At 38.1% G+C, this 72,089-nt stretch overlaps 3 protein-coding genes, 2 long non-coding RNA genes and 1 pseudogene across 6 annotated transcripts; 2 read left to right on the top strand and 4 right to left on the bottom strand.

Moving 5' to 3' along the window:
• Positions 1 to 12,843: 12,843 nt before the first annotated feature.
• On the bottom strand, positions 12,844 to 14,932 carry LOC119726890 (annotated as a pseudogene).
• A 5,747-nt stretch (positions 14,933 to 20,679) lies between these two features.
• On the bottom strand, positions 20,680 to 22,257 carry LOC119726889 (E3 ubiquitin-protein ligase TRIM71-like). Its single transcript, XM_038198742.1, has 2 exons — positions 21,700 to 22,257; positions 20,680 to 20,898 (listed from the first exon to the last, which is right to left on the bottom strand). Exons 1-2 carry the CDS (start codon positions 22,255 to 22,257, stop codon positions 20,680 to 20,682), a joined length of 777 nt encoding a protein of 258 aa, XP_038054670.1.
• A 4,505-nt stretch (positions 22,258 to 26,762) lies between these two features.
• On the top strand, positions 26,763 to 46,304 carry LOC119726185. Its single transcript, XR_005270796.1, has 4 exons — positions 26,763 to 26,793; positions 43,792 to 43,876; positions 45,669 to 45,755; positions 46,137 to 46,304. It is a non-coding gene; the product is annotated as an uncharacterized LOC119726185 (long non-coding RNA).
• Positions 37,517 to 40,504, bottom strand: LOC119726182 (protein PML-like). The gene has a single exon (XM_038197789.1). The coding sequence runs from the start codon at positions 40,502 to 40,504 to the stop codon at positions 38,492 to 38,494; it is 2,013 nt and encodes a 670-aa protein (XP_038053717.1). The 3' UTR covers positions 37,517 to 38,491.
• A 1,272-nt stretch (positions 46,305 to 47,576) lies between the features above and the next one.
• Positions 47,577 to 68,128, top strand: LOC119726184. Of its 2 annotated transcripts, none has more exons than XR_005270794.1 (3): positions 47,577 to 47,630; positions 67,258 to 67,474; positions 68,068 to 68,128. It is a non-coding gene; the product is annotated as an uncharacterized LOC119726184 (long non-coding RNA). The 2 variants fall into 2 exon arrangements; XR_005270795.1 differs by having other exon boundaries at positions 67,258 to 67,485; positions 68,068 to 68,116.
• On the bottom strand, positions 60,813 to 64,029 carry LOC119726183 (protein PML-like). Its single transcript, XM_038197790.1, has one exon. It carries the CDS (start codon positions 63,344 to 63,346, stop codon positions 61,334 to 61,336), a length of 2,013 nt encoding a protein of 670 aa, XP_038053718.1. The 5' UTR covers positions 63,347 to 64,029; the 3' UTR covers positions 60,813 to 61,333.
• Positions 68,129 to 72,089: the final 3,961 nt, after the last annotated feature.

Raw genomic sequence — 72,089 nt, 5'->3', positions numbered from 1 at the left:
TGTGTAGATATATCAGACATTGGGCCAGAGACAGAGAGGGTGATACAACGGGTGATACTCAGACTAGTGTTAAGGCTTCACTCTTACTAAACCATTTTGTATTTCACTTTATTCAGAAAAGAGTGGACTGCAACATTAGGCAATTAAATGGGGTTGATACCATTCAAAACTTTATTGGTTCGTAACTAGTTTTAATCGTAAATATGTAAGGGACTGTTAAACCTGATTTGATGTTATAAATCCATCTTTCTGTGTATCTTTCAAAGGTGTAACTATGGGCCTCGTGTCTCCTCCCCCCCCCCCACTCCATTTGAAATCTTGAATTACACACAACAAATGTATATGTAACCTTCCTTGCCCCCCCCCCCCCCCTTCAAAAAAAATTGGTGAACCCCCAGGTGCCCCCTAGAAGTTTAACCGTAGTTACACCTCTGGTACCTTTAGGAAGTTCCAGATCACATACATTTTACTCCCATAGAATGTGCGATATTTATAAGTTATCTATAGGTGTGGTGGGTACTTGACTGCACCCTCTGCAACCATACGATATCAGTTCTTCCACTTGTTAGATGTCAAGTTTTACTGTTTTTACGCCTGTACTTTTTTTTTGATAAGCATGCCCTAAAAATGCTATTGCTAGAAATCCAGTTTGGAGAAACAATTCCATGTTTTGATTTTTCCCTTGTTAAGTGGTTGCTCAGGTGCCAACAAATTTTGATCATTCATGTGTCACTTTTTCGCTTTTTCTAGACATTTGAAGTTTTCACAGGACAATAAAATACTAAACATAAAACCCCATGAGGTGATCTTTAACATACAAAAGATTTCTCTTTACTACATTTTTTTTGTTTTGATAAAAATGAGCAATTTTCAAAGCTGACCGTAAACAGTGTTGTTGTAGTGTTTGTTTGGTTTTTTTTGTTCGCAATACGTGGTACTAGACCTTAACAAGCCTGACTAATTTTCTAAGATCATGTTACATACTCAATATATTTTGAGAGCATTTGGACAATATTCAAATGCGGTTAATCAGGAGATAAAAAAAAAGAAAATGTGTTCACGAATCTGATTACTTGATAATCCCCTCTACCATTATGTACAAGTACAAATGTTGTGGAAACCACTGATATTATGTTTTTGTCAAAAACAAAATGGTCCTAAATGTAAAAAACGTAAACTGAGAAAAGACGGTTGTTGCATGAAATCATTGTTGCTATGTTCTCGGAAAACATTTTTTAAAAAGTCTTCGACAAAATATACAGTGAATGAACTAACTAGTGATACAATAACAACGGCTCCCAAATTAAGTGGTCTATAAATGATAAAATACAAATATATATGTTTTTGAGTCGCTTCATCGGTGTAAAATAGGCTGCCCTCATTATGTATGCAAATAACCCTAGGAGTCACACATGCCCAGTGGAAAATGCAGCTGAAACGTATGTGAGATGCTGATTGGTAATATAACAGACTTTGGATCTTTGCTGAAATGCCATTGTTGTCATGGAAGCTGCGTTCTCTTGGAGAGATAATCTGTAATTAAAGCAAATGCTTATTGCTTCATTTAGGCTTCTTGGTCTATCAGCATTTAGCAAACCAATACTTATTCAAAGAAGTAAAAGCCTCAATCATTTATGGTATAAACTAAACTATTATTGTAATGATACGGAACCTCTCACAAGTAGGTCATTCTATACATTTAGGGTCCAAAGTCGGACATTTTTCTTGTCCCTGTAACCTCTGAAATGTATCATTTGCCATTCAAGTGGCATCAACAAATGAATTCAAACTATATATTTCTTGGGTAGGTCATTTGATTCACCAAAGCATTCTTGGAGGAAGAGTACACACATAAAGGAGTGCATCTTTAATTACAAAATCTTAGATGCCAGATGTATGGGGACAGGAAAAACTGGACCCCAAATTCATAGAATGTTCCAATGCATCTTCTATTATATTATTTAAAAACGCCATTTAACAAAGGCGTACAAACAAGATTTCAATTTACAAATGTACATCCATCAATACTAACCACATTTACAAACAGCCATGTATCACTGCACAAGGTTTTCATTTTCAACTTGGTTGTAAATGTAATGAAGCTAATATTAATTTGATAAGGCACTCAGAAAGCACTGTGAAAGAGACAACCAAAGGATTGCAAATGATTTACTTTTAAACTATCGCTTTAGTTCAAAATTACACACATTTTGTCTTGGGCCCAATTTCACGGCGCTGCTAAGCACAAAAAATTGCTAAGCACAAAAAAAGTGTGGCTTATAAAAGCAGGTTACCAGCCAAAACTCCATGTGATTTTCATGCTAAGCAAACAACAACTGAATACTAATCACGAGCAATATACATCATGTGGAGCATTGGCTGATAACCTGCTTTTATAAGCCAGACTTTTTTAGTGCTTAGCAAATTTTTGTGCTTAGCAGCGCCGTGAAATTGGCCCCAGTTGCTTTTGAATAATTTGCTTTTGTCACTTGTACACAGAGGTGCAAAATCTTTCTCATTGGAAAAAGTTCCATTCATTTAAACTAAACAATTTTCACAATAATTGAAAAATCGAATAAAAAAATTTACGTAAATGTTTACATTTTATACAGGAGTAGGGTTATATCTTATATTTGGAAAACACATCATGCATTGACTTTGTATTTGCTGAGACGAATCTGAGAAAATTGAACTAAATTGCCTTTTGTGGTAATACTTTCCCTCAATTCGCTCTCATTGATAATACTTTCCCTCTCATTTGTAATTCTTTGAAAATGTGCACTGCGCTATTTGCAAACAATGTAAAGGGGCATTCCTTTGCTCTCATTATTGGACCACCAGATCTAAGATTTTATAGGAAGTCGGCTGGGTGTTGTAGTCCAAAATTTTCCAAAGGGAAGTGGTTAAAGTCATTAGAGTCAACACATACAGAGACCAAAGACCTTAAAAATAAACCAAATACAGCATTGTAGGATGTCATTCGAGGGAATGAACTTTAAAGTTCTTTTTCAGTGATAACACTATTTAATATCTGATGAAAGTGGTTGGTGGATACACTTAATAGCCCCACTTTAATTAATCTGTCCTTACACTCGGTGATAGATCTGTACAGACTGTCCTGTAGCCACTACCAGATCACCACCTGATGTAAATGTGATGCCACGTGGATGACCACATCCCTTGATCACACATCCAATGTACTTGCCATCAGGACTGTAATGTTTAATGTCACTTGGATGTCCGAACACAGCAACATAGATGCTGCCATCACTGTCACAGGACACACCTTTAGGGTGCCCATCCTCCTGTATGTTGCTGGCCATGTCTACTGAGAATACACTGGCACCATAGTAGTCTACACATACCAACCTTTTGGTAAAGTCTGTTGTGTAGACTAGGCGGTGATTATACATTGTCAGATAACTTCCAATCATTGGAGCAGGCAGTCTCCTGATGAGGGATCCATCTGGGTTGTGTAGAGATATTTCATTCTTTCCTTCATAACCCACTGCTATCAGATTGCTGTCATCCACTGCAATGCATCTTGGTGTCCTGTTTGGCCCTCTACCTGGTGTGAACTGATGGAGGAGCTGATTTCGCTTGTTGAAGACCTTGACTTCTGGACCATCTACGACAAGAAGCTTGTTGTCCTTGCTCACTGCAATACACCTTACATCAGCAAGGCCATTGATTTGTAGCTTTTGTGGGAAAGGTGATTGTTGCAGATGACTATTGGGAATAGAAACTGTAAATAGTGCATCACTGTTGCCAGCAAATGCTTTTAAAATATTTCCAGAACTTGTTATAGATGTAAATATTGTATTTTTAGAGAGTGCTGCAACATGTTTTATAAATGCATGTGTCAATTTAAAGTTCTTGATTTCACTCTTCAGTTCCCATTTCTCCTTCACATATGATCTTGCAGGTCTTGGTGATTGCTTTGCTGCAGCCTTTGGCTCTTCTTCCAGAATGAGTCTCCCAAGTGACCTCTCACCTTCTTCAAAGTTCATAAAGGTCAACTTGTCAGGAACTTGCTGTGGTTGTTTCCCTGTCAATTCACTGAGGTTATGCAAGAGCTTCTGTTGAAGTTCAAGAATCTCATAGCAACTTGCTTGATTCATGAGTTGTTTGACCTCCTCCAGCTTGTGCTCTGTCCGTGTCACCTCTTTCCTGTTGTTAGCTTGAGCAGCTTCAAATGTTTCGACTCTTTCCTGATAAATCCTGTCAGTCTCTGTTAACAATTTCTGCTCCTCCTGTCGGATCTTGGCAACCTCTTGGTCAGCCTTTTCTGAGATGTTCTTTTTGGTGTTTGAAAACATGATGTCGAGTTTCTTGCGAGATATGCAAGTCTTCTCTATGGTGGTGTTCAGTTCTGTTTTGCTTTGAGCAACTTTTGCAACAAGTTCTTTTACCTTTTTCTTACATTTCTCAAAAGCCTCGGGTAAGCCAATACAAGAGTGTTTTGGTTTTTCATGATCTAGAACAGTACACATGAGACATGTGACTTGCTCACTTGTGTTGCAGTAAACATTGAAATTTTGATCTGGATGCTTGCCACATTTGGGAACTTCTTCTCTTAGTTTACTCTTGTAGACAATCTCTCCTGATCGGAGTTGAGCCAGTGTATAGATTTTGTGAGATTTCATTAGATACGTTAGACGTTCATGAGCCTTTTGACATTCTTGACACAGGAAATGATCACAGTCCATGCATCTTGAAATAGCCTGATTCTCCTCATCACAGGCCTGACATTTGATGTCTGACCCTTGACCTTCCAGTAGCTTTTCCTGCATTGTAACTTCCTCCACCAGGGCACTGAATGCAACGTTATTAGGGAGATCAGCAACCCCAGACCCTTTCAACATGGTTTCACGTCTGCACAGGGGACATGTCAGCTTTGTACCGCTAGGATCTTGGCTCTGTCTGAGGTTGTGGAGGCATTGCAGGCAAAAACTATGCAAACAGTCCAGCAGTTTGGGCTGCCTGAAACGGTTGGTGCAGATGGAGCATTCCAGATGATCCACACTAATCTTCTCCAACACTGATTGAGCTGTGACATTAGATGCCATCTTGACCACTTGAGATGAGTTTTGTTTTAAACCTATGAATGGATGGATGTGTTCAAAGTTATACTTCAATATATGATAATCTTAGTAATCATCTGCAACATTGTCAACATGTTTTGTTTCCTTGGTTATTGGTATCGCTTGCAATATATCATTCAGTCACTACATTGATATAACTTGGGTCCTATTTGCAGGAAGGCACTTGCAATTGGGCAGCCCCACTCTCTGGAGAAGGCACTAAGTTTTTGAGCTCACCCAAAATAACCCTTAGTTACTCCCCTGCATTAAAATAAAATGAAAGTGGATGTAAAATGTTGTTTTTTACCAGTATAATTGTTAGTTACAGTTTGGTTAATTAGCACAGTTTTTTATTTCAATGTGCCTAGACAGTTACCAAAATGTTTAGTTTATTTCAAAATTTCAATCAAATAGCCGTGTCCTCTCTGAGTGATCTGGGGTTTGCTCTTTTCAGCGTTTGCAGCATTGCTGATGTGACTTTGGGCATGATCCCTAGCTACATATGTCATAAACACATTCACGGCATCTGACTAGTGCTCCTTAAACAGAGACAATTTGAAATTGGGGAAAAGCCAACATAGGGCTGGTCCGGGATAGCACAGTCGGTAGTGTCGGTACGGTAATCTGCAGGTCAAAGGTTAATTCAAATCTCACTTTATCAAGTTGTTTGTTCAACTTCTACACTTTTATTTGACGTTCAAGTGCTGGGGGGCCATTAAAAAAAATGGCAGTACAAATGTTAGAAGCCAGTGACGTCACATGGAAATGGTCCCCCCCCCCCCCCCGAAAAAAAAGAAGTCATTCGAAGGGGCCATTTGTACACTATTAGGTATATAGTCTGCATGATTATAGGATTTTATCAGTGCTCCCCCTTGAAAATATGATAGGAGCCTTCACCCCACCCCCACCCCCTATTAAATTTTGGATGCTTAAGTGTCCAGAGAAAAAAGAACGTTCTACAATCAGCACGCCTCCCTGCAAAAAATTCTGAATCCACCCCTCCTAGCCCCCCTAAAATATAGGCTCTACAACCGCACCTGTTGAGGTTCAATGAAAGATCAAGGATATTGAACAGGCAAATAATTGTATTCGAACATTGACTACTCTCTCTAAGACCAATGCTGCTCATACTGGCATATTATTCCATGATTCCTAACAACTGCCATTAAATATGTGTACAACAAAAAGCACACTAACCTGAATTGAAGTTATTTTGTAATTGTACGAGGAAATTTTGAAATTATCCTTCTGAAAGATGGCACAGTGTCTGCAGTTTACACTGTTTGATGTACACGCACAGTACATGTATGTGAATGTTGAAATATTTGCATAACTTCCCAGTTCTATTTGTTGAAGCTGTTGGAGTCCATGTATATACATGTACTGAACGGTAATTTATGCACAGATCAATGCAGGTTTCCTGTGCATAAATGGCAGTCAGTATTTCCAATAAACTAGTGCCCCCACAAAAATGGAATCAGAAGTTGCCATGTTATTTTTTGGTGTCAGTAGGCCTGGTGCTTAACAAATTTCAGCCTGAAGAAGATTTTTGTTGTAATTTCATAAATGGCAGTGAGTAATTCCATGAAACTAGACTTGCCCCCACAAAAATTAAATCAGAAGTCACCAATGTTATTTTTGGTGTCAGTAGCCCTGGTGATTAACACATTCAGCCTGAAGAAGATTTTTGGTTGCAATTTATTATTTTCCTTCAGCAATCATGTATGTATGTATGTGCTCACTCTTGAATAAATCACTACCCCTCCCCCTCCGCCCCCCCCCAAAAAAAAATTGGCTCACCTAGTTATGGAATATAACTTATTATAAACCCTCCTGAATACAAACATACATTGTGTGCAAAGTTGTCCTTTCAGTCAAAATCAGTCAAGTGACTGTCTTTAACGGTTGAGTTCTCCCTGCCTACATGAAGCAGGATTCACTGGCCGTGACTGTTGATGTTACTTGATGCAGCTATATGCTCTCATTGTAGGTGATCAATATAAAGCCAGCTGTGCATACCACTTGCCTGCTTTTGTCTGTTGACTTAATTTATGCTTATAAATACAATAGACAAAATTGGAAATTTGTCAGCAGAAAAAAATCAATATAATTATCTGGCATGCCCGGGGTAAGAATCTCTCAAATCAGATTACTGTTGGTATATTAAGGCTGATGGGGTTATTTTCTTTTGAATATTTCTTTATAATACCACAACTTGTCTAGTTGGAGATGCCAAAAAAAGAAAACACACCAATATTTCTAGAAAACAGAAGTACAGATTGGACAAAGTACGGTTCTTTATAACAATAAGAACTTTTTTCAAAATACTTTTGGTTCATTTGTTGGCTTACGGTCTGAAATTTGTTTTGCGAAATGCATGATTAAATTAGTGGTTTTTTTTTTTTTTAAGTTTTACTTACAAAACAAAGGTTTTCTAGCAGTATAGATATTACTTACTTCTGAATGATACATCAAACTTAGAAAATTGCTTCCCCCCCCCCCCCCACGTTCAGTCCTTGAAAAATTACCCCACACGTTTTGACTTATTTGCCCTCAGACAATAATTAACTCAAATGTTTAACTGCTTCCTAGCTGCCCCTAATTTATCGCGATCAATAATTTAATTGCTGGGAATGTGTCTCCTTGCATTATGCATATGTATGTGCACAAAAGTAATCCAAAATAACAGCCTTTTAAAGGTTGCAACTGCCCCAAAATGGAAATGTTACCTAAACATTAGAACATACATGTTGAAAATGTATTCTAAAATGAATTGGGTGAAAACACATTAATTTATTACATTCAAGATTTTTCCTGGTTTCCCTTTCGACAAAAAAGACAAGCACCCAATTGATAGAAAAGGAAAAGAAATGACTCAGGTTGGACTACAGGGTGTTGGAATGATTCTTGATTTCAAAGTTTGATTTAATTAAACTTTTCAAATGCAAAGAGATTAAATGTCTCCAAGAAAATACCCAAGGAAAATCAGGCTTCATATTAAAATCTGAGTAGAATTTGCCCAATCAGTGACTATAGGGCCACTTTCCATTTCACAATATCTGTTTACAATATTAGGAAAACATAAATGCAAAGCCAACCATAAAATTTGAAGTAGATCCCTTTCAGCATGGTTGTCATATAGTTGAATTCCCGGAAAATGACAGAGCCCAAAGCTGAACATTTTGTTTCAAATTGATTTTTTTTCCATTAAAAAATCATATCTTTTGTATATCTTTTTCTGCTGAGACTATTTGAATTTTGTAAATTAAGAACTAAATTCTGATCCATTTTCCAGGAAAGCTAAAAATTAGTTGCTGTATAACTGTAGGCCCAAGCTCCCATTTTGTCAACACAGAAAAATACAAAGGTGAAAATAAAATGTAAGGAAATGTACATTACAATTATACCACAGCACAGATTTGTAACACTTGATAAAAATTATACGGAATCATGATATTCTACATGTAAGTTCTGTGTGAAATGAACCTTTACCCCAGCCTGAAATACAAATCTCACAAAGCCTGCACTTGCATTTTGTATGTGAAAACAAGATGCCAAAATGACTTCTAATTTAGCCCCCAAACCATTTTTCTACAACCCCCTCCCCCTAAAAAAAACACATTCAACCACATTCTATCTCACTGGCTCAACACTCAAATAAAAGTCTTAGTTGTCCCCTTTTATTTGCATGCAATTGATGCTTTAAGATGCTGAAGATGTTATTAATGTTCTGTCATCCGCCATGTCAACTTTGCGTGGGATTGCACCCAACAGAAAAACAAGCCTCACTGTCTTGCATAATGTGTGAAAATAAAAATAAAAGGGGTTCCTTGGGAAGTGCCGTATACCACAGTGAATAATGAGTTATGTGAATAATAAGTTATACATGTACATGGACAGCAGTCATTATGCAACCATTATCACGCACACACAAACAATCAAGATGAAGGTACTTGTAGCAAAATTGAAATCAGTGTACACAGTCAAAGAAAAGACCCAAGAAAGTTTACAATCTGCAAGTGTTGCTAGATCATGCGTCTGCATATCTACTACACTTTATTGACCGAATGTTAAATTGTCAATAATTTTGATGAGAGACCATTTTTTTTGCAGCACAGTAAAGAAAACTTTCAACAAATGTGTACATCAGAACTGTCTGATCTATTTGGTTTTGATGGGCATCCTTGGAATGTTTTGTTGATATAATGTTGAGTTTATTTACAAAGTTTTCATAATGGATTCATGAAACAAATGAAAGAGGATGATTACACATAACTGCTTGATAGTATTTCAACTGAAAGGATGCCAGTTGTAAAATTGAACAGTGGCCTCTCCATAGTCAGACACTCGGTGGCGCACTCACCCCTATTGTACATGTTAAACGTACATGTAGGTGAGATTTGAGACTTGCACGGTGGAGGTTCATACTTCATGCGAATGCACTGCCTCTAGAAAGTAGCAAGTTTTTGGTAGCACATTAAAGAATAGTTTCAACAACTGCTTAAAGAACTGGCTATTAGTTTGTGTAGGCACCATTGGAATTTGTTGTTGGCATAGTGTTGATTTTATTAACCGAGTTTTCATAATAGATTCATGTAAAAAATAAGTTTCAAGGATGATGATGATGACATCCTGAAAGCATGTCAATTGTTAAATTTAACAGTGGCCTCTCCATTGGCAAACACTTGGTGGTGCACTCACCCCATTAAGCCAGAGTCGTATATAGAGAGAGTTGCAACAACTAGCAAGTTGGATTTATTTTAGGTCCAACTCGGGTTGCGTATTGTCTGTAATGTTATGGGAGTTTTGTTCTCAGACACCAGTTTCTCTAATTTTCTGTATATTAAAATAACCCCACAATCTCACTTCAGAATATTTACTCATTCTTGGACCTATAATGGCGTCTGAAAATGATACCATTCATGTCGCAACTCTCTCTGTACTCGGCTCTGTATTAAATATGACACTCGTATATTTTGCAAGGTGAGACTTATAAGTTTGAAGATACACCATTTGAATTGACTGTCTCTAGAAGGTTCTGAGAGCCATGTTACATCAATTAGATATTGCAAGCTATTATTCAATATGTGCTGACACCAGAGGTGTGAATTACATTTGGAAAAGCTGTGTATAGGCCAGGTGCCAGACACATTATTTGCATAAATGCAATTCCCTCTTTAAACGCCCTGTCTCAATCTTTATTCACAAACAAACCAGACCAAGAAAATATTGCTAAATCAAGGAAGTAAACAACTCAATCATTTATGGAATTAACAAACTATTAACTGTTATGATACAGAACCTCTCACTAGTAGGTCATTCTATACATTTCGGGTCCAAAGTCTGTCATTTTTCCTGTCCCTGTTACTTCTGAACATTGTAACTTGAAGTTTCGGTGTTCGACTCGTGTGCCGTGGTACACAGGTTCGAATCCTGACCGTGTGAACATGGTGCTTGTGCTCTTGAGCAAGGCACTTTACCATTGTTGCTTCGTCCTTCAGATGGGACGTAAAGCCGTAGGTCCCGTGTGTTGTGTAATGCATGTTAAAGAACCCAGTAACACTTGTCGCTAAGAGGAGGGGTTTGCCCCGGTGTTTCTGGCAGTGGCAGCAATTATGCGCCGCAGCACCTAGCAAAAAGGTGCTACATAATGGGTCTCATAATGTTCATATACTTCATTTACCTGGCTTTGGTTGCATTCTCCCCCAGCGCTTTGTATCCTCTGGCCAAAAGCGCTATATAAATACAGTTATTCCTACAAATGTACTGTTAGGGAGACACGTTAGCGTAGAAATTTCGATAGTAGGGAGACACTGGCTTAATAGGTAGACACCTAGGTGTCTCCCTATTGGCGCAGCCCCCCTTTAGAGACAAAATTTTGCTGTCGAAATTGGGTTATATTTGTTGCTCGTAGTCTAAGTAGTAAAAATCCCGAAATTCGTGGAAAAAGGACAAGGGAACATATTGGTTAGGGCACATTTAATTCGGAAAATTTTTGTGCACAAGTCTATGGGAAAGTCTCCCTATTACCCCATTGCCGGTAATTATTATTATTATTATTAAAATTACTTGCAAGTTGCAAGTATTCCAAATATTTTTTTTTAATTTCTTGAGTAGGCGCTATGTTTGATTCAAATAAGCACTCTTGGAGGAAGAACACAAAAGTATAGTAGATGCAGTTTGGAGGAAGAACACAAAAGTATAGTAGATGCAGTTTGGAGGAAGAACACAAAAGTATAGTAGATGCCAGATGTATAGGGACATGAAAAAGCGGACCCCAAATGTATAGATTGTTCCTAAATGCATCTTTTATTGCAGTATTCACATTGAAGAAAGGCAAAGAAAGGTGATTTCAATTTACAAATATACAACCATATTGCTAAACCTAGCTCAGTGTACAAATACATCAGTGAATTACCAAAAAGTTAATATACAAATTTGCATTGAAATACCCAAGGTTTTTATTTTTTTAGCTGAGATGTAAATTTAAAGAAACTGATATTAATTTGATGCGGCACTCACAAACACTGCAAGAAACAATCATGGAATCATACGTGACTTACCTTAGAATTGTTGTTAAAATTTTTTTTACATAGTATGTACATTTTATTCAGTTGCTTTTAAATATTTGCATTTGTTTAATGTAGCATTAATGTTTATTCAAATCGAAATATTATTTGCATTCATTCAAATTTTATACTTAAACTATAAACTGTTTTTCCATGAATTGAAAAATGTAAGAAAACGATTATTTTTTCATTGGTACATTTTACACTTTGAAAACTTGTCAAACATTAAGTTTTTTTGAGATTCTGAGAATATCACAGTAAATTGCCGTGATACTTTTTAAGAGATTATTCACATTTAAAAATATCAAAATGTTTAACTTGCGCATGTAACTTGTACATACAGCATTTCATAATGCTGTGCCTTAATGAGACAAACAGATTATTCCATTTGCTTCCATGCATGTTGAGACCCTGTCTATTTCCCCCAGAGTACAGTTCTGTTTGTGATGTGGAAATCAGCATAGGATATTCATATTGAGAACTAGGGCGCATTTGCTCACTCGCCACTTGGTGCAGCTCTGTTTACATGGGAAGACTGGCTCGTGTCTAGGCGCTCTGAGCAAACTTTCGTTAATATACCGAAAGTGTGTTAGCTAAACTTACTTCCTCACATCGCATCGCAAAATACAAATTTTCCTCTTTCTCATGAATTTAATTTCTTCATGATTAAAGGCGAATAATTATGTGCACTTTCCCATTGGAAAACGGGCAACTCAGTGAAAATTTCGCGTTTCCTATGGAGGTCACGGCACATTTCCCCGATTTTTGAGGGTGCGGGTTTACTTCTTCGAACGGCACACGTATAAACCCGGTCGCATACAATTACCTCGCATGGTTTCTGAAAGAGAACACAATAAGCTTTCCTTTTATGTAACAACCGTTTTGATTGGTTGAGAAGAAAGAGGGGCACTTTTCTTGTCAAATCAGACATCGCTTTTGTTCTGAGGATCGACCTGCTGTTTATGTATAGTCCGGTCAACACAGTGGGGCTGTGCGGGTCGCTGGGTCAGTGCACCGTTGTGTGAGACTGCAGCGCATGCAGGACTTTAATTTTCTGCACATATGGGGGGAAAAGTTCTCCATATGTTGGATGAATTCTGGGTGTTTTGAAAGAAAAGAACATGGATAATGGGCTATGTTGTTGGTTTATTTTTATTCTTACTATCAATTTTATTATTTTGTCCTTACACTCAGTGATAAATCTGTACAGAATCTCCTGCAGCCACAACCAGATCACTGTCTGATGTGAATGTGATGCCCTGTTGACAACCACATCCCTTGATCACACATCCAATGTACTTGCCATCAGGACTGTAATGCAGAATATCACCTGTTGGATGTCTGTACACAGCAACATAGATGCTGCCATCACTGTCACAGCACACACCAGTAGGGTACAAACCCCCCAGCATTTTGCTAGTCATATCTACTGTGAATACACTGGCACCATAGTAGTCTAAACACACCAACCGTTTGTTGAAGCCAGTTGTGTAGATGAGGTGGTGATTGTACATTGTCAGATAATCCTCAATCATTGGAGCAGGCAGTCTCCTGATGAGGGACCCATCTGGGTTGTGTAGAGATATCTCCTTCTTGCCTTCATAACCCACTGCTATCAGATTGCTGTCATCCACTGCAAGGCATGTTGGTTGGCTGTCTGACCCTCTACCTGGTGTGAACTGATGGAGGAGCTGATGTTGCTTGTTGAAGACCTTGACTACAGAACCATCTAGAACAAGGAGCTTGTCATCCTTGCTCACTGCAATACACCTTACATCATCAAGTCCATTGATTTGTAGCCTTTGTGGGATAGGAGATTGTTCCTGTTGACTATTAGGAATTGAAGCTGTAAATAGTGCACCACTGTTTCTAAAAAGAATTTTATTGCCAGAGAGTGCTGCAACATATACTATCAATGCAAATGTTAATCCGAAGTTCTTGACTTCAGTCTTCAGTTCCCATTTCTCCTTCACACATGATCTTGCAGGTCTTGGTGATTGCTTTGCTGCAGCCTGTGGCTCTTCCTCCAGAATGAGTCTCCCAAGTGACCTCTCACCTTCTTCAAAATCCAATGAAGCTCAACTTGTCAGGAACTTGCTCTGGCTGTTTCCCTGTCAATTCACTGAGGTTATGCAAGAGCTTCTGCTGAAGTTCAAGAATCTCACAGCAACTTGCTTGATTCATGAGTTGTTTCACCTCTTCCAGCTTGTGCTCTGTCTGTGTCACCTCTTTGCTGTTATTGGCTTGAGCTGCATCAAACGTTGTGATTCTCTCTTGGTAAATCCTGTCAGTCTCTGTTAACAGTTTCTGCTCCTCCTGTCGGATCTTGGCAACCTCTTGGTCAGCTTTTTCTGAGATTTTCTTTTTGGTGTTTGCAAACATGATGTCAAGTTTCTTGCGAGTTGTGCAAGTCTTCTCTATGGTGGTGTTCAGTTCTGTTTTACTCTTACTAACTTTTGAGACAAGTTCTTCAACTTTGTTCTTACACTTTTCGAAAGCCTCCGATAGGCCGATGAGGGAATGTTTTTGATTCCCATGATGGAGAATAGTACACGTTAGGCATATGACTTGCTCACATGTGTCGCAGTAGACATTGAGATTCTGATCTGGATGCTTGCCACATTTGGGAACTTCTTCTCTTAGTTTACTCTTGTAGACAATCTCTCCTGATCGAAGTTGGGCCAGTGTGTAGATTTTGTGAGATTTCATTAGGGTTAAACGTTCATGAGCCTTTTGACATTCTTGACAGAGGAAATGATCACGGTCCGTGCATCTTGACACAGCCTGATTCTCCTCACCACAGGCTTGGCATTCGATGTCTGACCCTTGACCTTCCAATAGCTTTTCCTGCATTGTAACTTCCTCCACCAGGGCACTGAATGCAAAGTTATTAGGGAGATCAGCAACCCTAGACCCTTTCAACATGGTTTCACGTCTGCACAGAGGACATGTCAGCTTTGCACCACTAGGATCTTGGCTCTGTCTGAGCTCTTGAAGGCATTGCAGGCAAAAACTATGCAAACAGTCCAGCAGTTTGGGTTGCCTGAAACGGTTGGTACAGAAGGAGCATTCCAGATGATTCACACTAATCTTCTCCAACACTGATTGGGCTGTAACATTAGATGCCATCTTCACCGTTTGGGCTTGATGTGATAGGAGTAGACAGACCTTTAACCTGAAAATGAAGCACATTAATTGAAAGCTTTAGGATTTACACGTATTCAAACTTCAAATGATGATATGGTTGTAATAAGCATTCATAGGTTACAAAACTGCACCTGCGCAAACCGGTAAAATCAAACTTGATAGTGAAATTCTAACTCATGTTTCTTCTCAAAAATCCTCTCGGGCACAAACTTCACAAAGAAAATGTTTATTCTTGAACTAAGAAATATAAAGAGAAAAATATACAGAAGTCGTCCGATCTTGAACGGGTTGCGATCAGGATAAACGTGCAATATCCGCGTCACCGGGCACAGTTTTGTTCCGTATTGCTACATTGTAGCCACGGAAGTTGCCAATGTGCCTGCTGTATTTCTAGAAAAACGCGGACATTGTGTGGATGGAGAAACTTTTAATAGAGAAACTGACGGTTTTCAGGCTGTGTAGTGATATTGTAAATGGTCAATTTCATACTCTTTTTCAACAATGCTAATTGCTTTATATCATGTTGGTGGAAATATAAAATTAAAAATTGGCTAAACATTGTATAATTTGTTTTTTTCAATTGGCAAAGAATTTTTTTTTTTAATCAGTGGATCTGTAATCCAAAATGTAAAAAAAAGTGGCCTAAAGTGTTAGTTGTTTACGTATGATGAACTGAAAAATAGGACTTATCCATTGATAGCGTGGTTTGTACATGTAGGTTCATATGCATGAATTCAAGATTCTGCATTGCGTGCTTTCATGAACTTCTTCAGACTGGTTTAACACACTGCTCATGGTGCATCAGAGAAGGAAAACTGATGTACAAATTGGTAGTCAAATGTCTGCACAGTTTCCTATGCCAATTGTGGTTACATTTGTCAAGCTTATTCTCAACTAAACATACCTGAATGATGTCAGAAGATATTTCTGCAATCAATTTGGCTGTTTGATGAAGAAACTGATGGACTATTTGGTGGATTCTCACTCTCTGGATTGACTTGAATGTCTGTAGGGTGTGGCATTGCTCACTGCCTGTACATTCCCAATTCTATAAATACACCAGACTGCAATGGATCACAGGTCACACAGTTGAACTTGTATTGCCTAGTCAACAGGTATTGTTATTTTGTAAACCCTTTCAAAGGCCCAGTTTCTGGTAAAAATAGATTTACCAAGGGCCTGTTCCAGTCACTGTGTTACACTGAAGCGGAAATGTGAATTTAACACATACATGTATGTAATATGTTGAACTGTAGGCCTATGTACATGTTTGTACATTTGTATGAAATTGATGTAGCGAAGGGAATACATGCAAATGTATGCATGACACCCACTAGAATACAATACAACATATAGAACATAATAAGTTAGTTATTCCTGTCAGTCCCATTTTGAAATCTTTAAACAAAAATACAGCATTGTATGGTATCTTACATACATATTTATTTTCCAATTTGTAAAGCAATTTTCATGATTATTCGCAGACCATAAATAGTGTTTATACTGTTCACAAATGTTTCCAATGCAGAAATCTGATATGAGATCACAATAATAATAATAATGGAGTCTTATATAGCGCATGTATCTACCAACTATTAGGTACTCAAGGCGCTGGAGATATGTCTATTATTAAAGAAAGGTAAATCAAGTTTATGAGAGATATGAGTGATGATTGAGTTAAGTTAAAACAGATTCTCCCAAAGGAGCATTGTTTCTTGGTGTCAGCCTACAAAAATATTCAACTTACTGTGTGCACAGAGTACACATGTCATTTTGCCTCAAATTCAGTTTCCCGGCATATTAACTCGGAAATTGCTATATAGCACTGTTGGGCATTTTTCCAGAGATTGTGTCCATAAAGGGTTTTATGACTCCAAATTGACATTCATTCATTGAGATTTAATTCTGGTGATCCAGCATTCCATACTGATAACATGCATTTTTCAAAGCAGTAGGCCTGAGGAATGTCTCGAAAAGGAGTAAAATATCAGCAGATATTACCTACCATATGCCACCTGACTTGAATAACATGATTTAAAAACACAGTTATTGTTTTTGATTTGGCTGATTATTATGAACTTCACTTCTTGTACATCCTATGAGAATCAACAGAAATAATTTGAAATTCTAGGTATTTTGATAATTTTACTACACCAGTTGTGTTCATATGGCCACCAACGAATCAAATACATTTGAATCATGAAAAATGTTTACACCCCTATTTCTACAAATTTAACCATTCATTAATTATTTGATGTCATAGACTAGGCCAGCATTACACATTTCAGATATTAATTTTTTGGATATTTAATTTTATTCACGTTTGCTCCATGAATGAAGGGGAAACATGATTAGTCAGTCTAAATAACAAATAATGTGAAGACAAAATCATTTTTATTTCTCATCATGAAAATCTGATCAATGACTAGTACATTATAGTTTATAAGGTGATAATATGATTATTTCTTAAAAACAATCAATATGCACTGATGAAGACCATTGTCTGTCACACTGTTTGAAATGGTGAACTCTTCTGAAGGTTCTGAATGAAAAATTGTTTCTGCTAAGAAGATTTATAACCTGTAGGCCTATGTTGTGAAATTATTCAGATTGGCATGTCTTAACTAAAACCTCATAAATCATTGAGATGGTTGTTTTATTTCAATCTCCTGTAAAATGAGAGCAACTATAAATACATCCTGTACACAATAATCAGGCTTTAGAGTATTCTCTTGCTACATTGATAGGCTCTCTATAAACAATATAAACTTCCCTGTCAATGGAGACTGATATCCTGTTGATCGGCCTAGCCACATGTCAAAATTCAATTATCCTTGGATCCCAGTTGTTACTTAGATTATATGAATAAAATTATAAGATTATGACTGACTTCTTATGATGCACATTGCTAAATCTAAGGCAATTCTAAGTTGTTGCTTTATACCAAATTTGACAAAGTTTTTTTATTTTTTTATTTTTTGTATTAAGCTCTGGCAGGAGCTAGCTTCTACATGTCATTTGGTGGTCGGTCGATCTGTCTGTCCCCGAAAAAATTATAAAAATAAGCCCTTAAAGGAATGTACAACATTTGCTTTTGCTGCAATTTTCAGAAATAAATGGATTTGGAGGATTAGTATGTTATATAAAATATTGTTAAACTGACTTGTTTCATGTTTTGGGCTTGTAGATGCTGGAAAAAGCAAGAAAACCTATCATGTTCTTGTAGTCTGGTTCCCTGACCCCACTTAAGATGAAACGAAGCAATTAATACACTTTGGGGAATTGTTAGGTCAGAGAATCAGTCTAGCAGGCTTGTACTCCTTCACAGGTGTGTGATCAATTGCAAAGAAAAGTCAGAATATGAAAAATTAAGAACAGTTAAAAAAAAAAGCCAGTTTTCTCCAACGCCGACCAGCGTTGGAAAAATACAGTTTTTTTTGAAAATGTCAGCCCACCAGGAGCCACGATTTTAAAGGATGCTTTAGACTGTCAGTCCCTAACAATTCAGTAAGGTATTTCGTGGTAATTTGATCATTTCGTTTTTTGATGTTTGCAAATGTTGTATTTTCCCTTTAAGTTTCCTACAAAATATAACCACCAAATTTTACATAGATGAAATTGCAAACAAAACAAATTAAATACTTCAAGAAATTGTTTGTAACAATTTGGAAAGATGTTTATGGTAAGTTTGTAAATGGAGGCAAAATAAGTATGTGGTGTATTTATTACAAATTGCCATCAATCTACCATCCTGGCCAAAACTCGCTGGGCCCCCAACTCCCCGGCCTTCGCTCAATGTTGTCTCTCATTGCGCGGTGTGTGCTCCATCTGCTGGAATGAACAACATTGACAGGGGGAGCGGGGGAGTAGGTGACCCTTGGAGGCTAAGATTATTTCCAAGTGTCCCAACCATTTTGGCCGGGATTGTAGGTATATCTCTGCTCTGGCAGGGATCATTTTGATAGATTTCATGCAAGACTTCCATATAAGACGGCCCGAGCTTATTGTGCACTAGCACTTGTTAATGAAATCAATTACTTTAAAGGAAATATACATCATTTGCTTTTGCTGTAATTTTCAGAAATGGATGGAATTGGGGGGTTGGAAATATATAGCAAATATAGTTACAATGACTTTTTTGAGGTTTTGGGTTCGAAAATGCTATAAAAACCAAAAAAAAAACAATCATTCTCCTGTAGTCTGGTTCCCTGACTCCATTTAAGAAGAAACAGAGCAGTTTACATATATTGGGGAATTGTAAGATCAGGGAACCAGTCTAGCTGGCTTGTACCCGTTCATAGGTGTGTAATCGATTGCAAACAAGTGCGATGGTCAACTGGGGCCAGTATTTGAAAAAAAGCCAGTTTTTTCCAACGCTGATCGGCTGATCAGCGTTGGAAATTGATACAAAAGTACCACTTTTCTTGAAAATGACAGTATACCAGGTGCCATGATTTTACAGGATGCTATACACTGTCATTCACTAACAGTCCAGCAAGGTATTTCAAAATGATTTGGTAGTTTTATTTTTTGATGTTTGCAAATGTTGTATTTTCCCTTTAAGGCAACTAACTTAAATTCTCACTGGATAAGATAGTGGCATCATTTTCTTGGACTAGATTTAAAAAAATATGATTATTCTTTTGTAGAAATTTGATAGCAAACAAAAGAATGATGTTGACAAGCTCTAAGAATACAAATATTCATCCAAATTTGTTTAAACACTGGGTTGCTTCCCAGTGTGTCCTGGAATAATGTCTTTACACATTTTAAGTTAATTGCTACTAAAAGGTTTTCATTTTCACCATTTCAGGTTTTCATCTTCACCACTCAACCCTGCTTGCTTTGATTGGATACCTTGCTGCACAATTTTTTGCATTCAAATCAACAAGAGCTTGACTTGTTTCATTTGTACAAAAGAAATAGTGAGAATTATGTACAAAAACCAGTGATAACGAGTATTTTGAAAAAAAAATCAAAGAAATCTGTAGTTTCAATAATTTTGAAAGAATTACCTGTTTCATGTAATAAAATTAAAGTTTGGATGTATAATAGCAGAAGTTGCCAAGCTTTTAGTTGCATCAAACTAGCTTCAAGTTCCTACCCCTTAGATACACTGGCACACCCAGGATTTGGCTTTTTTGGGGGAGCTCACATTTTTTTTTTATCAAATGTGTTTGGCCACAGAAAAAATTGAGGGTTTTTTTTTGGGGGGGGGCTGACAATTTTTACATTGGTGGCGCCAATTGCACCCCTATTATACTACTCTAAAATAGGCCACATACAGGTCAAATCGTGGGACTTAAAAAAAAAATTGGGCCCCCTCCCCCCCAAAAAATGACAACCTCTGGGGGGCTGTTGGGGCTCAAGCTCCCGAGGCCTTCCCCGTCCCTTGAGTGCACCACTGCTTAGATAGAGTAAGATCATCATTTTTACTTGTTATAAAAACCTGGGGTGTGAATGGTTATAACAAGATTATGGTTAACAAGATGGTTATAACAAGATTATGTACGTACAAGGATTTGCCCTGTCTTCCAAGATTATGGCACACAATTTTATCTAACTCGCAACTAGTCACTTCAGTCTATGTTATGATTACAGTCTGTGCTAAATGGTATTATAGCCAAAAAATGCTTTACAAACCAAGTAATTACCACAGAATCCTTCACTCATCAGCAACTATATAAACACACCACTTGTTTAATGTTTACATTTCCCAATTTCAGTTCTGTTAGTGATGTGAAAGGAGATTTTCAATATTTTGGATAAACTCCCTGAGAATTTGAGTTTGAACAAAGCATGCCGGAGTATCACTATTTCTTGTTACTTTTTCTTAGGAAAGGTTATTTTTCTATTCCCTTGGTGTAATTATTCTGTCCTTAAACTCCGTGATAGACCTGTACAGATTGTCCTGTAGCCACTACCAGATCACCATTTGATGTGAATGTGATGCCACGTGGATAACCACATCCCTTGATCACACATCCAATGTACTTGCCATCAGGACTGTAATGCAGAATATCACCTGTTTGATATCTGCCCACAGCAACATAGATGCTGTCATCACTATCACAGCTCACACCAGTAGGGCAACCCCCCTGCATGTTCCTGGTCATGTCTACTGAGAATAGACTGGCACCATAAAAGCCTACACATACCAATCTTTCCTCAGGCCAATTTGTGTAGATGAGGTGGTGATTATGCATGGTTAGATAATCCTCAATCATTTGAGCAGGCAGTCTCCTGATGAGGGATCCATCTGGGTTGTGTAGAGATATCTCCTTCTCGTCTCTGTAACCCACTGCTATCAGATTACAGTCATCCACTGCAAGGCATGTTGGTTGGCTGTCTGACCCGCTACCTGGTGTGAACTGATGGAGGAGCTGATGTTGCTTGTTGAAGACCTTGACTACTCGACCATCTAGAGCAAGGAGTTTGCCATCCTTCCTCACTGCAATACACCTTACATCATCAGTGAGGTCATTTATTTGTGGGATAGGAGATTGTTCCAGGTTACTATTGGGAATTGAAGCTGTAAATAGTACACCACTGTTTCCAGAATGCTTTTTAGATAGTACAAGTATTTTATTGTTAGAGAGTGCTGCAACATGTGATATATATGTTTGTGTTACTCCAATGTTCGTGGCTTCACTCTTCAGTTCCCATTTCTCCTTCACACTTGATCTTGGAGGTCTTGGCGTTGGCTTTTCTGCAGCCTTTGGTTTTTCCTCCAGAATGAGTCTCCCAAGTGACTTTTCACCTTCTTTAAAATCCATGAAGGTCAACTTGTCAGGAACTTGCTGTGGCTGTTTCCCTGTCAATTCACTGAGGTTATGCAAGAGCTTCTGCTGAAGTTCAAGAATCTCATGGCAACTTGCTTGATTCATGAGTTGGTTCACCTCCTCCAGCTTGTGCTCTGTGTGTGTCACCTCTTTCCTGTTGGTTGCTTGAACAGCTTCAAAGGTTTTTAGTTTGTCTTTATAAATCATGTCTGTCGCTTGCAACAATTTCTGTTCTTCATTTTGGATCTTTGCAATCTCCTTTTTGATCTTTGCAACCTCCTGTTTGAGCTTTGTAATCTCCTGTTGAGCCTTTTTTGAGATTTTCTTTTGAGTGTTGGCAAACATGGTGTCCAGATCTTTGCGAGATTTGCTTGTCTCTTCTATGGTGGTGCTCAATTCTGTTTTTCTTCTCTCACTTTTTTGGACCATTTCTCTGACCTTCTTCTTACATTTCTCTGCAGCCGCAGGTAATCCAATGAGTGAGTGTTTTGCATGATCAAGTACAGAGCAAGTTGTGCATATGACTTGCTCACATGAGTTGCAGTAGACATTGAGATTCTGATCTTGATGCTTGCCACATTTTGGAACTTCATCTCTTAATTTACTCTTGAAGACAATTTGTCCTGATTGAAGTTGAGCCAGTGTGTAGATTTTGTGAGATTTCATGACAGTCATACGTTCATGTGCCTTTTGACATTCTTGACAGAGGAAATGATCACAGTCCATGCATCTTGAAATAGCCTGATTCTCCTCATCACAGGCTTGGCATTTCATCTGTAACCCTTGACCTTCTAGTAGCTTTTCCTGCATTGTAACTTCCTCCAACAGGGCACTGAATGCAAAGTTATTAGGGAGATCAGCAACCCCAGACCCTTTCAACATGGTTTCATGTGTGCACAGAGGACATGTCAGCTTTGTACCACTAGTATCTTGGCTCTGTCTGAGCTCTTGGAGGCACTGCAGGCAAAAACTATGCAAACAGTCCAGCAGTTTGGGCTGCCTGAAACGGTTGGTGCAGATGGAGCATTCTAGATGATCCAAACTAATCTTCTCAAACACTGATTGGGCTGTAACATTAGATGCCATCTCCACTGATTGGTTTGATGTGATAGGGTAGATAGACCTTTAGCCTGCAAATGAAGCACATTATGTAAAAGGTTTTGGAATGTGTGTATAGTTGGAATGTGGGTGGAGTTGAAATGTGGGTGGAGGAACGTAAAGTTGGGGCAACTTCTCTTTCTTGACTTTGCCCTTGAATCCTTTAATCCTAAGTAGATCCAACCCTAGAACATAGACTAATAATTGGTGATCGGAGACACATCAAGAACAGTGGTCATGCCCTTAATTATGCATTCTTCATCATCAAGAGCCTCCTAATCAAGCAATCAACTGTCTAAATCCTAGTCCTGCAATGCCTCAAATACACTTTGAGCCCCATAGGCTAAGTACAACTTCTCTTTGCCATACTACTTCGCATAAACTCAGTTGACCAATCAGATACCAGGAATCTCCAATATGCAAAGTGTGGGTTACTCAAATGTTGATACTCAAAACATACAGTTGGTAACTTTATATTTCCTGTTCTATCACAATGTGTTTGTCAAATTGAGTATTTAGAAATTTGAAAGATTATTCCCCTACTATAAGCATGACTCAAGCCTGGTGTTTATTATATTTTGTTCACAAGAAAAGAGCAATTAGTAGTGTTTACACTAAAGAGCAGTTTTATTCTGAAAAATGCAACATATTTCAGCTGTGACATGTACGTGACATTTTCCACTCGTAAGCTTAGTTCTAGTAATATTTATTACAAGTCAGTGCCACTTTAGGTGGCCAGTAACAGGTTTTCATTGACAAAGAATGTCTGTGACATAGTTAAAGTAGTTTATGATTTGCCCTATCAAAGAATGACTTGTGATTGACTCCACGAGGACATACATGTAGTTACAGCTCGGAATGAAACAGATCGTAACAGACAGGTTACAATAAAACATAAAATAATGTCTTAGGTATTTTAACTGGCCTGTATTTGAAATCATATAGTTGCTGGAAAAAAATTCTTTTTCTTTTAAAGAAAAGGTTTACTATTTTGTTTTAAAAAATCATCATCAAATCACTTTTGATTTTTTTAATCAGTAAAGAAACCCTGTGCCAATCTTAGATTGTTCTTGTAACAGTAAGTTCAAACAATGAGCCACTTATTTCTGTTATGAGTACAATTAGGTTATCCATGTATTACACTGTATGATTCTGTTTTACATTACAGATCCACCTTAATTCCAACACATATGTATGATATTATTTTACATTATAGATCCCCTTAATTTCCAGTATAGAATTGGCAAGTATTTAGTTACATATATTTCATATGAGATTTGTGTAACTTGTGATCTAAACCAACTGTTTACTTTCAATGATTATTAAGATAACACATAAACCAACTTTACCTTATGGATCCATACAATTTGCCACTGCTCTGCCAATTCTGATGTCGCTTACACTAAAACGGCTTATATTCTGGTTGAAATGAACAAAGATGGCGTTCTATGTATACGCCCCTCTGTATCAACACAGACCATGTCACCTGATTTTGAGTTAAGTCATTTGTAGTCCCCAGATTCCACTTCTGTAGTGCTTTGGTACGTGCTCATAGTAATATCAAATGCAGTGTTCTATATCTAATGGATCCAAAGGTGTTGGGCTGGTAATATTTGCAGTACCAGGACCCCAATTCCGATAACGTAGAACTTTGGTACGTGCTCATAGTAAAATCAAATGCAGTGTTTTATCTCAAATGGATCCAAAGGTTCTGGGCTGGTAATATTTGCAGTCCCCAGATTTCACTAATGTAGAGCTTTGGTACATGCTCATAGTAAAATCAAATACAGCATGCTGACTGTGTTTTATATCTAATGGATCCAAGAGTCTAGACCTTGTAATTAGCAAGATTACGGACAGGTTTATCAGAAAGGTAAACCTGAAGAAGCCACAGGTCAATTACCTGATGCAGTTATTCTAAGCTGACTGTTATTGCAGATGACACCTGTTTTAATATCCTTTGATTTGTCTCCAGTCAGGATACTCAAGTCTGTCGTGAAGACAAAAATAAACAAAATAAAAAAAGAGGTACACAATGAACCGACTGTAATTAGTTTTGGAACCTAGTTTTGTTTTGTTGGTTTTTATATTTATCTACATTTTAGTTACTCTGCAGTTGGTGTTTTACAATTTACATGCATGTATAGCATTCAACAGCACTACGCTTGCTTTCACGATAACAACAAACTTGTCATATTTTCAGTTTTTCAGCATCAGCAGTGCTTTAAATTTCCAAAACTCACATTTCTAAAGCTTTCTCTTCTACTAAACTGGGGTTCATTTCATTCGGCACTAATTTTGAATATTCATTCATATTTTTTGCCTTCCCTAGGCTGATTGGTCCATTGCTGAGATGAATGCTGAGATGGGGGAGAGCCACGCCCACCTCTACACATCACAGACTGATGAACAGGTATGTTCAGCAATGATGTGGTTTTGAATCAGTCTATTGTTGCTCAAAAAGGGCGAGGCTTAAAATCATAGCATAAGAAAGGTCCTGTCACATTTTTTCCGTCCTAGTTTCTTGAGGCCCACAAAAAAATCTGTCAAGATACTTGTACTTGAGAAATTGATCATTACAGTGGAGTGCCGCTATAACGAAAATCGCGGGATCTACAGAAATTGTTTGTAATAGCGATCATTCGGAACAGTGATTTGAGGCTGCCAGTGCTACGGTAGGCCTACTCACTTTTCAAAAGATAGCGCCCTTCAGAACTTCACTCTGCATGCCCTGGTAGTTACTGAAAGATGACTTTGAACACGTGCCAACTATTGAATTATGTAATTACACAGTTTTGGGTTTACTACCTACAGGAACGGGTGGCTTTTCCCTTCTATTCCTTGGGGAAATGATAGCCACTTGTCGCTCTTCCATTGATATTTGTGACGGGCTCTACGAAAATGAGTCGCTTCTCGCACAACGTATTCCCACGTACGGGGTGTTCGAAGTTGTGGGGGTGAAAAATATAATAAAAAATCGACTTTCTTATTATGGTTGATTTTGATTGATAAAGTGGAATAAATGAAGGTTTTTGTGAGTCCTATTGTTTCAGTTTGTCCATTGTTTCACTTTTAACGAGCTATAGATTGCTGAAATTCGCCTATCGTGTTTTGCAAAAAAAATTACACCCCTACGTATAATTTTGGTACCGACTGAAAGCTGGGATCTCCCTCTGTCCAAATATGGTTAAAAATGGGGTCAAAGGCCTTATGCTAAACAGTTATGCTCGTAAATATTTGTGTAAACAAACCAAGCTTGTTACTAAGCAAGGCTCGGCTGTGGATCACGTGTGCGAAATGGCTCTGTGTAATTGGACAATACGTTGTCCGTGTCATACTACGCGTGCGCACAAGGCATGTTGACGTGGCCGATTTTTTCGCTGAGTGCAGGCCGTGGTGTGTGTGCGTGTGGGATATGTACATTGTACATGTACATGTACGTGTGCATGCAATTCTTTTGAACGTTTTATCGATCGTTTTGTCTCATGTACTTTCCCTCTTCTTTCGTTGAAATTTCACTATAATAACTCCGTAATAGTTATTCAAAACATGGCAAATCGAGATCGGCAGTTTGCCGAGGCCATAAACGACTTGCAAAGCGCAAATCTTGGTCAGCAGGAGCAACAACTTTTTCAGAGTTTTGTCGCAGAATACTTCGTTTCTCGCGATTCGGACAACACTGCAAAAACAGATACCCTGTGGAGGAATTCAAGGTGATTTGGGGTAAAAGTTTGGCTCAGTGGTATTTCAAGAACTCACAAATTTAAAAATCTTGTAACTTGAAGTTAAGTCTGAGAATTTGCAACTCAAGTCAAACTCAAGTCCGTGTCACAGACTCGGTTCTATATTTCTGCCATACTGGTGTATAGCTAAGTTGTCAATGCGCTGCTGAAGAATGAATATGCAAACGATTAAGTCAGTCAAAGATAACATGATTCGTAATTGAAGTCTGAGCTAGAGAGAGAAAAAGCAATGTAATGTGTGTTGTCTGTCAATTTGTTCACTTTGAAATGTAGGTGCTATATGAAATGTCAGTGGCAGTCAACTGTGAGGAAGCCAAGAAACCTGTCTGCAAAAACAAGAACAGACTCCCCAATGCACTTCCATGTACAGGTAAGTTCATTTTGTAGAAATTACTATACTTTTTAAATAGACCGTTAAGTTAAAAAAGTGGCCTCTTGAGGCAAACACTTGTTAGCACACTCACACTGCATTGTTCTTAATTGTAGGCGGGATGGGTGCTAAGGTAGTCTATGGAATATCCCCGTATGCAGCAAGAGTCCATGATATGCGAGCAGATTCGGCGATTATTGTGCAAAACAAGTCTGCGTCTTGACCTCAAGACCATTCAGCAGGTGCCTTTTATGTCGGGTCTTCGGTAACCTGTTGTCATGTACATCTAATAAAACCTAGGCTCGACATCCATTATGCTTTTACATTGTGAATTGTGTCAGCATTGTCAATTGTGTGAACTGTGTCTCACGTGTGAGACACAGTCTATTTTACAGGTCGTGATCACGGCCTGTAATGATATGTTATTTGATGCGCGAGCGTGACCTTGAATCATCATCACATCATATTTTAAATAACGCGCGTAATGACAATGCCCCCTGGCACGTTCACATCTTGCCCATGTCTCACCCACAGTGAGCGTCTGCGTATGCTAACAGTTTTGAAAGCCAATGTCGGGTTTTATTGGATCTCCATGTTGGTTGTTGTATTACAAAAACATAGCATCAAAATTGACCAATGAAAAGCTTAGTACAGATTTCAGAATGAAATGATGTCATGTCAACTCCAATGTGCTGGCACACGGGGTTAGATATATCAGATGTTGGACCAGAGATGGAGAGGGTGATACAATGGGTGATATTCAGACTAGTGTTAAGGCTTCATTCCTACAAAACCATTTTGTATTTCAATTTATAAAACAAAGAGTGGACTGCAACATTATGCAATTAAAGGGGGTGATACCATCCAAATATTTTATTGGTTCGTAACTAGTTTTAATTGTAAATATGTAAGGGACTGTTGAACCTGATATGATGTTAGAATTCCATATTTCTGTGTACCTTTTAAAGGTGTAACTATGGGGCATGTGTCTCCCCTCCCCCACTCCATTTGAAATCTTGAATTGCACACAACAAATGTACCCATTACCTTCCTTGCCCCCCCCCCCCCTTTAAAAAAAATTGGTGAACCCCCAGCTGCCCCCTAGAAGCTTAACCCTAGTTACGCCGCTGGTACCTTTAGAAAGTTCCAGATCACGTATATTTCACTCCCATAGAATGTGTGATATTTATAAGTTATCTATAGGTGTGGTGGGTACTTGACTGCACCCTCGGCAACCATACGACATCAGTTCTTCCACTTTTAGATGTAAAGTTTAACTGTTTTTACACCTGTAATTTAAAGAAATATTTACTTTAAATATTTTTTTGTATAAGCATGCCCTAAAAATGCTATAGCTAGAAATTAATTTGGGAAAAACAATTCCACGTTGTGATGTTTCCCTTGTAAAGTGGTTGCTAAGGTGCCAACAAGTTTTGATCATTCATGTGTCACTTTTTCGCTTTGGATTTCTAGACATTTTAAGTTTTCACAGGAGAATAAAATACTGAACATTAAACCCCATGAGGCGATCTTTAATATACAAAAGATTTCTTTTTGCTACCTTTTTTTTGTTTTGATAAAAAAGAAAAATTTTCTAAGCTGACTAAGCAGTGTTTGTGTAGAGTTTGGTTTTTTTTGCTCGCAATACGTGGTACTAGACCTCAACAAGCCTGACTAATTTTCTAAGATCATAGTTACATTCTCAATATATTTTGAGAGCATGTTGACAATGTTCCAATGCGGTCAATCAGGAGATTAAAAAATCAAGAGAAAATGTGTTCACAAATCTGATTACTGTATAGATGTACAAATATACATGTATATGTTGGGGAAACCACTGATCAGTGATGTTATGTTTTTTTGGAAAACAAAATGGTCCTAAATGTAAACAAACGACAACGTAGAAAAGACGGATGTTTCATGAAATCATTGTTGCTATGTTCTCAGAAAACGTTTTTAAAAATGTCTTCGACAAAATATACAGTGAATGAACTAACTAGTAATACAGTAACAATGGCTTCCAAATTAAGTGGTCTATAAATGATAAAATACAAAGATATCTTTTTGAGTCGCATCATCGGTGTAAAACAGGCAGCCCTCATTATGTATGCAATAACCCTAGGAGTCACACATGCCCAGTCGAAAATTCTGCTGAAAAGTATGTGAGATGCTGATTGGTAAATAACAGACTTTGGATCTTGGCTGAAGTGCCATTGTTGTCATGGAAGCTGCGTTCTCTTGGAGAGATATTCTGTAATTAAAGCAAATGCTCATTGCTTCATTTAGACTTTTTGGTCTATCAGCATGTAGCAAACCATTACTTATTTAAAGAAGTAAAAGCCTCAATCATTTATGGAATAAACTAAACTATTATTGTAATGATATGGAACCTCTCACAAGTAGGTCATTCTATACATTTAGGGTCCAAAGTCGGACATTTGTTTTGTCCCTGTAACCTCCTAAATTATCATTTGCCAATCAAGTGGCATTAAAAATGACTTCAAACTAATTAATATTTATTGGGTTGGTTATGTGATTCACACAAGCATTCTTGGAGGAAGAGTACACACATAAAGGAGTGCATCTTCTATTACAAAATCGTAGATGCCAGATGTATAGGGACAGGAAAAAAATGAACCCCAAATTCATAGAATGTACACCTTCTATTGCAATATTTTAAAAAAAAATCACATTAAGAAAGGCAAACAAACAAAATTTTAGTACAAAAAAAAGTACATCCATTATATTAACCACATTTACAAACATCCATTTATCATTTCAGTAGAATGTACAAGTTTCCACTTTCAATTTGGTTGTAAATGTAATGAAACTAATATTAATTTGATGAGGCACTCAGAAAGCACTGTGAAAGAGACAACCAAGGGATTGCATATGATTTACTTTTAAACTATCACTTTAGTTCAAAATCGCACACATATTTCATCCAGTTGCTTTTGAGTACATGGAGGTGCAAGATCTTTTTCATTTAAAATAAGTTGCATTTATTTAAACTCAATAATTTTCCCAATAATTTAAAAATCAAATAACAAAATGTAAGGAAATGTTTATATTTTATATACAGGAGTATGATTATATCTTATACTTGGAAAACACATCATGCATTGACTTCGTATTTGCTGAGACAAATCTGAGAAAATTGAATTGCCTCTCGTGGTAATACTTTCCCTCTCATTTGTAATATTTCTAAAATGTGCACTATTTGCAAACAATGTTAAGGGTCATTTTTTCCTCTCATTATTGGAGCACCTGATGTAGTATTTTCAAGTACATGTACATGTAGGCTAAGTACATGTACATGTAGGCTGGGTGTTTAAGTTCAAGATTTTCCAAAGGGGAAGTGGTTAAGGTATTAGAGTCAACACATACAGAGACCAAAGACCTTAGAAATAAACCAAATATACAGTATTGTAGAATGTTATTAGAGGGAGTGTACTTTCAAGTTCTTTTTCAGTGATAACAATATTCAATATCTGATGAAAGTGGTTGATGGATACACTGGATAGCCCCAGTTTATTTAATCCGTCCTTACACTCGGTGATAGACCTCTACAGACTGTCCTGCAGCCACTACCAGATCACCACCTGATGTGAATGTGATGCCACATGGATGACCACATCCCTTGATCACACATCCAATGTACTTGCCATCAGGACTGTAATGCAGAATATCACCTGTTTGATATCTGCCCACAGCAACATAGATGCTGCCATCACTGTCACAGCACACACCAGCAGGGCGCCCATCCTCCTGCATGTTGCTGGTCATGTCTACTGAGAATACACTGGCACCATAGTAGTCTACACATACCAATCTTTGCTTAGGACAGTTTGTGTAGATAAGGCGGTGATTGTGCATTGTTAGATGATATTGAATCAGTGGAGCAGGCAGTCTCCTGATGAGGGATCCATCTGGGTTGTGTAGAGATATCTCATCCTCGCCTTCATGACCCACTGCCATCAGATTGCTGTCATCCACTGCAAGGCTGTATGACCCTCTACCTGGTGTGAACTGATGGAGGAGCTGATGTTGCTTGTTGAAGACCTTGACTACTGGACCATCTAGAACAAGGAGCTTGTCATCCTTGCTCACTGCAATACACCATACATGAGTGAGGCCATTGATTTGTAGCCTTTGTGGGATAGGAGATGGTGTGTGTTGACTATTGGTCAGTGAGACTGTGAATAGTATATTAATTAATGTGGGTAATACTATGTTATTGTCAGAGAGTGCTGACACATGTCGTAGCCGTGCATTTCCTATTTCAAAGTTATTGATTTCAGTCTTCAGTTCCCATTTCTTCTTCACACATGATCTTGCAGGTCTTGGTGATTGCTTTGCTGCAGCCTTTGGTTCTTCCTCCAGAATGAGTCTCCCAAGTGACCTCTCACCTTCTTCAAAGTCCATGAAGGTCAACTTGTCAGGAACTTGCTGTGGCTGTTTCCCTGTCAATTCACTGAGGTTATGCAAGAGCTTCTGCTGAAGTTCAAGAATCTCATAGCAACTTGATTGATTCATGAGTTGTTTCACCTCCTCCAACTTGTGCTCTGTCTTTGTCACCTCTTTGCTGTTATTGGCTTGAGCTGCATCAAATGTTGTTACTCTTTTTTGATAAATCCTGTCAGTCTCTTTTAACAGTTTCTGCTCCTCCTGTCGGATCTTGGCAACCTCTTGGTCAGCTTTCTCTGTGATTTTCTTGTTGGTGTTTGCAAACATGGTATTGAGTTTCTTACGAGATTTGTAAGTCTTCTCAATGCTGTTGTTCAGTTTTGTTTTACTCTTACTAACACTTGCAACAAGTTCTTTAACTTTTTTCAGACATTTCTCAAAAGCCACAGGTAGTCCAATGAGGGAGTGTTTTGCATGGTCAAGTACCGAGCAAGTTGTACATATGACTTGCTGACATGAGTTGCAGTAGACATTGAGATTCTGATCTGGATGCTTGCCACATTTTGGAATGTCTTCTCTTAGTTTACTCTTGTAGACAATCTCTCCTGATCGAAGTTGAGCCAGTGTGTAGATTTTATGAGATTTCATGAAAGTCATACGTTCATGAGCCTTTTGACATTCTTGACAGAGGAAGTGATCACAGTCCATGCATCTTGAAATAGCCTGATTCTCCTCATCACAGTTTTCACATTTGATGTCTGAGCCTTGACCTTCCAGTAGCTTTTCCTGCATTGTAACTTCCTCCACCAGGGCACTGAATGCAAAGTTATTAGGGAGATCAGCAACCCCAGACCCTTTCAACATGGTTTCACGTCTGCACAGAGGACATGTCAGCTTTGTACCACTAGGATCTTGGCTCTGTCTGAGCTCTTGGAGGCATTGCAGGCAAAAACTGTGCAAACAGTCCAGCAGTTTGGGCTGCCTGAAACGGTTGGTGCAGATGGAGCATTCCAGATGATCCACACTAATCTTCTCCAACACTGATTGAGCTGTAACATTGAATGCCATCTTCACTGTTGGGCTTGATGTGATCGGAGTAGACGACCTTTAACCTGCAAATGAAGCACATCAATTGAAAGCTTTAGGATTTACATGTTTTCAAACTTCAAATGATGATATGGTTGTAATAAGCATTCATAGGTTACAAAACTGCACCTGTGCAAACCGGCAAAATCAAACTTGATAGTGAAATTCAAACTCGTGTTTCTTCTCAAAAACTCGTCTTGGGCCCATATTTCACAAATGAAATATTTATTTTTGAAATAAAAAATATGAAGAGAAAAAAAAACAGAAGTCGTCTGATCTTGAACGGGCTGCGATCAGGATAAACGTGCAATCTCCACTTCACCAGGCAGAGTTTTGTTCCGTGTTGCTACATTGTAGCCATGGAAGTTGCCCGTGTGCCTGCTGTATTTCTAGAAAAACACGGACATTGTGTGGATGGAGAAACTTTTAATAGAGAAACTGACGGTTTCAGGCTGTGTAGTGATATTGTAAATGGTAAATTTCACACTCGAATCTTTTTCAACCATGCCAATTGCTTTATGTCATGTTTGGCGGAAATATAAAATTAAAAATTGGCTAAACATTGTATATTTTTTGTTTCAATTGTCAAAGAATTTTTTTTGAATCAGTGGATCTGTAATCCAAAATATAAAAAATGTGGCCTAAGGCCAAAAAAATAATGTCTCCGGTTTCTGGTATGCGCGCGCGTTGCCGTAGCCATGCGCGTCGGCAAAATGAAAAAGTTTTTTTTTTCAATAAAAGATGATGTCTCAAAACCGCCAAACTCACTGGTTTGACTGGAATTCTGCTGCTGCACAATTTAAACGAGTTTTTAGATGGGGTTATGATCGAGAATAAGCTTTATGTGGCCTCTCTGGACTCCCATATATTTGCACTAAGTTTAGTCGGGCACCATTTGCAGTCATCAGCCGACATTTGAAGCCAAAAAAAAAAAAAAAAAACAGGTAAAAAAAAAAAAAAAGCCGCGTCGCCACACCACTTTTGGGGCAAATTTTATACCAGAAACCAGATACTTTTTTTTTTTGGCCTAAAGTGTTAGTTTTTTACGTATAAATGAACTAAAAAATAGGACTTATCCATTGATAGCGTGGTTGGTACATGTGGGTACATGTGCATGAATTCAAGTTTCTGCATTGCGTGCTTTCATGAACTTCTTCAGACAGGTTTAACACACTGCTCATGCTGCATCAGAGAAGGAAACTGATTTACAAATTGGTAGTCAAATGTCTGCACAGATTCCTATGCCAATTCTGGTTGCCTTTGTCAAGCTTATTCTCAACTAAACATACCTGAATGATGTCAGAAGATATTTCTGCAATCAATTTGGCAGTTTGATGAAGAAACTGGTGGACTATTTGGTGGATTCTCACTCTCTGGATTGACTTGAATGTCTGTAGGGTGTGGCATTGCTCACTGCCTGTAAATTCCCAATTCTATAAATACACCAGACTGCAATGGATCACAGGTCACACAGTTGAACTTGTATTGCCTAGTCAACAGGTATTGTTATTTTGTGAACACCTTCGAAGGCCCAGTTTCTGGTAACAATAGATTTACCATGGGCCTGTTCCAGTCACTGTGTTACACTGAAGCAGAAATATGAATATAACACATGTAATATATTGAACTGTAGTCCTATTGGTACATGTACATGTCTGTACATTTGTATGAAATTTCTGTAGCAAAGGGAATATATGCCAATGTATGCATGGCATTCACTAGATTACAATGCAACATATAGAACATTACAAGTTAGTTATTCCTGTCAGTCCCATTTGGAAATCTTTAAACAAAAATACAGCATTGTGTGGTACCTTACATACGTGTAATATTCATTTTCACATTTCTTAAGGAATTTTCATGATTATTTGCAGACCATAGAAATAGTGTTTGTACTGTTCACCAATACTTTCAATGCAGATATGATATGAGATATGGGATATTTGTGATGACTTGACTTAAGCTTTTGAAAAATGTTTTTTAAAAAGGAGCATTGGTTTTTTACCCCTCAGCCGAGAGGCTCGAGGGGTATTGTCATCACCTACGGCGTCCGTCTGTCTGTCAGTGCGTCCTGACCATACCCCCCTTGTGGGGTGATGTTCCTTTCAGGACACATCACCCCACTTTTTTCACAATAGAAAAACATCACCCCAGAAGGGAATCTTTAGAAAAAGGGATAATGGGAACACAATGCTATCACCCCACAATTCCGTCTGGCTGGAACGGCCGTATGTCTGTCCAGGCAGCTTAGTTTCCGGATGATAACTTGAGTTAGAAATGTTGTTTGGGATTGTAACTTCGGTAGGGGGTTGCCCTTGGGAGAAGGCAAGTTGGGATTGGTTTTGAGGTCAAAAGATCAAAGGTCAAGGTCACCGTGGTGAGTTATCGGTAAATGGTTTCCGGATGATAACTTGAGTTAGAAATGAGATTTTGGTGTCTAACTTTGGTCGGGGGTTGCCCTTGGTAGTAAGCAAGTTGGGATTGGTTTTGGGGTCAAAATGTCAAAGGTCAAGGTCACTGTGGTGAGCTAAAGGTAAATGATTTCTGGATGATAACTTGAGTTAGAAATGAGATTTTGGTGTCTAACTTAGGTAGGGGGTTGCCCTTGGGTACAGGCAAGTTGGGATTGGTTTTAGGGTCAAAAGGTCAAAGGTCAAGGTCACCATGGTGAGTTAAATGTAAATATTTTCTGGATGATAAATTGAGTTAGAAATGAGATTTTGGTGTTTAACTTTAGTAGGGGGTTGCCCTTGAAAGTATAGGCAAGTTGGGATTGGTTTTGGGGTCAAAAGGTGAAAGGTCAAGGTCACCGTGGTGAGTTAAAGGTAAATGGTTTCTGGATGATAACTTGAGTTGGAAATGAGGTTTTGGTGTCTAACTTAGGTTGGGGGTTGCCCTTGGGTACAGGCAAGTTGGGATTGGTTTATGGGTCAAAAGGTCAAGTTCAAGGTCACTGTGGTGAGTTAATGGTTTCTGCGTGATAATTTCCATTAGACATGATATTTGATTTCGGATTGTCAGTTTTCCCTTTTCGACAAACTTAGGCTGAGGGGTTTCAACAGCAACGCTGTCATTTTTGTGTCTACCTTGCAAAGAAAATAAAAAACTGCAAATGATCCTTGTTAATGTTTCTGGCATCTAAAATGAGTTCATTATGGATGATTTAAAAACAGAATCAATTTTTCAATTTGGCAGATTAATAGCTACTTGTTGTACACCCTATCAGATTCAATAGGAATAAATATTTCCAATTTTAGGTATTTTTTATAGTTTCACTATACTACTTGTGATCATATTGTGATAAAAGTGTCCAATACATATCATGACAAATGGTTACACCCCTGTTCCTACAAATTCAACCGTTCATTAATGATGTCATAGACTAGGCCAGCAGTACACATTTCAGACATTAATTTTGTGGATATCTAATTTATTAACGTTTGCTCAAGGAATGAAGGGGATACATGATTCAGTCAGTCTAATCATAAAAAAAAAATGTGGAGACAAAAGTTTCCCATCATGAAAATCTGATTAATGACTAATACATGAACATTTATATGGTGATAAAATTATTATTTCTTAAGAAACAACAAGGTATATGCTCTTATGAAAACCATTGTCTCTCACACTGTATGAAATGGCAAACTCTTCTGGTTTTTAGGAAGTAAAGGATTACGAAGGTTGATAACCCATATGTTGTCAAATTATCCAGGTTGACTTGTCCTAACTAAAGTCCCCTAAGTCATGATGAAAGTTGCTTTATTTCACTTTAAAAGGAGAGGAAGAAAAACGCTTTACGAAAACAAAAATAGTTCCGACAGTATTCTCAGACAGTATGCTCTGGCTACTTTCATTTTTTTCTATAAACATTCTAAGCTTCTCTGTACATTGAGTCAGGTCCCTTTGATTGGCTGAGCCAAATGTCCAAATTCAACTAGCCTTGGATCCAAGTTGATATTTAGAATGCACCACCAGGATTCTAAGAAAATGAGTGATTTTCTTTGAATTCAGGAATTGCCAAAAAATAGGTGGTTTTTTTCTTCTTAAACTACAAGAAAAGATATGTTCAAGTTTTGCTGCACACTTTTTTTTATGAAATTGCTCACTGTAAGGTAATTAATGTAAGGTCTCACTGAGTAAGACAGTCACACCACTTTCTTGGTCTAGATCCAAGTCAGAATTTTGGATTATTATTGGTAGAAACATAATAACAAACGAGTAAAATGATGATGACATTAGCTAGCTCTAAGAATACAATCATTTACCCAAATTGAATATATATGTACTTTTAACCATGGGTGTCAATCTTTGGGGGGGGGGGGGGAGACCAGGGGGACATGTCCTCCCCCTACACACACCTTTTGAAGGATGGGAGACACAATATCAAATGTTGGCCCCCCCCCCCCAGATTTTTGAACTTGTGTGTCTTATTTACAGGGCCCTATAATGTACTACAATGTATCTTTTGCTAAGAAAATATTGGTTGAAGTGTTCAGAAATTGCCTCAGCATCTAGAATCAATTTTTGGGGGGCCCTTAAGCAGCCCTGAACCCCGCATTGTAAGGGCATCGCGTTTCGTGCTCCCATTTTTTCTGATCGAGGTATGTCCCCCCCCCCCACTTTTGAGAAGTGATTGACGCCCCTGCTTTTAACACATTGTTGCATCTAAAGAAGTTCTCATGTTCAGAAATGTAAAGTTACGTGAATGCTTATTTACAGAATGGGTTTCAAGTTAATACAAAAATGTCTTCTGTTTCTTACCATTAACCCTTGTTTATATTGTCATCGTTTTGACAAAGGCTCTAATCTTTGCTCACAGCTGCAAAACCAACTTTTGAGAAAATAATGTTTGAAATTGAACGATTTCTCTTTAAACTTGAAAAATATATAACTGATGCGATAGCCCATTAGTTCAATAGCTCAAAATTATCTCCGTTTTTATGAAAGCTTGTTTAATTAGAAAATTAGAAAACATAAAAGATATTCATCACTTCATCAAAATGGAAGTGCTACGGAAATGTCACAGGTACCTAGCATTGTGTTTGTACACAGATTCGTTTTGTGTGCATGTATAAAGGTTATACAATTTAGAATGCAGATTCTTCACGTTATCAAAATGCAAATTATACAGGCTAAATACATTTAAATATAGTCCACGTATAAAATCAATGAGACTAAGTGACGAATAGGGATTCTTCAATTTCGTCAAAATGAAAAGAAAGTTGTCACACATTCACCTCTTTGTGTTATTAGCCTTATTAATGAATGAAACAATTTTGTGTCTAAAAATGTTGGAATTATGTACAGTTAGAATGTAAAACAAATCAAATTGTTTCGTCATTGATTTGTCACATTGTCAAAATGGCGACGATTATGTACAGATAAATTGCCACACAATTTTACAGCATTCCAATCAACAGTAGCTTGACTGTTTTCTTTCCCTAAAAGAAAGCTGCGGCTGTCTTTACAGGGAGAGTAAACAAAAACTCTATGAATTGGTACTTTTTTTTTACAAAGCCTTTATCCAAGATTGATGAACCAGTGATAATCAGTCATCAAATTATTTCAAATGGATCTGCAATTTGAGTGATTTTTAAAATTAAAAGGTCAGTAATAAAATCAACCAAGCTTTGTACATAATGTACATCCTTTCTATTTTTGAGATGGCTATCACATTTTGATTCTCAAAACTGAGAATATTCTATCTCTTATTTCCCACTCCTTAGAGTAAGATCATCGGTTTTATTACATTTCTATTTTAGAAAACTAGGGTATGAAAAACGGTAGGCAAGGATGATGGTTTGTTACAAGTGTTATCCATTAAAGGGGATTATTAACATTTGCATGATGGGATTTTACCTGACTTCCAAGATGAGTGCTGATTTTAATTTTATGGCACTGGCAACTACATGTAACAATGGAAGTCTATGCTTACAATTACAGCTATTACATGTAGTTGGCAAAGAAAGTCTGCAGTAACCAAGTAATTATGCATATGGAATCCTTCAGTTATCAGCAACTGAAAAAATAAATTATGTGGGGAAAATGATTATGCGGGGAATACCTATTTCCCAATTTCAGTTCTGTTTGTGTTAGGAAAAGAAGTTTTGGATATTTCGGATACCGTGAGAATTTTAGTTTGAACGGGTGTTGCTTATTTAATTTCCTTTACTTTTCCATATTCTCTGGTGTAATTATTCTGTCCTCACACGCGGTAATAGACCTGTACAGACTTTACTGCAGCCACTACCAGATCACCATCCGATGTGAATGTCATGCCACATGGATGACCGCAGTCCTTGATCGCACATCCAATGTACTTGCCATCAGGACTGTAATGCAGAATATCACCTGTTGGATATCCATACACAGCAACATAGATGCTGCCATCACTGTCACAGCACACACCAGTAGGGCCCCAACTCCCCTGTATGCTGCTGGTCATGTCTACTGAGAATACACTGGCACCATAGTAGTCTACACATACCAACCTTTTTGTTAATCGTGTTGTGTAGATAAGGTGATAATTGTACATTGTCAGATAATCATCGATCATTGGAGCAGGCAGTCTCCTGATGAGGGATCCATCTGGGTTGTGTAGAGATATCTCCTTCTTGTCTTCATAACCCACGGCTATCAGATTGCTGTCATCCACTGCAAGGCATGTTGGTTGGCTGTCTGACCCTCTACGTGGTGTGAACTGATGGAGGAGCTGATGTTGCTTGTTGAAGACCTTGACTAATCGACCATCTAGAGCAAGGAGCTTGTCATCCTTGCTCGCTGCAATACACTTCATGCCATTGATTTGTAGCTGTTGTGGGATAGGAATTAGTTGCTGATGACTATTGGGAATTGCAATTGTGAATAGTGTATTACTCGTTCCCTGCAATAATGTAAAGATAACTGGTGTTTGAGATAGTGCAAGGATTGTTTTGTTAGAGAGTGCTGCAACTTGTTTTATCAATGTACGTTCGTAATCAAAGCTCTTGACTTCAGTCTTCAGTTCCCATTTGTCCTTCACACATGATCGTGCAGGTCTTGGTGATTGCTTTGCTACAGCCTTTGGCTCTTCTTTTTTCAGAATGAGTCTCCCAAGTGACCTCTCACCTTCTTCAAAGTCCATGAAGGTCAACTTGTCAGGAACTTGCTGTGGCTGTTTCCCTGTCAATTCACTGAGGTTATGCAAGAGCTTCTGTTGGAGTTCAAGAATCTCATAGCAACTTGCTTGATTCATGAGTTGTTTGACCTCCTCCAGCTTGTGCTCTGTCTGTGTTACCTCTTTCCTGTTGGTTGCTTGAACAGCTTCAAAAGCTATGGTTTTGTCTTTATAAATTGTGTCTGTCTCTTTCAACAATTTCTGTTCTTCCTTTTGGATCTTTGTAATCTCCTTTTGGATCTTTGCAACCTCCTGTTGGAGCTTTGTAATCTCCTGTTGAGCCTTTTTGGAGATTTTTTTTTGAGTGTTGGCAAACATGGCGTCCAGCTCCTTGCGAGATTTGGACGTCTCCTTGATGGTGGTGCTCAATTCTGCTTTTCTTCTCTCACTTTTTTGGACCATTTCTGTGACCCTCTTCTTACATTTCTCTACTGCCTCAGGTAATCCAGTGAGTGAGTGTTTTGCATGATCAAGTACAGAACAAGTTGTGCATATGACTTGCTCACATGAGTTGCAGTAGACATTGAGATTCTGATCAGGATGCTTGCCACATTTTGGAACTTTTTCTCTTAGTTTACTCTTGTAGACAATCTCTCCTGATTGAAGTTGAGCCAGTGTACATATTTTGTGAGATTTCATCATCAAAGTCATACGTCCATGTGCCTTTTGACATTCTTGACAGAGGAAATGATCACAGTCCATGCATCTCGAAATTGCCTGATTCTCCTCATCACAGGCTTGGCATTTGATCTCTGACCCTTGACCTTCCAGTAGCTTTTCCTGCATTGTAACTTCCTCCACCAGGGCACTGAATGCAAAGTTATTAGGAAGATCAGCAACCCCAGACCCTTTCAACACGGTTTCTCGTCTGCACAGAGGACATGTCAGCTTTGTACCACTAGGATCTTGGCTCTGTCTGAGCTCTTGGAGGCATTGCAGGCAAAAACTATGCAAACAGTCCAGCAGTTTGGGCTGCCTGAAACGGTTGGTGCAGATGGAGCATTCCAGATGATCCACACTAATCTTTTCCAACACTGATTGAACTGTAACATTAGATGCCATCCTCACTGTTGGGCTTGGTGCGATAGGATGGACATTTAACCTGCAAATAAAAGGTTTGGAATTACATGTATTCAAACTTCAAATGATGATATTGTTGTAATAGGTCAGATGTAAAGTTGAAAACTTTTTGTCAAGTACATTATTCACAAATTGAAGGTATATTCACATGGTATATGCTTGTTTTAAAACTGCTGTTGTTTAGTTTTGTTCAAAAGAAAATAGCAATCAGTTGTAACAAATGTACAATATATGGTTACCTTGTTAAAGGGAATACACAACATTTGTTTCTGCTGTAATATTCAGAAATGGATGTATTTGGTGGTTAGTATTTTGTAGCAAATATTGTTATGTTGACTTTTTTTAAGTTTTGTGTTCGTAGATACTAGAAAAACCACAAAAAAACAATCCTGTTCTTGTAGACTGGTTCCCCGACCCAAAATGATGAAATGGAGCAATTTATAGACGTCAGGGAATTGGATCAGGGAACCAGTCTAGCTTGCTTGTACCCATTCATAGGAGTGTAATTGATTGCAAACTAAATCTGTTAAATTGGGGGTTTGAAAAGAGTCAGTTTTGTCCAATGCTGTTCAGTCGACCAGCATTGGAAATTGATACAAAAATACCACTTTTCTTGAAAATGTCAGCACGTGCCATGATTTTACAGGATTCTTTAGACTGTCATTCACTAGCAGTGCAGTAAGGTATTTCATAATAATTTGGTAGTTTTGTTTTTTGATGTTTGCAAATGTTGTTTATTCCCTTTAATGTAAGAGCATAACTATATATTTTGTCCTGACAAATGCAACATTAAATAATTCGTTTCAGCTGTTATGGGACATTTTTTACGCCTAAGGTAAATTATAATAAAATTCATAACAAGTCAAACAAAAGTAGGTCACAAGTGAAAGGTTTTCCACTTTGACAAAAAATGCCTTTTGCCACAGTTTTTAATATAAACAGTTTGTGAGTTGACCTGACGAAGAATGACATTTCATTGACTTTATGAGGATGTGGCTTCAGGTCTGAATGAAACAGTTCACACAAAAAAAAGAATATTTTTTTCTAATACTGGGTTTTGCCCTCACTGACGTATTTTAATAAACACTGTATACTCGGTGTTGTAAAAAGTTCATGAAAAGAGCACTCACTGTAAATACTTGGTAAATTTAAAAATTGGGAGTAGGGGCTAGTACCATCTTCCTATGAGGGCACTGTTCAAACCAGACGATCATGGATAATATGTGGCAATTGTCAGGACGGCACAATCGCCGATGGTTGCGTGAAATTTTAAAAAGGGCACTCGTAAAAGGCCGCTGGTAACAAAAAGGGCACTGGTTTAAAAAAAAAGGGGCACATATTTTTTAAAAAAAATTTAAAAAAATTACGAATAGGGGGGGGGGGGTGGTAAATGCTGATGTAAAAGGGGCACTTGTATACGAAAGGTAAGTCTTACTGTTACTCAGGTGGGGCTTGAACCCAGTACCCCCTGTTTAGTAGTGCAGTTGTCTTATCACTCCACCTCTGAGCTTGCCTGGGTCAGTTGGGTGGTTTGAGTCAAGGTGGGCAGGAGTTACGGCGATTGTAAAGTGTAGGGCCTGGTTCCTGCAAGGGAACAAAATCCACTTTAAAATTATTGGACCTACCAAACTAGTTGGCGACATTCTCAATGAACAGGTATGTCATGGATAGAGGACAGGGTTTAGATTTTTTGAGTGAAATTAGGGGGTGAAATGATGATGAAAGAGCGGCGACAACACGCAACCCAAAATTAAAGATGGTGATCACCGCGCAACGTACCGTGAGCATGCATGGCGCGCCGAATCGCAAGGCACGAATCACACAGGAAAGCCGAGATTTCTACCCCAAGAATCTGTTCAAAATTGCAAAACGGGTGTCATTAGAATTGAGAAAAGTCTGCTTTTGATTGTAAATGTGATTTTTCAGCTATAAAAACATTTTTGAATCTAATTTGATCCCAAAAAAACAGGGGCCCTACACTTCATGATCGCCAAAGTTTCTGCAACCCAATATTGCCTGTACCGAAAAAAAATATATATTTCAAGTACTTTAACTGGCCAATATTTCAATTGAAGACTTGTCAAAAAAGTCCACTTTTCTGAAAGAAAAGTGCACTAACTTTAGAACGAAAGACTTGCCTTCCATCGTTTTGATTTTTGGTTATATTATTATTTTTTTGTAATTTACTCAGCTATACCTGTGCCAAATCTTCTTAAAGGTCCAACACTTGTTTGTAAGAGACTACATGTAAGTACAAACAATGCATGTCACTTATTTCTGTCGTGAATAGAAGGAGATTCATGTATTCCACATGTCTGTATTCTAACAGGTTTGACGGATCCACCTGCATTTCCAGTAAATACGTATACACATGTAATTGGCAAATACTGAGTTATTACATACATGTTCTTCATATGAGATAATGTGATGCTGTTGATTGATATCAGATGTACAGACAGACTTACAGGTAGACCTATTAAATAAAAATCTTACCTTCATGTACACATGAAATGAGCCATTGCTATCTGCCCATTCTGATGTCACTTACGGCAATGGTAGAAATGAACAAAGATGGCGATCTACTGTATATATACGCCCCTCTGTATCAACATGGACCATATCACATGATGTTGAGTTCAGTTATTTGCAGTCACTGGAGTCCACTTATGTAGCGCTTTGGTACGTGCTGTACGAGTAAAATCAAACACAGCATGCGACTGTTTTCTACATCGAACGGATCCAAAGGTCTATAGGCTGTTAATATTAACAATTTGCCAGACAGGTTTATCAGAATAGTAAACAGAAAGGAGCCACTAGTGTCAAGCTGAATTTCATGGCAAATGACATTTGTTGTAGATATCTTTTGATATGTCAATTCAGGAAACTCAAGTCTGTAGTATAGACAAAAGTAAACTAATAAGAAAGAGGTACATGAAATGAACCGACAATGATAGTTTTGGAATCAAGTTTGGTTTTGTTGGTTGTTTTTTGTTTACTTTCTTTATATTTATCCACATTTTAGCAAGTGTGCAATTGGTGTTTTACATTACACTCAACGGCACTGTGCTTGCATAGTTTATCTAAGTTATATTCATCATAACTAAAGTTATTATTTCTTTCAGTGATTCACCATCAGTGCTTCATTACAAAATGTCCAAAACTCACATTTTTAATGCTTTCTCTTTTATCAATAAGCTACATGCATCCCAATTATTAAGTTGATGCAGCACTAAATTTAAATATTCATTCATATTTTGTGCCTTCCGTAGGCTGATTGGTCCATTGCTGAGATGAATGCTGAGATTAGAGAGATCAAGCCACGCCTACCTCTACACATCACAGACTGATAAACAGGTAACACAACATCAATATGTGGTGTCAGTCTATTTTTAATCTGTATATGGCTGCTCAAGAAGGCAAGCACCCGATTTCATAAAACTCTTCATAACTAATGAAGCATCGCAGTGCTGCGATGCGTCGTATCCTTACGATGCATCGCAGCTGCGACGCGTCCTGCGATCCATTTCACAAAACACGTCGTTAGTGCGACGCGTCGTAGGTGTATTTATAGCACCACTCGGTCACTGTTTAATGTATTAAGTCAGCGTACAGTAAATAGTTGTCTTGTATTCAACAAAGAGTCGTCGGATCTCCGCTCAAAATTTGTTAAAACGTAAAACAAAATGGCGATCGTGCGATGCAATTTTGAAGGAAAACAAGCTCTCAGTAGACTATATAGCTACTTTGAAATTTCAACTGCAATATTCCAGTGTAATTCATAAATATTCAATGAATGTTTTATTTACAACTTTACACATATTTCCTCGGTATTATAATGTCATTTTTGTAATATTTATGGCATGAAAATGGCTAAGAAATGGACTCTTCTTATTTTGCGATGACAACGAGACATGTCGTAACTTGCGACGTGTTTTATGCCGTTGTCAAGGAACTTACGACGCGTTCAACACATCGCAACTTTCGTGAAATGGATGATACGACGCATCGCGAGATGCGAAGTGTTACACGTCGTAACTCGAGTTGCGACGCGTCGCAGCGTTTCGTGAAATCGGGTGCAGGGCAGTGGTGCAAGTTTTCAGGATATAGCCTGAAGTCAGGCTTTTTTCATATTTTGGAAAAACAAACTCAGGCATTCCCTCCCTTCACAGGCCAGAAATATAAATCATCAACGCCATGCTATAGCTTGATACATGATTGTATGAATTGTAAGTTCAAAGTAGACATACATATCATGTACACATGTGTGGTATTGCAATGTGTTTACAATGTGTTGGCATTCCTTTGTTATTGTTCAACTCCTGTTACCTGTAACTGAACTTGTAAAGGGACTTGTGATTTACTAATAAAAGGACATGTGATCTTGCTTGTAATCTTGCTTGTAATTGAGGGTTGAGTTGAAGCCTTGGGCTTTTATGACCCATTGAATCTTGGTCAGAACTAACTGATCTGAGCTTAAAGAGGGCATATGGTTGCAGAATAGAAATAACACAAACGAAAAGCACTTGATGAGATATAATCAATGATTAATATCTTGGAGTGAGTTTGCACTTGTGGAATTTTCAAACATTATTGAGATTGCTATTAAAAGAACTATGGACTTGTGATGGACTCACTACAACATAGACTGTAATTCAGCATATTTTGGTTCCCATTTTCTTTTCTTCCTGTAAATTTTTTTTTTCTCTCCAAAAGTAAACATTGCATTGACCAGGGTAATTTCCCTTGATTTCTGACATCTCTGAAAAATACAAATAAATTTCCTTTCCAATGTGTAGCATTTCAAGAATTCCACCAGAACATTATCTGGCACAACTTTTCTTTATAATAATATTATATTTCATAAGTACTGTGTTATCTGAGAGTGCTCTGGAAAAAAACAATCACATGCTTACTCAGGTTGGTTTTGAACCCATGACCTCCTGCTATTAGAGTATAAAATGAAATGGCAGAAAATATAAATCCACTTTGTTTCACCCCATATTTCAAAATAAAACAACTGCAAAATTAATAGAGTATTTAGTTCAATTCCACAAAACTTTCAACACACTGCCAACAGCTTTGTTAATAACTTACTGTTTCTTTTTTTTTTAATATTGCTCTGTCATTTTTGGATTGCATTCACAAGCTGGTGGTGCATGAGATCCGTGTCTCATGGACAAGGTTCAACAGAGATGCGGTGCTGGGACTCTATGACACCTACAACAAGTCACAGGTAAACAGTTCCATTCAGTGTTCAGGCCTAAACAATGTGGCTTGTGTTAGAAATCAAAAAGTTCTCATTGATAACTTGGAGGCAGTATTTCAAAAAAATGCCATTTCTTCCTACAGCTGGTCGGCCGACCGGTGTTGGAAATTGATAAAAAAAATACCACTTCTTGAAAATGACAGTTCAGTAAGGTATAATTTTCATAATAATTTGGTAGTCTTGGGTTTGTGATGTTTGCAAGTGTTGTATATTCCCTTTAAGGCTTCATGTACATTGCAGGGAAATAAAAAGTTGGTGGTTCTTCTAAGATGTAACAAATTTTTATTTCCTCAATGCTAATTCCATTTCAAAAATACATTTTCTCTGTCTTGCTTTGGATGTGATCAGTTGAGCTGGAGAACAGCCAAGTCATGCTGAAAGGCCGCAAAGCATCAAGCTGTGTCATATCGTCTGCACGTCTAGTGCCCAGATCATGCAGTGTTCCCACTTACCAGCCTGGAGGGAAGGTCGCCTGACTAAGAAGACCAGCTGGGTGGGCAAGCTGGATGGACTGCAGGTTAGAAGACTTTGAGCTCATCAATTAGAAGTGTTGCCCTTACTTCCATTGCTTTGTGCATCTCATGCAGCATACTGTATAGAGTAGAATAGTTTCTAAATTGTATAAACTCCTAAATTATTGGCTGTTTCGGCAACTTGGTGAAACAGCCATTGTTTTTGTTATTTTTGGTGTGATGGCTGAACACAACTTGTAAGTTGTTTGTTGTGTCACATTCCGAGCAATCACATATCAGACATGTCAGATTGCAGGTTTTTTGGGGAGGCATAATAAAAAGTTAGGGGCCCAAACGTGCAAAAGATCAATGTGTGTGAGACAGCTCCACAGCTTGCCCAATTGACCTTGCGGTTTGCATACCACATACGTTGGCCACGTGCACTCAAGCAACTGACCTCTGCAAGAAATCCAGTCATTGGGGGAAAACTTTAACGAAAAAATGATCAGTGGTGTCTTAACCAATGAAACCGAGTCTTACATGAATGGAAAGAGAACTCCGTCCTCTTTACAAAACCGCTACCCCCAGTGTGCTGTGACATTGGGTTCTTGAGATACGTTGAGATAAACAACCAAAGGTCTGTCACAAACGTTCATATTCTGTTCCGCTCCATTGGCAATTGCCTCACCCCCCACATTTTCAATAAAAAAATGATCAGTGGTTTTTCTGCCATTCCAAGCCAGATATAGATAGGCTTGAAGCCATAAGAATGAATTTTCATAATCTGCAACCCCCAGATTTGTGCGACCGTCTGTTCTGAAGATACAAGAAATTTAGTGTAAAAATCTTTGTGGTCATTTCCCCACGTTAAAGCTTGTGTGGACATTTCCTGTTGAGCAGAAGCATGCTAATGTTCATTATAAAAACTGGGGTTAACTCTTGTCTCCTGACGACGGGCAGAGTATGCTGTCCAAAACGTTGAGTTAAAACTGGTTCTTCTCGGAACCACCACACACTCACAAAAGAGATTAATTTCACATGGTGCCACCTCAAACTTACCTTGCTGTTATCCTCACCATACAAACTTCATTCTTATCTACGATGTAACAATACAATTGTTGACTGCTGTGATGTGGGATATGCCATTTTGAACCCCCTTGGGGTGCACACCTAGGGTGTTGTCATATCCCACATCACACCAGTCAACAATTGTTAATTGTAACTGAAGTTTGACTAGAAAGAGAAAAAGTAATGAAGTATATGTGTTGTCAATTTGTTCACTTTGAAATGTAGGTGCTATATGAAATGTCAGTGGCAGTCAACTGTGAGGAAGCCAAGAAACCTGTCTGCAAAAACAAGAACAGATTCCCCAATGTACTTCCATGTACAGGTAAGTTCATTTTGTAGAAGTTAGTATAAGTTTAAATAGACCTTCAAGTTGAAAAGTGGCCTCTTGAGGCAAACACTTGTTGGCACACTCACACTGCATTGTGGATTGTTCTTAATTGTAGGGAGATGGGTGCTAGGGTAGTCCATGGGATATCCTCATGCATAGCAAGGGTCTATGATATGCAAGCAGATTCGGCAAGTAATTAATGCAAAACAAGACTGTGTCTTGATCTCGATATTCTGACCATTCAGCAGGCGCCTTCTTTATCGGGTCTAATTCGGTAACCCATTGTCATGTACATCTAATAAAACGTAGACACGACATATGCTTTTACGTTGTAAATTATGTTAGCAAAAATAGCCTACGTCAAGCAGACTGTATCAATACGTTACGCGATGCCCGAACATCCTGTGACTTGAATTATCATCATATAGTATTTTGAATAACAGACGTAATGAGAATGCCCTCTTGCGCATTCAAAGTTTCACCCACGGTGAGCGTTCCCGTATGTTAACAGTTTTGAAAGCCAATGTCAGGTTTTATTAGATCTCTATGTCCGTTGTTGTATTACACAAACATGGCATCAAAATTGACCAATCAACAGCTAAGTCCAGATTTCAGAATGAAATGATGTCATGTCGACTGCAATTGGCTGGCGCGCAGGTTCGCATAAATTTGCATGCGTAGATATATCAGACGTTGGACCAGAGACAGAGAGGGTGATACAATGGGTGATACTCAGACTAGTGTTAAGGCTTCATTCTTACTAAACCATTTTGTATTTCAATTTATAAAACAAAGAGTGGACTGCAACATTATGCAATTAAAGGGGGTTGATACCATCCAAATATTTTATTGGTCCGTAACTAGTTTTAATTGTAAATATGTAAGGGACTGTTAAACCTGATACGATGTTAGAATTCCATATTTCTGTGTACCTTTCAAAGGTGTAACTATGGGGTATGTGTCTCTCCTCCCCCCACCCCCATTCCATTTGAAATCTTGAATTGCACACAACAAATGTATATGTAATCTTCCTTCCCCTCCCCCTTTCAAAAACAAATTGGTGAACCCCCCAGCTGCCCCACTTGAAGCTTAACCCTAGTTACACTGTTTGTACCTTTAGGAAGTTCCAGATCACGTACATGTCACTCCCATAGAATGTGCGATACTTATAAGTTATCTATAGGTGTGGTGGGTACTTGACTGCACCCTCGGCAACCATACGATATCAGTTCTTCCATGTGTTAGATGTCAAGTTTAACTGTTTTTTCACCCGTAATTTAAAGAAATATTTACTTTCAATATTTTTTGTATAAGCATGCCCTAAAAATGCTATTGCTAGACATTTAGTTTGGAAAAACAATTCCATGCTCTGATTTTTCCCTTGTAAAGTGGTTGCTAAGGTGCCAACAAATTTTAATCATTCATGTGTCACTTTTTTGCTTAGGATTTCTAGACATTTGAAGTTTTCATAGGACAATAAAATACTGAACATAAAACCCCTAGTGGTACTAGACCTTAACAAGCCTGACTAATTTTCTAAGATCATAGTTACATACTCAATATATTTTGAGAGCATTTGGACAATATTCAAATGCGGTCAATCAGGAGATAACAACAACCAAGAGAAAATGTGTTCACAAATCTGATTACTTGATAATCCCCTCTACCATTATGTACAAGTATAAATGTTGGGGAAACCACTGATATTATGTTTTTGTCGAAAACAAAATGGTCCTAAATGTAAAAACAAATGACAACAGAGAAAAGACGGTTGTTTCATGAAATCATTGTTGATATATTCTCAGAAAACGTTTTTTTAAAATGTCTTCGACAAAATATACAGTGAATAAACTAACTAGTGATACAATAACGGCTTCCAAATTAAGTGGTCTATAAACGATCAAAGGCAAAGGTGTTTTTTTTTTTAGTCGTTCCATCAGTGTAAAATAGGCAGCTCTCATTATGTATGCAAATAATCCTAGGAGTCACACATGCCCAGTGGAAAAAGCGGCTGAAACGTGCGTAGGATGCTGATTGGTAAAATAACAGACTTTGAATCTTTGCTGAAATGCCATTGTTGTCATGGAAGCTGTGTTCTCTTGGAGAGATATTCTGTAATTAAAGCAAATGCTCATTGTTTCATTTAGACAACTTGGTCTATCAGCATTTAGCAAACCAATACTTATTCAAAGAAGCAAAAGCCTCACTCATTTATTGAATTAACTAAACTATTATTTTAATGATACAGAACCTCTCACAAGGAGGTCATTCTATACATTTAGGGTCCAAAGTCAGACATTTTTCTTGTCCCTGCAACCTCCAAAATTTATCATTTGCTATTCAAGTGGCATTAAAAATGACTTCAAACTAATTAATGATAATAATAATAATAGTAATCGGCATTTAAGAACGCTCTTATTAGTTAACTAAATCACAGTGCTTACAGTATTATTATTACCCCTGATCATTGGGCCAATTAAACATTCCAAATACCATCTCAGCTCCCTGGGGAGTATACAGCTTGATGCTGCCTGTTAGGCACAAACAAGCTTATTCAATCACAATAACTATCTCTGCCCTCACAGGTACCCATTTACTCCTGGTTGGAGAGAAGCAATGAGTGACAAAGTGCCTTGCACAAGGGCACACGCACAATGACCCCGGCCGGACTCGAACCCACAACCCGCAGCTTTACACACAGACCACGAATCCTGTGCCATTAACCACGAGTCCACATTAATAATTAATATTTGTTGGGTAGGTCATTTGATTCACAGAAGCATTTTTGGAGGAAGAGTACACACATAAAGGAGTGCATCTTCAATTACAAAATCGTAGATACCAGACTGATAGGGACAGGATAAAACTGAACCTCAAATTCACAAAATGTTCCAAATGCATCTTCTAATGTAGCATTTAAAAACTCCATTTAAGAAAAGCAAACAAACAAGATTTCAGTTTACAAATGTACATCCACCATACTAACCACATTTACAAACATCCATGTATCATTCCAGTAGAATGCACAAGGTTTTCATTTCCAACTTGGTTGTAAACTAATGTAAATGTTGTAATGAAACTACTATTAATTTGATGAGGCACTCATCAAATTAATATTAGTTTTTATTATTGTTTTAGTTCAAAATCACAAATATTTTTTCCATTTGCTTTTGAGTAATTTACTTTTGTCTCATGTACACAGAGGTGCATAATCTTTTTCATTTGAAATATAAGTTGCAGTCATTTAAACTCAACAATTATTGAACAATCCAATAACAAAATGTAATGAAATGTTTACATTTTATACAGGAGCAGGGTTATATCTTATCCTTAGAAAACACATCATGCATTGACTTTCTATTTGCTGAGACGAATCTGAGAAACTTGAATTGCCCTCTCGTGGTTATACTTTCCCTTTTGTTTAAAATGTACACTGGGTAATATTTTGAAAATGTGCACTCATCCCTATTTGCAAACAATGTGAAGGGTCATTCCTTTGCCCTCGTTATGGGCCACCAGATCTAAGATTTTATGGGAAGTAGGCTGGGCGTTGAGGTCCAAGATTTTTCAAAGGGGAAGTGGTTTAGTGTTAGAGTCACAGAATACAGAGACCATAGACCTTAGAAATAAACCAAATGTACAGTATTGTAGAATGTCATTCGAGGGAATTATGTTCTTTTTCAGTGATAACAATGCTCAATGTCTGATGGAAGTGGTTGTTGGATACACTGGATAGCCCCAGTTTAATTGATCTGTCCTTACACTCGGTGATAGACCTGTACAGACTGTCCTGAAGCCACTACCAGATCACTATCCAATGTGAATGTGATGCCACGTGGATCACTGCATCCCTTGATCACACATCCAATGTACATGCCATTAGGACTGTAATGCAGAATATCACCTGTTGGATGTCCGAACACAGCAACATAGATGCTGCCATCACTGTTACAGCACACACCATTAGGGTAGTAACCCTCCTGCATGTTGCTGGTCATATCTACTGAGAATACACTGGCACCATAGTAGTCTACACATACCAACCGTTTGTTAAGCCAGTTTGTGTAGATAAGGTGGTGATTGTGCATTGTCAGATAATCTCCAATCAGTGGAGCAGGCAGTCTCCTGATGCGGGATCCATCTGGGTTGTGTAGAGATATCTCATTCTTGCCATCATAACCCACTGCTATCAGATTGCTGTCATCCACTGCAAGGCATGTTGGTTGGCTGTGTAGCCATTTACCTGGTTTGAACTGGTGGAGCTGATGCTGCTTGCTGAAGACCTTGACTTTTTGACCATCTATGACAAATAGCTTGTTATCCTTGCTCACTGCAATACACCTAACATTAGTGAGGCCATTGATTTGTGGCCTTATGATTGGAGATTCCTGATGACTTTTTGGAATTATAACAGTGAATAGTGTTTCTCTTTCTCCACTAAATGGTACGGATAGTGCAAGTGCAAGTATTTGATTGTTAGAGAGTGCTGCAACAAGTGACATGAATGATGATACACTTAATTCAAAGTTCTTGATTTCTGTCTTCAGTTTCCATTTCTCCTTCACACATGTTCTTCCAGGTCTTGGTGATTGCTTCGCAGCACCCCTTGACTGTTCTTCAGTCTTCAGTTCCCATTTCTCCTTCACAATTGATCTTCCAGGTCTTGGTGATTGCTTCGCAGCACCCCTTGACTGTTCTTCAGTCTTCAGTTCCCATTTCTCCTCCACACCTGATCTTCCAGGTCTTGGTGATTGCTTCGCAGAACCCCTTGACTGTTCTTCAGTCTTCAGTTCCCATTTCTCCTTCACACCTGATCTTCCAGGTCTTGGTGATTGCTTTGCAGCACCCCTTGACTGTTCTTCAGTCTTCAGTTCCCATTTCTCCTCCACACATGATCTCCCTTGTCTTGGTGATGGCTCTACTGCTGCCTTTGGCTCTTCCTCCAGAATGAGTCTCCCAAGTGACCTCTCACCTTCTTCAAAGTCCATAAAGGTAAACTTGTCAGGAACTTGCTGTGGCTGTTTCCCTGTCAATTCACTGAGGTTATGCAAGAGCTTCTGCTCAAGTTCAAGAATCTCATAGCAACTTGCTTGATTCATGAGTTGTTTCACCTCCTCCAGCTTGTGCTCTGTCTGTGTCACCTCTTTGCTGTTATTGGCTTGAGCAGCTTCAAATGTTGTGACTCTTTCTTCATAAATCCTGCCCATCTCTTGCTTTAATTTCTCTTCTTCATTTTGGATTTTTGGAATCCCCAGTTGGATCTTTGCAACCTCCTGTTGGATCTTTGTAATCTCCTGTTGAGCCTTTTTGGAGACTTTCTTTTGAGCGTTGGCAAACATGGTGTCCAGCTCCTTGCGAGATTTGCACGTCTTTTCTATGGTGTTTCTTAATTCTTTTTTTCTTCTCTCACTTTTTTTGACCATTCTTGTGACCTTTTTCTTACATTTCTCTGCAGCCTCAGGAAATCCAGTGAGTGAGTGTTTTGCATGATCAAGTACAGAGCAAGTTGTGCATATGACTTGCTCACATGAGTTGCAGTAGACATTGAGATTCTGATCTGGGTGCTTGCAAATCTTGGGAACTTCATCTCTTAGTTTACTCTTGTAGACAATCTCCCCTGATTGAAGTTGAGCCAGTGTGTAGATTTTATGAGATTTCATGGCAGTCATACGTTCATGTGCCTTTTGACATTCTTGACAGAGGAAATGATCACAGTCCATGCATCTTGAAATTGCCTGATTCTCCTCATCACAGGCTTGACATTTGATCTCTGACCCTTTAACTTCCAGTAGCTTTTCCTGCATTGTAACTTCCTCCACCAGGGCACTGAATGCAAAATTATTAGGGAGATCAGCAACCCCAGACCCTTTCAACGTGGTTTCACATCTGCACAGAGGACATGTCAGCTTTGTACCACTAGGATCTTGGCTCTGTCTGAGCTCTTGGAGGCATTGCAGGCAAAAACTATGCAAACAGTCCAGCAGTTTGGGCTGCCTGAAACGGTTGGTGCAGATGGAGCATTCCAGATGATCCACACTAATCTTCTCCAACACTGATTGGGCTGTAACATTAGATGCCATCTTTACTGTTGGGCTTGGTGCGATAGGAGGACCTTTAACCTGAAAATGAAGCACATTAAGTAAAAGGTTTTGGAATACCACGTATTTCAACTTCAAATGATAATTTGGCTGAAATAAGTTAGTTGTAGCCTATAGTTGAAAACTTTGTGTTAAGTAGAATGTTCATAAAATTGAAGGTTTATTCACATACTATATGCTTGATTTAAACCTGATGTTATTTTCCAAAAGAAAATAACAGTGAGTTACAATGTGTAATAGGTTTCCTTGTTAAACAAAAGTAGGTCTCAAGTAAAAAATATTTCAGTGACAAACAATTGCCGACGGTTGTCCATAATTTTAAAAAAGGGCACTCGTAAATGGCCGCTGGTAACCAAACAGCACTGATTTAAAAAAAAAAGGCCTTGTTTACAAAAACAAATACTGTTTACAAATATTGGGGGGGGGGGAAACGATGATGTAAAAGGGCACTTGTATACGAGAGGTCAGTCTTACTGTTTAATACTCAGGTGGGGCTCGAACCCAGTACCTCCTGTTAAGTGCAGACGTCTTATCACTCCACCTCTGAGCCTTCCTGGGTCAGCTGGATGGTTTGAGTCCAGGTGGGCAGGAGTCTGCAATGAAACATTGTCTGCACCAAAGAAAACAAATATTTCAAGTATATTATAACTGGCTCATATTTCAAATCGTAGACTCAAAGTCCACTTTCCTTTAAGAAATTTCATAAAAAAACATTTACCTTCACATCGGTTTTATTTTTTGTTGTTTTATTATTATTTTGTGATTCACTAAGCTACGTCTGTGACGAATCTTCTAAAAGGTCTCACACTTGTTTGTAAGACTACATGTAAATGTACAAACAATATGTCACTTATTTCTGTCATGAATGCAAGGAGATTCGTGGATTCCACATGTCTGTACTCTAACAGGTTTGACGGATCCACCTGAATTTCCAGTAAATACATATACACTTGTAATTGGCAAATGCTGAGTTTACATACATGTACTTCATATGAGATAATGTGATGCTGGTGATTTATATCAGATGTATAGACAAACTTACAGGTAGACCCATAAAATCTTACCTTCAGGTACACATGAAATGAGCCATTGCTATCTTCCCATTCTGATGTCACTTACGGCAATAAATGAACAAAGATGGCGTTCTATGTATACGCCCCTCTGTATCAACACAGACCGTGTCACCTGATTTTGAGTTCAGTCATTTGCAGTCCGCAGATTCCACTTCTGTAGTGCTTTGGTACGTGCCCATAGTAAAATCAAATGCAGTGTTTTATATCAAATGGATACAAAGGTCCTGGGCTGGTAATATTTGCAGTCCCCAGATTCCACTTATGTAGAGCTTTAATTGGTACGTGCTCATAGTGAAATCAAATACAGCATGCTGACTGTGTTTTATATCTAATGGATCCATAAGTTTAGAGCTTGTAATTAGCAAGATTATGGACAGGTTTATCAGAAAGGTAAACATAAAGAAGCCACAGGGTCAATTACCTGATGCAGTTATTCTGAGCTGACTCTTATTGCAGATGACACCTGTTTTAATATCCTTTGATATGTTTCCAGTCAGGATACTCACAAGGGTATCTATCGCTTCTCAAAAGTGGGAGGAGGGGGGGGGGTGGATCCAGGACACAATTTTTTTTTTGGGGGGGGGACAAAAAAAAATTTGGGCGCCCCAAACAGTGGGTCACTTTGGATTCTAGATGCTCTGTGGTGCGATCTGAGGCAATTTGTTACCACTTTAACCAATGTTTTTTTGAGGTAAGATGGTGGTTACCTTTATTGCGATGTCACATAAAAAAAAAAAAAATTGGTTTCGTTTTGGGGGTGGGGGGGGGGCCATGGCCCCCTTTGCCCCCCCCCCCCCTGGATCCGCCCTTGGAGGGGCATATCTTGAACAATATTAATGCGAGCGCGAAGCTCTAACAGCATGGGGTCTAGGGCCCGCTTAAGGGCCCCACAAAATGTTGTAGTCTAGACGCTCTGTGGTGTGATCTGAGGCAATTTCTGACCACTTCAACACATTTCTGAAGAGCAAAATAATCATCTTTTAAACATTATTTTTGAGTTTGAAGTCATCGGCTATTGTGAGCTATAGAATCATTATGTTGGCAACAATTTTAATTCTGGGATGAATAAAGTGGGGGACACAAATGATATGATATCCCCCGACTTTAACAAGTGGGGAGGGAGGACTTGTCCCCCCATCCCCCACCGATTGATGCCCATGGATACTCAAGTCTGTTGTGTAGACAACAATAAACATATAAAAAGAGGTAAAAAATGAACCGACAGAAATTGGTTTTGGAAAGTAGTTTTGTTTTGTTGTGGGTTTTATTTTCCTTCACTTTCTTTTTATTTATCTACATTTTAGCTCGTGTGCAGTTGGTGTTTTACATGCATGTATAGCATTCAACAGCACTACACTTGCATACAGTGTAGTTCATTTAAATTATATTCATCATAACAAAACTTGTTATTTCTTTCAGTGATTCAGCTTCAGCAGTGCTTTGTTACACAATTTCCAAAACTCACATTTTTAAGGCTTTCTCTTTTATTGCATCCCAGTTCAGTTCATTCAGCACTATTTTTGAATATTCATTCATATTTTGTGCCTTCCCCAGGCTGATTGGTCCATTGCTGAGATGAATGCTGAGATGGGGGAGAGCCATGCCCACCTCTACACATCACAGACTGATAAACAGGTATGTTCAGCTATATGTGGTTTTAAATCAGTCTATGGTTGCTCAAAAAGGGTGAGGCTTAAAATCATAGCATCAGAAAGAACCTGTCACATTTTTTTCCGTCCTAGTTTCTTGAGGCCCACAACAAATCTGTCAAGATACATGTACTTGAGAAATCGATCATTACAGTGGAGTGCCGCGATATCGAAAATCGCGGGATCCACAGAAATTGTTTGTAATAGCGATCATTTGGAACAGCGATTTTAAGCTCCCGGTGCTCTGGTACTCACTTTTCGAAAGATAGCGCCCTTAACTTCACTATGCATGCCCTGGTAGTTACTGAAAGAGGAATTTACTGAAGTTACTGAAACACGTGCCAACTATTGAATTATGTACCTGGTAATTACACAGTTTTGAGCTTACTACCTACAGGAATGGGTGGCTTTTCCCTTCTATTCCTTGGAGAAATAATAGCCACCTGTCACTCTTCTGTTGATATTTTTCAACAACGGTGTTCGATACATTTTGTGCAAAAAAATCGGGAGTCAAGGATGATGTTCAGTATAGCCAAATGTTTGGTATAGCAGTGTACGGTATATCTGAACTCCACCGTGTATCAGTTATTCATTTTTTTGTAGTGTGGAAATAGAAAACAACTTGTTGAAAACTATCATGTTCCTTACTAAACACAAGAGCAAGTGCATAATTTCTCAATCCAAAAAAACTTAAAAAACAAATTTCACAAAAAAAATTATCACAAGGAATTATAAGACAAATTGCACAAGGACATTTTCAAAAATATTAAAATCAAACAATGAGTCTGACATTCATAAGTTTGTGACAGGATTGAAGAAAAACTAACAAAACACATGAGGCTTCTTTGTGCTATGGAAATGATTCTTTACTTGTGTCTGAATGTGAAGGGGGGGGGCTGAAACTCATAAGGGTATTGAGACGTAGTCTTGTCACATTTTTTTCTGTCCCAGTTTCTTTAGGCCCACAACATTTTGCAATTATTGAAAAATTGTTCATTATATCAGTTTAATCAGTTTCTTTTTCAGTTTCATTATTAAATATAAAAAAGAAATTGTTGAAAACCATCAGGTTCCTTTCTAAACACCAGAACACAAACATACTTTCTCAAACCCAAAATCTTGAAAAAATAAACACTCACAAAACACTGTCACATATCGGACATCTGGCATAATGCATTGGTGATCGTGAGGTCTCAGTCAGCGTACAATTTGACTTGATGCAATCCCTCGTCACAACTGCATGCTTGTTGATGATGCCACTCCAGACTGTGTATGTGGTCCCTATACAAGATCTCTGTATGAAGTCTCTAATGAGGATGATTTTATCCAACCGAAGAATGACCAAGGAAATTCTGATCCAGGAGAATGTAAAATGAGTTCTTGACATTGTCAGCAGCAGCCTGATAATTTTGGCCAAATGTTTAAAAATTCAAACAGCACGAAATAATGTGCAAAACTGTTTACAAAACTAAACACGGGTGACTATTTTTACAGTATTTTATTAGTAAAATTCTCCCCCTCCCTTCTCCCCCAGGTCCCAGGCCCATGACCATGATGATTCTAGCTCCTGGGGTTCTGACACCAACATCCCCTCTAGAAGGACCAAGACCGCGTGGTCAGCGATGCCGAGATGTGACACATGACGCTCACCAGACCGGCTAAGGTTGGTGCTTATTGAGTCAGTCACTACCGAACGCCATTACCACACTGCAAAAACAGATAGACAAGCAAGACCCTGTGGAGGAATTCAAGCTGACTCTGAAGTAAAAATTTGGCTCAAGTGAATATTTCAAGAATATTTCAACTCACAACTTTAAAAGTCTAAAAATAAAAAGTGCATGAATTTCTGTTGTGTATAGAATTTCAAGTGAGGATATCAGGTCGTCCCATTTTCGTATCTGCAAAACAGAATGTATCAGAATACAAGGTCTTTATTTCAGTCAATTGTTACCGACAACGAACAAAATTTTGCACTTGATCAGCAATAGCTAAATGTCTTACCAGACAGTTTTGCCAAAAATGTTTCGTTGAGTCAGTGAAATGTGACTCACCAGTGACATGTCCCTGATGTCTAGTCTGAGTCATGAGTTGAGTCATGAGAGCCGAGTTTGAGTCATCAGCCATTGTAACTTGAAGTGAAGTCTGAGAATTTGCAACTCAAGTCAAACTCAAATCTGAGTCACAGACTCGGTTCTATATTTCTGCCAATTACTGGTGTATGGCTATGTTGTCCATGCGCTTGCTGAAGAATGAATACGCGAACGATTAAGTCAGCCAAAGATAACTAAATTCGTCATTGAAGTCTGAGCTAGAGAGAGGAAAAGCAATGTAATGTGTGTTGTCTGTCAATTTGTTCACTTTGAAATGTAGGTGCTATATGAAATGTCAGTGGCAGTCAACTGTGAGGAAGCCAAGAAGCCTGTCTGCAAAAACAAGAACAGATTCCCCAATGTACTTCCATGAACAGGTAAGTTCATTTTGTAGAAATTACTATACTTTTGCCTCAAGAGTGGCCTCTTGAGGCAAACGCTTGTTAACAGTACACACCCACTGCATTGTGAATTGTTCTCAATTGTAGGGGGGATGGGTGCTAAGGTAGTCTAGGTAATATCCCCTTGTACAGTAAGGATATATGATATCCGAGAGATTCGTCGATTATTATGCAAAACAATACTGCGTCGAATTGACCTCGAGACCATTCAGCAGGCGCCTTCTATATTTGTTCTTAAATCCGTTGTCATGAACATCTAATGAAACCTAGACACGACATCTATTATTCTTTTACGTCGGAACTATGTTAGCAAATTAGGCTGTGTCACATGGGCTGTAACGATATGTTACGTGATGCTAAGGATGTGATGTTTACGTGTTCAATTAACGAAAAAAATTGCAAATCCGTTTGCCTATTTTCCAAAACATGTAGAATCAAACCTGAAATATGAAAAAAATGACATTCGTTTATGCAAGCTGCCTTTGACTTGTACATATATATATTTATTTCGCAAATTAACAATGTTTTTAATCTCATTTAATCTACAAAGTATTAGAAGAACCGCACAACTTGATTACATTTTGGGTAGTTGAGTTTGTACATGTACAAATGTATGTTTTCAATAGCTGCCTGCTATAATCTATTGGGCCAATCATACACAATATAAACAGTTTACTATTGAGATATTTTCAATGCCCCAGTGTTCCCCCTAAAATACTGTAAATCTGAGTGTGTCTTGACCTTTTCCACACAAGAAAACGCCGATGGCATTCCATTTTCATTGTATCCACCTTTTTAATAGAAAGTACTGTTCTTAAGTCTTTGAAAAAACAAAAGCCAATGAAAAATAACATTATCCTTTTACTTACAAAAACCTTCCAACCCTACTTACGCCTCTGGTACCTTTAGAATGTTACCTTAAGTTCCCCCCTCAAAAAATTGGTGAACCCCAAGGTGCCCCCTAGAAGCTTTATCCTAGTTGCACTACTCGTACCTTTAAAAAGTTCCAGATGCTGATTGCTAAAATAACAGATTTGGGATCTTTGCTGAAATGTCATTGTTGTCATGGAAGCTGCGTTCTCTTGGAGAAATGTTCTGTAATTAAAGCAAATGCTCATTGCTTCATTTAGACTACTTGGTCTATCAGCATTTAGCAAACCAATACTTATTCAAAGAAGCAAAAGCCTCAATCCTTTATGGAATAAACTAAACTATTATTGTAATGTTACAGAACCTCTCACAAGTAGGTCATTTTATACATTAAGGGTCCAAAGTCGGACATTTTTCCTGTCCCTGTAACCTCCGAAATTTATCATTTGCCATTCAAGTGGCATTTCAAATGACTTCAAACTAATTAATATTTGTTGGGTAGGTCATTTGATTCACAGAAGCATTCTTGGAGAAAGAGTACACACATTAGAGTCTACAAAATTGTAGATGCCAGACGTATAGGGACAGGAAAAACTGGACCCCAAATTCAAAGAATGTTCTAAATGCATCTTCTATTGTAGTATGTAAACAATCACATATGAGAAAGGCAGAACAAAATATTTCAATTTACAAATGTACATCCATCATACCAACCACATTTGCAAACATCCATGTATCATTGCAGTAGAATGCACAAGGTTTTCATTTTCAACTTGGTTGTAAATGTAATAAAACTAATATTAGTTTGATGATGCACTCGGAAAGCACTGTAAAAGAGACAACCAAGGGATTGCATATGATTTACTTTGAAACTATCACTTTAGTTCAAAATCACATATTTTGTTCAGTTGCTTTTGAGTATTTACTTTTGTCTCATGTACACGGAGGTGCAAAATCTTTCTCATTTGAAACTAAGTTGTGTTTTTTTTAACTCAACAATTTTCCCCATAATTGGAAATATTGAATAACAAAATCCAAGGAAATCTTTACATTTCACAAAGGAGCAGGGTTATATCTTATACTTTTAAAACACATCATGCATTGACTTTGCATTTGCTGAGATGAAGCCGAAAAAAATTGAATTGCCTCTCGTGGTAATATTTTCCCTCTCGTTTTTTAATAATTTTAAAATGTGCAATCTGCCCTATTTGCAAACAATGTGAAGGGTCATTTCTTTGCTGTCATTATTGGGCCCCCAGATCTGTGATTTTATAGGAAGTAGCAAGTAGAGTGGGTGTTGAAGTCCAAGATTTTTTAAAGGGGAAGTGGTTGAGGTATGAGAGTCAACACGTACGGAGAGCAAATACCTTAGAAATAAACCAAATATAGAGTATTATTGAATGCCTTATTCGAGGGATGAACTTCAAGGTTCTTTTCAGTGATAATTAACAATATTCAATGTCTGATGGAAGTGGTTGGTGGATACACTGGATAGCCCAGTTTAATTAATATGTCCTTACACTCGGTGATAGACCTTTACAGACTGTCCTGCAGCCACTACCAGATCACCATCTGATGTGAATGTGATGCCACGTGGAGAACCACATCCCTTGATGACACATCCAATGTACTTGCCATCAGGACTGTAATGCAGAATATCACCTGTTGGATGTCCGCACACAGCAACATAGATGCTGCCATCACTGTCACAGCACACACCAGTAGGGAACAAACCCCTCTGCATACTGGTCATGTCTACTGAGAATACACTGGCACCATAGTAGTCTACACATAACAACATTTTGTTGAACCATGTTGGGTAGCATGAGTAGATAAGGCACTGATTGTACATTGTCAGACAATTCGCAATCCTAGGAGCAGGCAGTCTCCTGATGAGGGATCCATCTGGGTTGTGTAGAGATATCTCATTCTTGCCTTTGTAACCCACTGCTATCAGATTGCTGTCATCCACTGCAAGGCATGTTGGTTGGCTGTCTGACCCTCTACCTGGTGTGAACTGATGGAGGAGCTGATGTTGCTTGTTGAAGACCTTGACTACTGGACCATCTAGAGCAAGGAGCTTGTCATCCTTGCTCACTGCAATACACATGACATCAGTGAGGCCATTGATTTGCAGCCTTTGTGGAATTGGAGTTCTCTCATGTTGACTTCCCGGCAGTGAGACTGTGATGATTGGATGTATGGTAGGTGACATATTGGTTTTATGGAATAATATGTTTGATTTAATAGAGAGTGCCATAACTTTATTGTTAGAGAGTGCTTCAACATGTGTTATAAATGCATTTGGTAATTCAAAGTTCTTGACTTCAGTCTTCAGTTCCCATTTCTCCTTCACACATGATCTTGCAGGTCTTAGCTTTAGCTTTTCTGCAGCCCGTGGCTCCTCCAGAATGAGTCTCCCAAGTGACCTCTCACCTTCTTCAAAGTCCATGAAGTTAAAGTTGTCAGGAACTTGCTGTGGCTGTTTCCCTGTCAATTCACTAAGGTTATGCAAGAGCTTCTGCTGAAGTTCAAGAATCTCGTAGCAACTTGCTTGATTCATGAGTTGTTTGACCTCCTCCAGCTTGTGCTCTGTCTGTGACACCTCTTTGCTGTTGGTTGCTTGAGCAGCTTCAAGGGCTTTGAGTTTGTCTTTATAAATCATGTCTGTTTCTTTCAACAATTTCTGTTCTTCCTTTTGGATCTTTGCAATCTCCTGCTTGAACTTTGTAATCTCTTGTTGAGCCTTTTTGGAGATTTTGTTTTGAGTGTTGGCAAACATGGTGTCCAGCTTTTTTTGAGATTTGGAGGTCTCTTCTATGGTTGTGCTCAATTCTGTTTTTCTGCTCTCACTTTTTTGAACCATTTCTGTGACCTTCTTCTTACATTTCTCTGCAGCCTCAGTTAATCCAATGAGTGAGTGTTTTGCATGATCAAGTACAGAGCAAGTTGTGCATATGATTTGCTCACATAAGTTGCAGTAGACATTCAGATTCTGATCTGGATGCTTGCCACATTTGGGAACTTCTTCTCTAAGTTTACTCTTGTAGACAATCTCTCCTGAACGAAGTTGAGCCATTGTATAGATTTTATGAGTTTTCATGACAGTCATACGTCCATGTGCCTTTTGACAATCTTGACAGAGGAAATGATCACAGTCCATGCATCTTGAAATTGCCTGATTTTCCTCATCACAGGCTTGACATTTGATCTCTGACCCTTGACCTTCCAGTAGCTTTTTCTGCATTGTAACTTCCTCCACCAGGGCACTGAATGCAAAGTTATTAGGGAGATCAGCAACCCCAGACCCTTTCAACATGGTTTCACGTCTGCATAGAGGACATTGCAGCTTTGTACCGGTACCACTAGGATCTTGGCTCTGTCTCAGACCGTGGAGGCATTGCAGACAAAAACTATGCAAACAGTCCAGCAGTTTGGGCTGCCTGAAATGGTTGGTGCAGATGGAGCATTCTAGATGATCCACACTAATCTTCTGCAACACTGATTGAGCTGTGACATTAGATGCCATCTTGACCACTTGATGAGACACGTTTTTTGTTGAACCTATATGAATGGATAAAAGTATCAAAAGTTGACTTCAATATGAAATGATCCACTCCCACATTGTCAACATGTTTTGTTTCCTCTGTTCTTGGGTATCAATTGTAGCCCACTATTTTATATATTCAGTACATATAAATCCAGAGTGCATTGGGTGGCCCCACTTTCTGAAGGGGACACTTAGTTCTTAACAGTACCTCCTTACCTGTTGGGTAAGGGGGCGGGGTCAGAGTGGGATGCATGGCCCTCCCCCTTTTGGTGGTCATTCAATTCAATTCAACATTTGTTTCAACCATTTACCAAAACACAATTCAGTGCATGTATATTAAGGGTAATATGTATTTCATTTCATTTTATTTGCCATTTCTACTGTAAGAACACAGACAGACACACAATACAATACAAACACTTTAGGTAACAGGCCAGTGTAACGCAGACTAAACAAAACCAAAAGACCCAGAAAAATATTGATAACACCCCTGAAGGATTGCCAAAAACGAACTTAATCACTATCTGGTGGCTTTCCTGGAATGCTATCAAGTACAAAGAAAACAATTAACAAGCATACCTATGTATAAAATACCAATCCTGGGAAATATATATATTGCTGTTAGCAACAACAAAAGTTAAGACCAGGGTTGGCGATTTTTATTTATTTTTCGATTAAAAAAAAAAATAACAAAATCGGATTTATTTGGTTTAAAATTAAATCATATTTTGTTAATTTGAATCAGATTTTTATTTTATTTTTTTAACTTTCAAATTGTTGGTATGTCTAAAAATGTGTCTAAATCGCCCCTTGCACCTTTACACCCATCACTTATAATAACCAACATCCACAAAACCCAATAAATTGGTAAATGCTTTTGATTTTCATTTTTTTTTATTGAATCAGTGATTAAATAAAATTAACTTGATTTCATCTACATGTAATCTCCATCAGTTCAATGGTACGTTAATACTGAAGACACTTACAAAAAAAATATTAGTACAGCTCTCCATGGGCTTGCTGATTTCATAAAAACCCGCAGCACTGATCCTTGTGTAACTTATAGTGTTTGATTGATGATCCTTCATACAAGTTGGAAAACAGAAATCAGGCCTTGCACCTTTAAAAGGGATTATATAAATCTCAATCTAAAAGTGTTATGGAGAAACGTTAGGAATAAGACTATCAATTAGGACTTTAATATTGTTGATTCAAAATATTACTGTAAACATATCAATGGATGGTCTAAGCAAACGTGAGTGTGCTGTCTTTAAAATTCAAACTTTGAAGAAAAACTTTTAAACTTGGATCTTGACTTTCAATGAAAACAATGATTTTGGGTAAAAATGATTATGCAAACCTACATAATGTAAGTTGAGTCCATGCTGATGAAGTACATTTAGGGGTGTTTGAATGTGTTATCAACATTTAACACTTTGTAATTAAGTGGAATCAGTGAATTTAAATGATTTGACCCTCAATTTATTTTGCCAAATCAAAAATTGATTAAAACTTTAACAATTGATTTAGTTAGCCTTCATTTTTACCACAAGTCCACAACCACAAGAATGAGCGTTAATAATTTTTGTTTCTTTTAACCCTCTTTCTCTCCCAACACAAGGATTCAGTAAATTTTGTCAAAATTGATCTTTTTTGTTTGTAAAGTATGTTTTGGAAAACAACAATGGAAAAATAGTAGTTTCTCTTCTAAATTAATTGACAAAGGTGTAGAATGTGTTTTCCCCAGTATTCTTATTCGCAGTTTGGTTAATTAGCACAAAACAGTACTCTAATTACCACACTGGTTTAAATTGTTAAGAATTTAAATTTATTTCAATGTACCTGCACAGTTTCCCAAACGTTTAGATTATCTGAAAGTTTGAAACAAAAAGCTGTATCCTCTCTGAGTTATCTTGGCATTCATAAACACATTTATGGCTTACCCGTTGAACAAAGACAATTTCATATTGGGGAACAGCCAACATAGGGCTGGTCCGCAATAGTTCAGTTAGAAGAGTGTCAGTATGGTAATCCGCAGGTCATAGGTTCAACCCCCACTTAAAGTTCTTTGTTCAACTTATAAACTTTCATTTCAGATTCAGATTCAAATTTTGGATCAAGGATATTTTTAGTCCTCTCAAGGTAGACTGAACAGGGAAGTTTTTGTGCAAATCTAAGAGTATTATGCATTCGAGCATTGACTCTCTCTTTGGTAAGATCAATGCTGCACAAACTGGCATATTATTCCATGATTCTTAACAAATGTCATTAAATACACGAACAACATAAAATATATACACTTACCTGAATTGAAGTTAGTTTTAGAAAGCAATTTAGAATTATCCTTCTGGAAGATGTTGCAGTATCTGTAGTTTACACAGTTTGATGTGAATGCAATACACTGTACATGAACATGAATGTTGAACTATCATTACACATAGTGCTTAAATTCCCACTTCCGTGTAAACATGTCATGTACCGGATACTTTAATCACACATCCGGTGCAGGTTTCCTGTGTATAAATATCAGTCAGTGTTTCCATGACTCCGGTGACCCCACAAAAATGGAATCAGAAGACAAATGCTATTCGTGCAGTAAGCAGCCCTGGTGATTTTCAAATTTCAGCCTGAAAATAATGTTTTAGTGTTAATTTAGTTTTGTTCCTACAGCAATCTATTTGCTCACTTGGGTTGAAAAATAAATGGAGAATTTTTTTCTTTACACTCCTATTAAAAAGAATATATTTTGTTTAATCTATTTTTGTTCCATTGTATTTCGCCACCACCCAAAAAAGGGGGACCATAATAGTAAAAAAAAATAGAGGTAAAATAGGTTGCTATTAAAAAAATAGGATGCTGTTTTTAAATTACTGCCCAAACAATGGTTACAACTTAATATACACGTACATGTAGGGCATAGAAATCCATACGGCAGATGATCTCTCATGTTGGAAATGTGCGCACATGGCGGTAATGCAAAATCATTTGCATACATTTGATAAATGAGCATCTTTAGCAGTACACATACATGAAATGAGCAAATAAATACAACTGAATCAATTTAAGAAAGGATAATTGAAATAAAATAGACGAATAGTATGCAGTTTAAAAAATAGAAATAAAATAGGATGCATGGCCACCAGAAAAATAAGGAAAAAATAGTGCTGCTATACCTACTTATTTTGAATAGGATAAAAAATATATATTTTACCACTTTTCTTGCATAAAATCTTAAATAGAAATTAAATAGGATTCTACCAGATTAAGATCCAGATTCCTGAAAGAGTTAAAGAAATCTGATGGGGTTATACATGTATATCCCCATAAATGTCTGTAATGCTGGACTTCTTCCGTCGTGAGCTACATACATGCATGCAACATTTCCTTAGAAGTTATTTTTCCTGAATTTGAAATCTAGATGGATTTTTTCACTATATATTTTCTAAGGATGCTAAAAATATTGAAAATATTGAGGTATTCATAAAAAAAATTAAGATAAACTTATCAGACATCTGACATAATGTATTGGTGATCGTGAGGTCTCAGTCAGCGTGCAGGTTGGCTTGATGCAATCCATTGTCACAACTGATGCTTGTTTATGACACCACTCCAGACTGAATGTGGTCCCTGTACAAGATCCCTATATGAAGTCACCAAGGAGGATGATTTTATCCAACAGAGGAATGACAAGGAGATTCTGATCCAGGAGAATGTAAAATGAGTTCTTGGCATTGTCGGCAGCAGCCTGATAATGTTGGCTAAATGTTTAAACATTCGAACAACATGAAATATGTGCCAATTTGTTTACAAAAATAACCATGGGTGTCTATAGTTACGGTATTTTATCAGTGAAATTTGATGTTTTATTCTCCCCCTCCCTTCTTCCCCAGGTCCTAGGCTCATGGTGAGACGATTCTAGCTCCTGGGGTTCTGACACCAACATCCCCTCTAGAAGGACCAAGACCGCGTGGTCAGCGACGCTGAGATGTGACACATGACGCTCACCAGACCGGCTAAGGTTGGTGCTTATTGGGTCAGTCACTACCGAACACCATTACCACACTGCAAAAACAGATAGATAAGCAAGACCCTGTGGAGGAATTCAAGGTGACTTTGGGGTAAAAGTTTGGATCAGTGATATTTGGAGAATTTTAAAAGTCTCAAAAACATTGCATGAATTTCTGTAGTCTATAGAATTTCAAGTGATATTATCAGATCTTCCCATTTTCGTATCTGCAAAGCAGAATGTATCAGAATACAAGGGATTTATTTCAACCAATTGTAACCGACAACGAACCAAATTTTGCACTCGATCAGCAAAAGCTCAATGTATTACCAGACAGTTTTGCCAATGTTTCATTGAGTCAGTGAAATTTGACTCACCAGTGACATGTCCCCGATGTCTAGTCTGAGTCATGAGTTGAGTCATGAGAGCCAAGTTTGAGTCATCATCCATTGTAACTTGAAGTTAAGTTTGAGAATTTGCAACTCAAGTCAAACTCAAGTCCGAGTCACAGACTTGGTTCTATATTTCTACCATACTGGTGTATGGCTATGTTTTCCATGCATTTGCTGAAGAATGAATATGCAAACGATTAAGTCAGCCAAAGATAACTTGATTCGTCATTGAGGTCCGAGCTGGAGAGAGAACAAGCAATGTAATGTGTGTTGTCGGTCAATTTGTTCACTTTGAAATGTAGGTGCTATATGAAATGTCAGTGGCAGTCAACTGTGAGGAAGCCAAGAAACCTGTCTGCAAAAACAAGAACAGATTCCCCAATGTACTTCCATGTACAGGTAAGTTCATTTTGTAGAAGTTAGTATACTTTTAAATAGACTTTTAAGTTGAAAAGTGGCCTCTATGAGCTCAGTGCACTACCAAAAGAGGGCACCTTTTTACCTAGCAACGACATCCCATGGGCGGTACATTTCGCTGGTTGACGCGCACCGTTCCTTGTGTGTGACGCCCGTACACCAGGGGATTTGTTCTATGTACACGTAGTGGCTGCACACCCCCAACTGTACTTCTTTTGCCGGTGAGGGGGTACTTGTGAACGGAGCGGATAGGCAACACTTGTTGGCACACCCACACTGCATTGTGAATTGCATTGTTCTTTATTATAGGGGGATGGGTGCTAAGGTAGTCTATGGAATATCCCTGTACACAGCAAGGGTCTATGATATGCAAGCAGATTCAGCGATAAATTATGCAAAACAAGACTGCGTCTTGACCTCGAGATTCTGACCATTCAGCGGGTGCCTTGAATATCGAGTCTTCAGTAAGTTGTTGTCATGTACATCCAATAAAACCAAGAAAAGACATAAACTATGCCTTTATGTTATAAATTGTGTTAGCAAAAACAGCCTGTGTCAAACAGCTGGTATTGATATGTTACTTGATGCATGAACGTCCTGTGACTTCAAATGATCATCACATAATATTTGAAATAGTGCGCGTAATGTGAATGCCCTCTTGCGTATGATAACAGTTTTGAAAGCTAATGTCGATAACATCTCCATACCTGTTGATGTATTACAACAACATGGCATCAAAATTGCTCAGTCAACAGCTTAGGACAAATTTCAAAATGAAATGATGTCATGCTGACTCATGATTGGCCGGCGCTCAGGGTTGCGTAAATTTGCATGTGTAAATGTATCAGATGTTTGGCCATAGTCAGAGGGGGATACAACGAGTGATACTCAGACTAGTGTTAAGGCTTCATTTTTACAAAACCAATTTGTATTTCAATTTATTCAGAAAAGAGTGGACTGCAACATTAGGCAAAAAGGGGGTTGATACCATTCAAACCTTGCTTTGTTATGTCTGTAACTAATGTCAGTTGTAAATATGAAAGGGGCTGTGAAACCTGATCATTATGATGTTAGAATTTCATATTGTACATTTCATGGGGCACGTGCGTGCCCCCCCTCCACCACAACCCCCCCCCCCCCCCCCACAGTGGAGTTCCATGCCCCCCCCCCCCCCGGTTCCCCCACCCCTCTTTGGAATATTGAATTGCACACCACAATATATTTATATGTTAGCTTCAGTTCCCCCCTCAAAAAATTGGTGAACCCCCAGGTGCCCCCGTCCCACAAGTTTATAAGCCTAGTTACGCTGCTGTATCTTTAGAAAGCTCCAGATGCTGATTGGTAAAATAACAGACTTGTGATCTTTGCTGAAATGCCATTGTATCGCATGTCATTTTGCCTCAAATTAAGTTGCCCGGCAGAAAGTGCTTATTCATTTGTAGCACTGTTGGGCATTTTTCAGAGATTGTGTCAATAAAGGGTTTTCTGACTCCACATTGTCATTCATTCATTGAGATTTAATTCTGGTGATCCAGCATTTCATACTGAAAACATGCATTTTTCAAAGCAGTAGGCCTGAGGAATGTCCAGAAAAGGAGTAAAATATCAGCAGATATTACCTACCATATGCCACCTGACTTGAATAACATGATTTAAAAACACAGTTATTGTTTTTGATTTGGCTAATTATTATGAACTGCACTTCTTGTACATCCTATGAGAATCAACAGAAATAATTTGAAATTCTAGGTATTTTGATAATTTTACTACACCAGTTGTGTTCATATGGCCACCAACGAATCCTATACATTTGTATCATGAAAAATGTTTACACCCCTATTTCTACAAATTTAACCATTCATTAAAGGGAAAATACAACATTTGCAAACATCAAAAAATAAAACTACCAAATCATTTTGAAATACCTTGCTGGACTGTTAGTGAATGACAGTGTAAAGCATCCTGTAAAATCATGGCACCTGGTATACTGTCATTTTCAAGAAAAGTGGTATTTTTGTATCAATTTCCAACGCTGATCGGCCGATCAGCGTTGGAAACAACTGGCTTTTTTTCAAATACTGGCCCCAATTGACCATCGCACTTGTTTGCAATCGATTTCAAACCTATGAAAGGGTACGAGCCAGCTAGACTGGTTCCCTGACCTTACAATTCCCCAATGTATGTAAACTGCCCAGTTTCTTCTTATATGGAGTCAGGGAACCAGACTACAGGAAAATGATCGTTTTTCTTGGCTTTTATAGCATTTTCGAACCCAAAACCTCAAAAAGTCCGTGTAACTATATTTGCTATATATTTCCAAACCCCCAATTCCATCCATTTCTGAAAATTACAGCAAAAGCAAATGATGTATATTCCCTTTAATTGATGTCATAGACTAGGCCAGCATTACACATTTCAGATATCAATTTTTTGGATATTTAATTCTATTCACGTTTGCTCCATGAATGAAGGGGAAACATGATTAGTCAGTCTAGATAACAAAAAATGTGAAGACAAAATCATTTTTATTTCACATCATGAAAATCTGATAAATGACTAGTACCTTATAGTTTATATGGTGATAACATGATTATTTCTTAAAAACAGTCACTATGCACTGATGAAGACCATTGTCTGTCACACTGTTTGAAATGGTGAACTCTTCTGAAGGTTTTGAATGAAAAATTGTTTCTGCTAAGAAGATTTATAACCTGTTAGCCTATGTTGTGAAATTATTCAGATTGGCATGTCTTAACTAAAACCTCATAAATCATCAAGATGGTTGTTTGATTTAAAATCCTGTAAAATGAGAGCAACTATAAATACACCTCGTTACCCAATAACCAGGTCAGAGAGTATTCTGTTGCTACATTGATAGGTTCTTTATAAACAATATAAACTTCCCTGTCAATGGAGACTGATATCCTTTTGATCGGCCGAGCCACATGTCAAAATTCAATTATTCTTGGATCCCAGTTGTTACTTAGATTATATGAATAAAATTATAAGATAATGACTGACTTCTTATGATGCACGTTGCTCAATCTAAGGCACTTCTCAGTTGTTGCTTTATACCAAATTTGACAGTCTTTTTTAAATTTTTTTATTTTATTTATTAAGCTCTGCCAGGAGCTAGCTTTCTTAATGTCACTCGGTGGTCGGTCGATCTGTCTGTCCCCGAAAAATTAATAAAAATAAGCCCCCTAAGTTTCCTACAAAATATAACCACCAAATTTTACATTGATGAAATTGCAAACAAAACAAATTAAATACTTCAAGAAATTGTTTGTAACAATTTGGAAAGATGTTTATGGTAAGTTTGTAAATGGAGGCAAAATAATTATGTGCTGTATTTATTACACATTGCCATCAATCTACCATCCTGTCCAAAACTCGCTGGGCCCCCAACTCCCCGGCCTTCGCTCAATGTTGTCTCTCATTGCGCGGTGTGTGCTCTATCTGCTGGAATGAACAACATTGACCAGGGGGAGCAGGGGAGTGGGTGACCCTTGGAGGCTAAGGTTATTTCCAAGTGTCCCAACCATTTTGGCCGGGATTGTAGGTATATCTCTGCTCTGGCAGGGATCATTTTATAGATTTCATGCAAGACTTTCATATAAGACGGCCCGAGCTTATTGTGTACTAGCACTTGTTTATGAAATCAATCACTTGGCAACTAACTTAAATTCTCACTGGATAAGATAGTGGCATCATTTTCTTGGACTAGATTGAAAAAAAATTGGATTATTCTTTGGTAGAAATTTGATAGCAAACATAAGAATGATGTTGACAAGCTCTAAGAATACAAAGATTCAGCCAAATTTGTTTAAACACTGGGTTGCTTCTCAGTGTGTCCTGGAATAATGTCTTTACACATTTTAAGTTAATTGCTACTAAAAGGTTTTCA

The sequence above is a fragment of the Patiria miniata genome, unplaced genomic scaffold (assembly GCF_015706575.1).
Source record: "Patiria miniata isolate m_02_andy unplaced genomic scaffold, ASM1570657v1 HiC_scaffold_2, whole genome shotgun sequence".
Lineage (NCBI taxonomy): Eukaryota > Metazoa > Echinodermata > Asteroidea > Valvatida > Asterinidae > Patiria > Patiria miniata.
This window is presented reverse-complemented; position numbering and strand designations above follow the sequence as displayed.

Bases quoted from the DNA above. Each gene is read 5' to 3' on its own strand.
- LOC119726889 (XM_038198742.1), bottom strand. From the start codon at position 22,257: ATGACTGTCATGAAATCTCACAAAATCTACACACTGGCTCAACTTCAA. The intron at 20,899-21,699 runs GTGAACCAACTC...AGGAACATGCAG, and splicing joins CAGAGCACAAGCTGGAGGAG to GGGGGTTGCCCTACTGGTGT.
- LOC119726182 (XM_038197789.1), bottom strand. From the start codon at position 40,504: ATGGCATCTAATGTTACAGTTCAATCAGTGTTGGAAAAGATTAGTGTG.
- LOC119726183 (XM_038197790.1), bottom strand. From the start codon at position 63,346: ATGGCATCTAATGTCACAGCTCAATCAGTGTTGCAGAAGATTAGTGTG.